At 36.3% G+C, this 69,174-nt stretch overlaps 1 protein-coding gene across 1 annotated transcript; it reads left to right on the forward strand.

Moving 5' to 3' along the window:
- The first annotated feature begins 23,174 nt into the window (after positions 1 to 23,174).
- dsc2l (desmocollin 2 like) lies at positions 23,175 to 54,057 on the forward strand. Its single transcript, XM_028803631.2, has 16 exons — positions 23,175 to 23,474; positions 26,469 to 26,559; positions 26,966 to 27,171; positions 27,681 to 27,785; positions 28,165 to 28,320; positions 32,683 to 32,824; positions 34,436 to 34,593; positions 34,813 to 34,947; positions 36,063 to 36,248; positions 38,089 to 38,333; positions 38,457 to 38,599; positions 41,865 to 42,086; positions 48,822 to 49,043; positions 49,422 to 49,534; positions 49,879 to 50,202; positions 50,945 to 54,057. Exons 1-16 carry the CDS (start codon positions 23,403 to 23,405, stop codon positions 51,140 to 51,142), a joined length of 2,718 nt encoding a protein of 905 aa, XP_028659464.2. The 5' UTR covers positions 23,175 to 23,402; the 3' UTR covers positions 51,143 to 54,057.
- The last annotated feature ends 15,117 nt before the right edge of the window (positions 54,058 to 69,174 follow it).

The raw sequence follows: 69,174 nt of genomic DNA on the forward strand, positions 1-69,174 counted from the left end.
AGATAGATAGATAGATAGATAGATAGATACTTTATTAATCCCAATGGGAAATTCACATTCTCCAGCAGCAGCATACTGATACAATAAATAATATTAAATTAAAGAAAGATAATAATGCAGGTGAAAAACAGACAATAATTTTGTATAATACTTTATGGCTGCATTCTAGCCTGTTGCTTGCTGCCTAAATCTCCCTTGTTCAAAAACAAACTGATAATAAATTATGTTTATATCATTTTGTTATTTAACAATGAAATTACTATTGTTCATAACCATAGAAAGTTGCTCTCTTTAACCCAGACAAAATTTCGGTGTTATCTTTGACACTGATCATTTACTTATCTTACACATTATGTAAGACCAGGTTTCACAGGTTTACAAATATTGCAAAATTAAGGCAGTTTCTTAATCTTAAAATGATATAGAAATGCTAGTTTATTAATTTATAACTGCAACGGTTTACTGTCAGCATTTTAGTCACAATTTATAAAAATACCGTTTTCTTCTTTTGTTCTGCATTTATCCTTGCTTATTTTTTGACTATTTCTTTAGTTAAAACACAAAGCAATAGTCTAGAGCCATTAAGACAAAAATACTGATCACCAAAGCTCAATAATAAGATATTTACAGTATAAGGTATTTTATATATGTAACTGGGCCCACGTTTTATCACAGCTCTATATTTGAGGTTTAATTTCCAATTTGATCCATTTTGGAGACATTTTATTTTGTTCCCATATTAATTTTCGTTGTTTACACAAAACATTTTTGATGCATTAGATGACTGTGATTACAGTATGTGACTGTGATATGACCTATCAGATGTGTTGATATAATTCTGATTCCAGGGCTACAGGGGTTGAATTATGAGGAAAGATTAAAAGAGCTGAGCCTATACAGTTCAAGCAAAAAAGATTAAGAGGTGACATGATTAAAGTGTTTAAAATTATGAAGGGAATTAGTACAGTGGATCGAGACTGTTATTTTAAAATTAGTTTATCAAGAACACGGGGACACAGTTGGAAACTTGTTAAGGGTAAATTTCGCACAAACATTAGGAAATTTTTCTTTACACAAAGAACGATAGATACTTGGAATAAGTTACCAAGTAGTGTTGTAGACAGTAAGACTTTAGTGACTTTCAAAACTCAACTTTTTTTGGAAGAAATGAGCGGAAAAGACTGGCCAGGTTTGTTGGGCTGAATGGCGTGTTCTCATCTAGATTGTTCTAATGTTTTACTAAATATGGTGGCGGTTACATTATAAGTGATCCCTCAGCAGATATACAGAGTCTTGAAAGATGTCTAGGATAGCTATTCAAAAGCAAAGTTGGTCCTAGTATTTGGTTTTCATTTTGTTTTTGACATTCCTTTTGGCTCTGATTTTGAAGTCTCATTCTGCATTCCTAATTCCTGATTGCCTGGTTATTCTCATTTTCACAGTTCTGACCCATTGCCTGTCCTGACTACAATTAAGCCTGTGTGTTATCTCCTGGTCTTTTTCCAGTTTTCTCACAAAAATCCTCAGACACTTATGTGTCCCAAATATACTAACCTAAAACCAAACACTAAGATGAACACCAGAATCAGTTCTGATTTTGAAATAAGTAAAGCATGAGAAGCTGTTTTAGAAAATCCAGAGACTTGGACACAGAAAGCAGCGTGCTGCTAACATATATGGCCATGGACATACAAAACCATGCAAAATGGCAGCGACCTGATATCAAAATCACAACTCAAAACAACATTATAGAATTGTCACAAAGATTACAATAAAAACCGTAATAACCAAAAATAACCAAATGAATTTCAGACTTTCACAGAATTCCATAAAAATCATTAGCATATACCAGGGTACACTGGAGAATGTCATCTTCGAACGAGAAGCTGCTTGTTCATTTAGTAAATATCAAAGATTTCCCCTATGTCTGTAGATATAAAGGCACTGGTTAATATCTTCCAAAATCTACACAGACTACAGTTTTGTTTTTGTATCCTCCAAAATTCAACACTTACTTATATTAATAATATTTGTAATCTGTATGAACCTAATGTATAAAAGGATTATAGATAAATACATATATGCAGTTTAATGTAAAAAAAAAAGAATAAAGAATGCGTGGGTGCACAACAAAAAAGTCATCTGGCAATAGCCTAAGGCTGAAAGTCACAGTTAACAGTTAGGTTGAATATGTGGGAGCACTGTCCAATGTGAAATTGTGGTCAGAGTGAGACACATCTTTCTGGGAGCCATCCACTTTTATAGCGTCTGACTGAAAGGGGCGTGATCTGCAGTGTACACTGTGGGCAGGGTTAGTCAACCTCCCTGGATGGCTCCTCAGAACTGCAGGCAAAACAGACAATAGCAAAAGCACTCACTTTCATCCCAGAGTGGTATTGCTTACCTTAACAAGCAATGATCCCCCGGTGCACATGCATGACAATATATGTATGTAAAAATGTTTTGTTTGCTATAATTATGATATATTCTGTACTTTTGTATATGAAACATAAATAAGCTACAAAAATGATACAGATGGAACTTGAACCACGAAGGTGCTGACTTGGAGTATGACATGCTTTCATCTGTCTTGCCAGCTGAACATGCTATTGTGATGTTGGGAGTGTCATTAAAATACATGGAGGGGATAGGTTGTCAAGTCAATCCTGTGACAGTTGGAGGAGGCACATTGTAAGAAAATGTGAGTAAAAAGATTGGAGTTTGGAGAAGCAACTGGTCTCGTGCGTTCTTTCATTGAGACACAACAGCTATCATTTGCGATCTTCTGTTATTTCTGTAGACCAACAGTAAGATGCCAATTTCCATTTATTAAGTACGAAACCTCATTGTGGTTTTCCCATATTTTATCACTAATAATTAACTTTTACTGAGGTAAGGGTTTTCTGGGTCTCAGGGCCATGAGAATAATTCATTAGTAAAAGCTATTTTCCTTACATTGTTTACAAATTGCTAAGAATGTTTTTTTTCCTGCAAGTGAATTAATATATATATGTATAATTGATATCCTGGAGACCCCCCAGCCGGTGTGGTTGATGCTACCTTTCTCTGAGAGGTAGCCAACATAATTGAAGAAGAGTGGAGGACTGTGCACAAGGGCAATATGTTCCCTCATTACACTGGTGGCAGCACACCTCTGGTATTGCTCCAGTTTAGATTTTCTCAGGGCTGCATACGAAATTAAAATGAAATGGTGTGAACAGCCGTGTCAGGAACGTTCAGGGTTGCTGTAGGGAGCACTTGTTGTGTGATTTCTCTGCCCTCATTTGTCTGACCCAGAAGTTCTTCCAAGATATGTTTATAATGTATCAGATGTTTTCCTGGGTGACCCCCATCTGTCACAATATACTGTATATACAGTATGTATCCAAGCACATACTGTACATATAAAAGGTACCTTCCTTTTTTAGATACAGATTGACACTCAGTTAATGACAGCATTGACAAAGCTACCTAAAGAAAGTAGACAGGTTTCAGTAAGTAGTTAGTCTCTGTAATTCAGAGAGAGAATGGACAAGGCTATAGACTTAAATGATTTGGTACACAATATGTTAGCTGGCATCTGACATGCTGACATGAGTGTATTCAAGACACCAGCCCTTTCAGATTTTACATACACCATACTATTGCGATTGCAAGAAGAATAAAAAAGCTATTTTAAACAGTAGTCCTGCTCACAATGAACTTCCTGCCAGACAATGGATGCAGTCTCACAGTGTACAGTATGTCTGCAGCCAGACTCTATTGGAGGCAATGGATGCCTGCTATTCAGTGTAACAGTGAGCTACTGTAATAAAGGAATATGAGAATAGTGTCAAAAGACATATAAGAATCCATAATGTATCATATAGCAGCAGAGAATCTAAACAAGTTTTACTCTTGCCAGTGGAAAAGAAGAATGTGAAATTGCCATTGGTAAAAGAGCACAAGCATTAGAGACTTGATGATAAAACATATTACAACGTCTAATGTATCCTGGATCATTCTGATACCAATTATTTGCTGATAAATGATAAGTGAGCAAGGATCCCCACAATAAAATTTTAGTGTATAATGGTCTGCATTGCAAGGTTACAGGAAAATGACAGGAAATTCTATTTCTCTAGTCAAGAGGCATTAGTCTCATTAAGAGTAAGTAGCATGAGATGGAGCAAACAATTTGGATGAAGAGATGCACAAGCTAATTAGTAATTACTATAGATTGCACTGACGTCAATGGGAGAGATGTGATATACTTTCAGTGGTTATTAAGGCAATTTTCTAATAGAATAGTGCAACTAACTAATAAAACTCCTGAACACTAAATATATAAGTGACAATAATGACCCTAAAAACCTTTATATTACAAATATTAGTTGTAATGAAACTGTTACAATATATATTGCCAGAAGACCAAGGTGATTCCATCCCACCAAGTATTGGCCTGACATCATTCTCTATAGCTAAAGTTTGATAGTCTAAATCTTATAGACAATAAGTATTCTATAAAATGTGATCTCTTTACACAGAATCATGTCATGTTGGTCAAAAAGAGAGAAAAACGAACAGTACCCTCTCTTTTTCCATGAGCTCCCTCTGGCATCATCACATACCTTTGGTAAGGTCCAATGTATAACTAAAGAGGAAGGTATCCTTGCAGGTTTCTAAATTGCCTCAGATTAAAGCAAGATGTAAGTGGCTAGTCCAAAAGACTGAAAAAAATATGTTTGCAAAAGACAAAAGGACTGGGAGATAGAGAGTTAAAAGGGCAAAAAGAAAATAAGTCTGGGCACAGAATTCAGAATTACCAGGAAAACGAACAAAACACTGGAGACAAAATTCAAAAGTAAAAAAAAGATCCTTACTGTAGCTAGATTTTCATTCTTCATCATTTTCATCTAAAATCTTGAATACTTTGTACTCTGCTCTGGCATCTTAAATAATCTGTGGCTGATGATGTCACAAAGAACTTATTTAATAACAACCATTAAGAAAAATCAAATATCAAAATCATGTTTCAATAGCACAAAATAGCAGAAAAAGGTGAATAAGGATTGAAATAAATTAAAACCAGATATTGGATCAACTTTAGAAACAGGTCTCATCAGAGACAGTCTGGCCTTAAACTCAAAAGACAGGCTGAAAGGCCTGCACAGGACCAAAAAGGGGCTTAGGTTTTTAAAGTTCAGCAATATTCACAATTCTCAAAAATGTCCTGCAAGTGAGAGAATGACTGTAAACCATTGGTTTAAACAACAAAAAGCAAAGCAAAGTTCTGTTATTAAAAATATATATCTAAATAATGAAAAGGGGAAAAACAGGCAAAGCAGGAAAAATGCAAAAAGTCAGTTTTATTTTTACTTATTAAGATTTAACCACTTGAACACATGGAGTTGGTAAACAATTAAATTATTGCTGGAGGAGTTGCTAGTAGATAAGAGGATTTCATGATCACACTTCTGCTGTCTCATTCCTCCTTACTCTTTTAAAAATGCAAGCAGCAATCAAAAAGAAAACATTTTCATTCTGTAATTACAGATATTATTTTCACTAACAATTAAGGTACAGTTCAAGTTACTTTCCCTATACACACTCTTCTCCTGCATTTTTAATTGAAAGTTAAGTTGATGTGACAGAAAAGAAATGAAATGCATGTTAAAATACAGTATGTCCCTACATTTTTGTTTGATTGGATAGTAGAATTCTTTGCCGCTGTAAACCTAATCCCTTTTGAGCTCATTGATCAAGAAGCTGTACATCACAATAAACAAAAATATCAATGCAGCTAATATTTAATTACAAAGGTTCCTGGATATAGTGTTTCTACTGTGTTGTAAAGCTGAAAAGTTGTTAACTTTCAGCATAAAACTCAAAACCTTTATTTCTTAGTAAAGACGAAGTCAACCTTAGATTAATCCACAAATGAAATCAACAGTCACGTAACATCTACATGACTGATAAACATCTGAAAGTGTAGTAAAATGTAGTGTATTCTATGTCTGTGTGAAAACAGCATGCATATACAATGCAAATCAGGCCAGTGATGGAGACTGGGTTACTATGCTCACCTCCTCAAATGTTATGTTAGACAGAACGCCAGCACTTCAAGATATTTACATATTATCTCCTTAGAAACATACAGTAAGTGTGTTACAAATAACAACATTCTGGTTAAATCAGTCACTGCAATGAGATTACAAGAATTTCAACTGTCATACATTACACTGCTTTATTATTATGAAATTTAGGAGTATCTTTGTACCTGTTACAACCAACTCTGCTTGGATTATATTCTACAATGTAATATAATTCTTGTATTGTAGATTTTTCCTTTCCAAGAACATCACCCAAATGATTTGTGGCCTGAAGAAGATTAGTAACTTCAAGTCATTCACTTTACATCTTCCATTTCTTTACACATATATTATCAAAACAGATGAATGCATCTAGGCATGAATGGGACCACGTAAGAGGTGAACTGATGGGTTACTTTTCATTCTGTCTCACTGTTAATTAGCTGCTGGTTAAGAAAGAACAAAGTTAAGATGAAGCAATTTAAAACAATGAATGCAGCTGTTTAACACTATACTTTAACAAAGTTTAGTAACTATCTGAAAAAGTGTTGTTTTTGATTGATTTGTTAAGTTTTAATGGGGTAATTTGACTGAGTGCCTTATTATGAGTAACAGAAGTGGTTAAATTTTTCATAATTTTATTTTTTTGCCCTATTCAATTATCACAATACACATTCAAATCTGTCACCCATGTTAAAGCTGGTCACATACAGTACATACAGCAACTTCACAGGAATAGAAGGAACTCTTGCACTGCCACTTTCAAAAGTGAGTTTGGGTTGTCAAAGGTTCAATTTGTTGTGTAAATGGGAATCTTATATTTCAAATGAGAGGAAATATAAGCTGAAATAGAAAGCCCCCATCTTGGGCGTGGGGTTTGTTAAGTCTGGGAGACAAACCAATGTATTGACTGCTTTGGGGTTTAAATAGAGATTATAAACATTTACCAATTGCAAAAGTGGTAAAGAGGCTATGTGCAAGTTTCAGGATAGTGATTTTACCTGTTTGGAACAGGGTGGACAAACCAAGTTTTATTGGTTATCTTTCATTTATGTTAGGTAGAATGTCCAGAGGGGACTGGGCGGTCTCGTGGCCTGGAACCCCTACAGATTTTAATTTTTTCTCCAGCTTTCTGGAGTTTTTTGTTTTTGTTTTTTCTGTCCACCCTGGCCATCGAACCTTACTTCTTTTCTATGTTAACTAATGTTGTCTTATTTTAATTTCTTATTTTGTCTTTTATTTTTCTTTTCTTCATTATGTAAAGCACTTTGAGCTACTTTTTGTATGAAAATGGGCTATATAAATAAATGTTGTTGTTGTTGTTAAGTAATGGAAGAGATGATGTACTTGGGGTGTAACTTTGATTTGTTTCATTTGTAGAAAGGAGATTCTATGTTGAGATGGTATAGTACTTATCTATTTACCCTAATGGCTGATGGTAGGTGCAGAAGAATAAAGCCTTACAGGAACAGTGAAGGGGGGTAAGGGGTCGGGTCTATTTGTTGACTCTTTCCCTAGCCTTTCAGTTTTACTCTGTAGCCATATTTAATATGGTTGAACATATGTTTTTGGAATTTAACATTTAATTGAATACATTTTTTCCATGTATTTTTTCTGTTTTTCACTAAGTTCTATTGTTTTACATACCTCAGGGTCCACAACTGTTTCCCCTTGATTCAGTATTTTGTATTTCTGTAGTTTTAGGTTATTCTTTTTTTAATTATATTTTCAACTGTACAACTAAAAGAGCTGATTGCTGTTGTTGTTGGTTTTTTTGTTACATAAATGGCTATGTTCGAAGACTCACCCATGATGTGTCTCTCTTTCACTCCATCATGTGAGATTTAGTGGAAGCCACATCTTTCCTTGACCTCCACAAACTGCTTCCCACCAAATTCTGGTCTAGGTGCTTCAATTTTCTATGGCACCTTCCATGTGGCTGCAATGATCTTTCCTTTGCCTTGTCCACTGCCTGCACATTCATGCATATGAAATATGTGTCTGTACAGGAAAACAATGGAATAGGCAGGAAAGCACCACATTATTTTAATTTTTCAGAATGCTCTACGTTTTGTACTTGTTTGACAAAACTTTAAAACTAATGCCAAAAAAGAGTTTCTTACCAAAATGTGAAAAATTATGAGTTTATTGAAAAAAGGAAATGAGTACTCAGAGCATGATAGTTTAAGAAAACGCCATTCAGAAAATTCAAAGTCCAAAGCTTATTTGTTTATTTGTCTCCCAAATGAAAGAAACTTTCCTACACTTTTACAACAAAATAACTAAAAGTTGTCTGTGTCAGCAAAACATTTCTTTGCAAAAACATAAATCCATCAAAGAATTTCTACTCTTTTTGTTAAGATTTTGTCTGTGACATCAGTAATGCCATGGTTCTGGCACAGGTTGCACTGCTACACCTGATACATATTGTATTCAATAATGTCATTATGGCAATATAGTGAGCACCAAAACACAAGTAAAGTTAAAGAAATGAACCAAAGATATGTTAATACAAATGTGAAAACTTTACTCACCTGCCAATCTGGGGCACCCCTAGGTGGAAATTGGGGCTCTGTTTTCACAGGGAGGCAGGCATTCTCCTCCGAGAGAGCATAATATGGCCCTTGTGCCTTCCCCATCAGGAGCAGCCCAATTCTGTGAGTCCCTCCCACACACTTCCTAACCCGCCTAGGCTGCCCAGCTAACCGTGCCGGGAGCGGAGCCCATACAGGGTCAATCTGAACCATGGGACACCCTCCCTGCCTGAAAACTTGGCCACAGTACGCTCCCACCTGGGTACGTTGCAAGTCCTGTTCCATTCTCTTCTGGGATCTTTCTATCCTGCCGACTACGCCACTGTCACAAACTTGACCACAAATAATAGAAAGGTTTGGGGCAGCCACCTGTATAATTGGCTTCCTGGCTGCAAAATTGCAAACAAAAGATAGCACTGGTGTGCACAAATCAGAGTCCAAAACAGAACTGAGGGAGTAGGGGAAAGGTGGAGGCTTTTTAAAGAGGAAGACAGGAAGTGAGGTCAAAGGGGTCGGGCTCATAAGGGTCTTCAGCAATAGGCTCAAGCCCGGACATGACATCAACAGGGCCAGGTGGAATCTCCCGTGAATAGTCTGCAGGAAAAGGAGAAAAAGAATCGGTGCACTCTGCCACATCCCAGTCTGATTTGGAATTGCCCTTACTCAAGCCCTTTAGCTGCCTCCTGTGCGCATGTGTGTGTCAATATCCAAATTATATATATCAGGTCCTGCCTAATATAAAGTTTTGTTGGGAACTAACTTTGATGATGGTTATCTTTACAGGAAAGCTATGCTATGATCAGTCCTGCATTGAATGTGTGTCCATCATAAAAGGTTCAGAAATCATGTATAGAAGATAGCAGTGTTCCTTCATTTTATGTGTATTCATTCTCAAATAATTTGTAAATTCCTGCTAACAAAACTGTTGCTCTGAGGAGGTTTGAGGATACAGATAAAAATTCATTTAAATGTAGGAATGTCTTTGGGTAATTATAATGGGCATTCTTGGAAAATGTTGCTAAAGATGAATACTTGCCCCAGTGTAAATGGAAGTTCAAAACATAGTATTGCAAAAGTTCCTTCAAATCCACTTTAACTTATTCAGTTTCCTAGTTTGTCTGTGGGTGATTGTCAGTGTACAATAAAGGGTTTGCCAAACTGAAGAACAATGACTAAAACAATGGATGCTGGAAAACTATGCATTCTGAAAGTATTTGACACAAAAATGCCCCCCAGCCTTTTAACAGAGAAATGTTTCTTCCAGTGAAGAACTGGATGGGCTTAAAAAATGGGATGCTACTACCAAAAGCACCATGAATCCTTGGAATGTCCAAAAACATTAATAAAGTCCATGTTCGGACTGAGTCCATGGCTGATGTGATTTGGTTAAATTCTGCAGCAGGTCCATTGAATTGTACCTTAGCTTTTTTTTTGCAGGTTATACATGCTATGACTCCAAAATGTAATTCACTGTAGGCCACCAGAAATGTGTTGAAATTAACTCATTAATGTGTGTAATATCCAGCCACAACCAGCCCCTACAAAGTAAGTCATTGTAACTACTAGGAATGAAGTAAAGCCACAGTGGAATTGCATCACAAGGTGTTATGTTGCTATGTCTTATACAAAGGAACTGTTGTAAGATGGGGTATTATAATTAGATTATACATAACTGAGAATGACCACCAAAACCCTGCTTCTTGGAAAACTACACTAAGAATCTGGAAGAGTTTTGTGGTTTTTGTGGTGGCAAAGTAAAGGTATTTTTCTGGCTTAAAACATTCCTTAAAACCGCTGCAACATGTATGTAGGAAGATATCATCAAAAGAACAGTAAACCCTTGATTCTGAATAAATATTAGTTCTTGCCACTCTGACTCAAGGATGCAAATAAAACTAGGGTAATAAGAGTTCAGGATTTCATAACATTAGAAAAGTTATGATAAGAAAGTTTACTTCACATGTAAAGCGTTCACCACTAAGGTGACAACTTTCATTGAACACATAATATGTATGTTGCTAATGGCCACCTATTATAAAGAAAGACCACATGGAAAGGTATCATCCAGTATAATACTATCTCTTCAACAAAAATGTCTCAATGGAATCTATTGTGACAATGTATCATGTGACAGGATATCACAGTAGCATTGCTCCAACCACAAGACTGGAGCTAGATTGGTGTGGCAGGAGGGGACATCATGCCATAAATATGATCTAAGTGCTTTACCTCTGGAAAGTATTTATTAAATAGACACTGGAAAATGCTGATACTTTTTTGGAGGATAGCTTCGATTTGCTTTTCCTTACCAGTGCTAAAGACTTTCCATCTACTGATAAAGAGCTCTGATTAGCATTTCTGATACCCTATCTCTGCAGAAAAAGGGCATATTTTGGACGAATGACCATGGCCAAGAAGATGGTACGGGTCTCAGCATGACACCCAGAAGATGAAAACTGAAGTGGAAGCAAGCAAAGAAGAGAGAGAGAAAGAAATAGACATAAAAGGAGAATAATTGCTACATCAAATAACCAAATCCTGCATGAAAAGGATAGATCAATGAAACAGATACACCACTTGGTAACATGGTCCATATGATACATGGAGTAATGCTGTCTTCAAAATCAAAATAAACATTATCTCTATTATAATAAAAAAAATCCTGTGACGAGACAAGACTTTTTGGAAGATTTTTTGAAGTCCCTCAAGTCGAGACTTTGGCCATGATTTGTTTTCAAGTCATACCCTCCTCTCAACCATAGAAAACCACGTACACGGTATTCTCACCTCTCATTTGTGTGAATGCTTTTGACAGCTACAGTTCTTGCTCTCTCAGCTCTTATAAATTTTAATGTTTTCCTCACTTTAAGTTTCCAATTAAAGAAGACATATTATGTCCAAATCTTACTGAAAAATTTTATCACGAAGGGTTATCAACAGAAGAAATGAGTACACAGGCAATCCTACCACCGACAAACGATGAAGTCAAACAAATTAACACCAAAAATGATGATTGGTTACATGGCAAATTGGTTAAATGCGTATCAATAGACTATGCTGAAACAGTTGGTGGTGATCGTGCTGAAGATGAAAACATCAACTTACAATATAATGAAGAATATCTACAACCGTTAACACCATCTGGTCTCCCTCCACACAAATTACTGTAGAAAGAAGGATGTATCCAAGAAAGGTAATGTAGTACATCTTCAGGGGATAACATTAGACAACAAAGGAGATCTTGATATGCCATTCATATTAAAATGTTAACAATTTCCTGTTAGAATAGCTTTTGCAAAGACAATTTACAAATCTCAGAGCCAAACATTCGAAAAAGTAATTTTATTTAACAGAGTCATATGATGACTCAGGCACTGTCACGAGTGGCAGCCTTTCCAGCAGCTCCGTGTATGACTTTATCTTTCTACCTTTTTCTCTATTTTTCTCTATTTTACTGATCACTCCTACCACTTTCTTTTATGTGGACTCATTCCCTGGACACTTTTTACTACTTTTTACTACTTTTTACTGCTTGGACATGGATTTTTACACGCCGAGACTCATCTATTCAGGTAGTCAACTTCAAGAGCTGAGAACAAAGGCCAGTGCCGGTGTGGTTCCCTATTTAGCCGATGAGGTAAGAAGGTCGTATTGTGGCAGCAGAGCTGGCGTTAAGCTAAAATCCAAGCGGCTAGCGAGAAGGTGGCGATACAAGCCTTCGGTGCCTTCTATATTCCTGGGAAATGTGAACTCACTACCAAATAAGATCGACGAACTGGCTGCGCTGGTGAAAAATGTCAGGACCTACAGAGAACGCAGTTTGCTGTGTTTTTGTGAAACGTGGCTAAGAACTAACATCCCAAATGCTAACATGGAGCTACCCGGGTTTAGTACAGTTAGAGCGGACAGAGACGCAAATACCTGCGGGAAACGGAAAGGAGGAGGACTCGCTCTTTATGTGAATACAAGGTGGTGCAACTCTGGACATGTAAATGTGAAAATCTCCACTTGCTGCAGGAACATCGAACTGTTGGCCGTAAGTCTGTGTCCCTACTACTTGCCCAGAGAGTTTGGACACGTCATTGTTGTTATTGTTTACTTTTTTAACAGGTTTGACCACCCTAATCCACTCTCACTCTCACCTCGGAGTACTGCACCCTCCACACATCCTTCTGCTGATACCAGCATAGGAAAAACATCCCCACCCATAATTACAACAGCGCAAGTGAGCAGAGAGCTGAGGAGACTTCGTTCCAGCAAAGCAGTGGGTCCAGATGGAGTATCGCCACAACTGCTGAAGGTCTGTGCATCGGAGCTCGGGGGTCCTCTACAGCGCATCTTCAACCTGAGCCTGGAACAGGGGAGAGTCCCGAGGCTTTGGAAAACATCTTGTATCACCCCAGTCCCAAAGGTATCACGTCCTAGTGAGCTGAATGACTTTCGGCCTGTTGCTCTGACATCACATGTGATGAAGACCATGGAGAGGCTGCTGCTTCACCACCTTAGGCCACAGGTTCAACACGCCCTTGACCTTCTGCAGTTTGCATATCAGGAGAAGGTGGGAGCGGAAGATGCCATCATCTATATGCTACACCGATCCCTCTCTCACTTGGACAGAGGCAGTGGTGCTGTAAGAATTATGTTTCTAGACTTCTCTAGCGCCTTCAACACAATCCAACCTCTGCTCCTTAGGGACAAGCTGACAGAGATGGGATTAGATTCATACCTAGTGGCATGGATCGTGGACTATCTTAAAGACAGACCTCAGTATGTGCGCCTTGGGAACTGCACGTCTGACATTGTGGTCAGCAACACAGGAGCGCCACAAGGGACTGTACTTTCTCCGGTCCTGTTCAGCCTATATACATCGGACTTCCAATACAACTCGGAGTCCTGCCATGTGCAAAAGTTCGCTGATGACACTGCTATCGTGGGCTGTATCAGGAATGGGCTGGAGGAGGAGTATAGGGACCTAATCAATGACTTTGTTAAATGGTCCGACTCAAACCACCTACACCTGAACACCAGCAAAACCAAGGAGCTGGTGGTGGATTTTAGGAGGCCCAGACCCCTCATAGACCCAGTGATCATCAAAGGTGACTGTGTGCAGATGGTGCAGACCTATAAATATCTGGGAGTGCAGCTGGATGATAAATTAGACTGGACTGCCAATACTGATGCGCTGTGCAAGAAAGGACAAAGCCGGTTATACTTCCTTAGAAGGCTGGCTTCCTTCAACATCTGCAATAAGATGCTGCAGATGTTCTATCAAACAGTTGTGGCGAGCGCCCTCTTCTACGCAGTGGTGTGCTGGGGAGGCAGCATTAAGAGGAAAGACGCCTCACGCCTGGACAAACTGGTGAGGAAGGCAGGCTCTATTGTTGGCATGGAGCTGGACAGTTTAACATCTGTGGCAGAGCGAAGGGCGCTCAGCAGGCTCCTACCAATCATGGAGAATCCACTGCATCCATTAAATAATGTCATCTCCAGACAGAAGAGCAGCTTCAGCGACAGACTGCTGTCACTGTCCTGCTCCACAGACAGATTGAGGAGATCATTTCTCCCCCAAACTATGCAACTCTTTAATTCCACCAGGGGGGGTAAACGTTAATATTTAACATTATACATAGTTATTGTCTGTTTTTTTCACCTGTATTATTATCATTCTTTAATATTATTTATTGTATCAGTATGCTGCTGCTGAAGAATGTGAATTTCCCATCGGGATTAATAAAGTATCTATCTATCTATCTATCTATCTATCTATCTATCTATCTATCTATCTATCTATCTATCTATCTATCTATCTATCTATCTATCTATCTATCTATCTATCTATCTATCTATCTATCTATCTATCTATCTATCTATCTACATCCCTCCTCGGGCAGACGTAGAGATAGCAGGTGACATCATCCATTCCACTGTTGCTAAACTACAAATGCAGCACCCCAAGGCACTTGTGCTAATCACTGGAGACTTTAACCATGTGACTCTGGACAAAACATTACCTGCCATCTCCCAGTATGTGGATTGTAACACCCAGGGAAATAGGACTATTGACCTACTGTATGCAAACGTTAAAGACGCATACAGTGCCACCCCGCTGGCTGCGCTTGGGAAAGAAGATCATAACCTGGTTTTGCTTCAGCCTCACTGAGGTAGAGCAGGCTCTGAGAGACTGCTTTGGGACTACGGACTGGGATATCCTGCAGGGGTCACATAGTGAGAACATTGAGGAGGTTGTTGACTGCACTACTGACTACATCAACTTCTGTATGGACATTGTAGTTCCAGTAAGAACAGTACGCTGCTATGCTAACAACAAGCCATGGATTACAAGTGACATCAAGGGCTTTTTGAACCAGAAGAAAAGGGCTTTTAAAGGCGGTGATCAGCATGAGCTCAAGCGGTGCAGAAGGAACTCCGAGTCCAGCTCAGAGCGGCGAAGGAGCAGTACAGGAGAAAGCTGGAGCAGAAGTTGCAGAATAACAGCATGAAGGAAGTGTGGGATGGGATGAAGATCATCACTGGCTGCAACACGAAGTGGGGTGCCACCATCGAGAGAGACGTGGAGAGAGCAAACCAGATGAACAACTTCTTTAACAGGTTTGACCACCCTAACCCACTTTCACCTCAGAGTACTGCACCCTCCACCCATCCTTCTGCTGATACCAGCATAGGAGAGAGTTTCCTCCCACCCACAGTTACAGCAGCCCAGGTAAGCAGAGAGCTGAGGAGACTTCGTTCCAGCAAAGCAGTGGGTCCAGATGGAGTATCGCCACAACTGCTGAAGGTCTGTGCATTGGATAAACTGGTGAGGAAGGCAGGCTCTATTTGTTGGCACGGAGCTGGACAGTTTGACATCCGTGGCAGAGAGATGGGCACTGGGCAGGCTCCTGTCAATCATGGAGAATCCACTGCATCCACTAAACCCCCATACTATGAGACTCATCAATTCCACTTCGGGGGGGGAAACGTTAACTTTATACAAAGTTATTGTCTGTTATACCTGCATTTTTATCACTCTTTAATTTAATATTGTTTTTTATCAATATGCTGCTGCTATCTATCTATCTATCTATCTATCTATCTATCTATCTATCTATCTATCTATCTATCTATCTATCTATCTATCTATCTATCTATCTATCTATCTATCTATCTATCTATCGAGAAAGAAACGAAATTCAATCACATGCAGTTATATGTGGCATTGTCACGTTGAAAGTCCAAACACAGAATCACATTTCAATGCAATATTGATGAAAATTTAATTGAAAAAATTGTTTTTACTTAAGTTTTTCATTAGTTTTTACATGTTAATTTCAAAGCCAAACAGAACGAAATTGTATTATACAACAAATAATTCTTAACGCAACATGAAACATAATTTACATTCCAATTATTATGTTTTAATATTTTTTAATATGGTTAATTACTCACTGTAATGTAAAATGGTTAGTAAATTGTACATCTGCATTCCCAAACGCGAACGGCAGAACCGCAAAGAGGCTAGTGCGTAGCGCAAGCACTGGGGTTGGCGAGCAAAGCAAGCAGGGGGCAAAGCCCCCTAGTTTACATAAAAATCAAGAAATTGAAATGATGAAAAACTTTTCTTATTGCCTTCACATTATTTCTTTTTTTATAACTTTCCATAACAAAAGAATTTTTTTTCTATTTTAGTTTTATAAAACTCACTTTAAATTCAAATGTACCAACCACCTAACAGGCTCTGATACTTATTTTCAATGTTTTTTATAAGACCATTGTACAGGTTATACAGTATGCTGCTTTGGCGTTTCTGCCTGTCACACCTCTGCAGGTGCCCTTGGGTGAGCTACAGGGTTGTCTGCTGAAGACCACCATTCATACCTGTTTTGCCCCTTTGCCTTGGAAGTGGCACATTGAGGACAACTCTCTGCCACCCCCTGCAGCTTCCTTTATAGGGGTGTTCAATCCCAAACACTGTCCTTCCTTCAAAGTCACAACCAGTAGCTGGTATTTTCTGCCTCCTCTCTCAGCTCCTTTATAGCTTTCCATAGGTTTGACCGTGTCCTGCCAGCACCATCAAGCAGCTGAGCTGCTGCCTTGCTATCAAAGCCCACCATGCAATCTCTATAGGGTAGACCCTGGACTCCCAGCCGGCATCTTGGCACACTTCTGTTGTTTTCTTTCATGGACTGCTGTCATGCCCTCTTCCCAGGGGATGGTAAATTCTATCATGAGGACCCTTCTTTCCATTTCAGACATACTAATAATATATGGCCAGAATAAAAATTATTGCAAAATAAGGAACTCTAATGCTCTGTTGTCTTATGAAAAATTAGGATTTTTAATTTTTCTGGTTGGTTGTTGCAGTCCCTGTATAATTGAAAAAGGCTAACTTTTGTGATATTCAGGAAGCACTTCTTTTCTAAAGAACACCAAGATAACAAGAAAGGGACACATATGGATGATTTTACTCATTTTCTCCAAGATTCATTTAATGTACAAAGGTTGTATTGCTAAAATATCACAGAATCCACAAAAGCCTAGGTAATGACATTGCAGAAGAGGAAGTGGAATAGGAAAGGTAAGCTTTTGTCAAGAATTCCATATCAAAATAGGTGTTCTCCATGGTGTCCTTCAGTAACCTTAAAAAAGAATCAGCTGTGTATTTAACAACTGTGAGATTAAAGAAATACAAAAGAGATGACGTAACTTGTCAAAGGCATGACCAATGTTTTAGTCATACAAAATAGTATCATAATTTTCATATACTGTACAGAGACTAAATAGTGTGTCACAGCAGAGGTAATAAAGAAAAAAACAAAACAAACTGAGTAGTCATCACCCTGACCATGAGTGATATTTTACTGTCAAGGGATGTTCCCTCCTCTAACCTCAAGCTGTTTAGCAGAATTCACAGACTATTACTTTGTTTATACAACTTTTGCCCTCAAAAAGTGAAAAAAAAAATATTTGCAGGAAGTAGTAAAGTAAAATGAGATTTTTTAAAATGTCAATAGGCCTATGAAAGCTGTAGAATGGCATTGCTATGATTGGAGAAAATCACAGATTATACCAGCAGAGTTATCCTTTTAATTTTTTTTTTATTTTTTGCTTAGTTATTTTGACAGTATCTTTATGGCTTGAAAGTTCAAATACAATTCTGGGATGTTGGCCTTAGAGGCAGGGTTTCAAAGAAAAGGCCATATACGAAATTGTCAAATAAAAAGAAAAGGTTAAAACAGACATGTTAGAAATCACCCAAAAAATCCACCATCTAATGTCTGAACTACTTTGTCTATTTTAACCTTTTCATTTCACTGTTGCAGATGACACCAGCATTTGGTGTGAGGTACTTGAAGAAGCAGCCAACTGAGGATCTGTAAGGCATTTGTTTCTAAAACTATAGACTCTGATGCACTTATCTTCTTATATAGCTGTGCATTTGAGCCTTCCACGTCTTTTTCTGTCCTGATTAGATCTAGTTTTCCTCCTTTTCTCAAGACAGTAGCTAACAGTTTTGTGTTAAATCTTCATTTTCCTGGCCATTTGTTTTGTGGAATAACCTTCACTTCCAAAACAATAACAGAACAATATTCTTTTGAGGTACCTATTGTATTGCTCTTTTTATCCCAGAATTGAACTTAAACAAATGCCAGTACATTGCAAACCAAGGAAAAAAGGGCAAAGACTTCTCTAATAAACAATTAGCATTTAGACATGAATAATTAGGGCTGAGCAAAGAGAGTTAACCATTAGGACACTGGAGTAATGGCTGCTGAAAATGGAGCTTTGCTGTCACACAGTACGAAAAGAAAAATGTATATATCAGTCATTTCAAACAGTAATAGCCATTTGAAACATTAGTAATGCTTTAGCTATATTTTTAATTACTTTAATGGAACCTTGACAAAAAAGAATACAGTACCATTAAAAACATGAAACTTTTTGATTGCTTCTAAACTTTTGAATGTTAGTATATTTGCTTTTTAATGACTGATGGTTTCCTTTATGGTAAAATAAAACTATACTATAAAAGACAACATGTTTTCTGTACAATTGAGGATTTGAATAGAAAAATAATTAAACATTTAAAATGTGTATTGCACTGAGGAGCATAACAGAATATAATAGGATAATGAAAGATAATAGACACTGATTGCTGCTGTAAGTCTAGGCATTACTGACTGGGCAACTAGTAATTTATTAACATCTATGTTGTTCTTCTATCTCAGGGGTCCTCAATCACGGTCCTGGAGGGCCGCAGTGGCTGCAGGTTTTTGCTCCTATCCAATTGTTTAATAAGAAGCACTTATTGCTCAAGTAACACTTCTGCTTCATTTCAGTTGTCTTGCTCATTACGATTTTGAACCCTTATTGCTTATTTTAGTCTTAAACAGCTCTATTCTTGGTTTTTAATTGCTCCTAATTAGCAATAACAACAAAAGAGAAAAGCATTTCTCCATTTAGCTTGTTACCATTTACACCTCTGTGTGTATTTATCGTGCACTATTGGGTTTAATTAAATACTTGGAAGGAAGGTGAAGAGAAAAAAGTGAAGGACTAAGAATTACACCTCCATTTTAACCTTCAAATCATTTGGATGATATCCTTAGAAAGGGGAAGAAAATCTAGGATATGAGAATGACCTGACATAGCAGAGTTAAAGCACTAACAAGCCATGAAATTAAATTATTGGCAAGAATTGATTTCTAATTAAGCAACCAGATTAGAACAAAAACCTGTAGCCACTGTGGCCCTCCAGGACTGTGATTGAAGACCCCTGTTCTATCTTAAACTAAAGATCTTGCAATTTCCATTACTTGGTCACACTGGACTGGAGCTTGGACTGACACAATTCAAGGACCAACAATGTATAAGAAGCCAGTTATTATATAATAATTTGTAGTCCACTCATTTTTCATACAGGTGAGGTGGATTTTTTTAAATATACAGTATCTGCACACTCTTAAATGAAAAAGCAAATGAAGTGTCAACACATAAAACCCTTGCAAACAAGATTATTTGAGAATTCATAAATCTTTATTTTATATAACCCTTTAATAGCTCCCACTGTGACAAGATGCTTAATAAATCAATCAAGAGTCATAACGTCATAACATAAGAGTCATAAGTCATAACATAAGAGTCATAAGTCATAACAGCAATGTTTACAAATCAAGACAGACTACTTATCTGTCAGAAAACACAGCTTAACTGAAGTAGCCTCCCATGCCATATAAAAATTCAAATATTCAGAGAAAAAATTACAAAGGTTAGACATCAGACCTGCCTTTGTGCAGCCTCTACTTCTTCGAGTTGTGCCAAGTCCCATTAATACATTGTTGGACACTATTGTTGCCGCCTAATGGAAACAGGATACAAGCAAGATGCGGGACTCCTTAAAATAAAGGGCATCCTAAGGGTACTCAGCATGTACTCTTCAAGTTAGGGTGCAAGCATGAGATTTGTATACATACAGTATTTAAATCTCTCTTGCTCTGTGAGGACTTTGATTTTTTTTATTTACTGATACAAATCTCAGCAATTAGCTACTTATTTGTTGCCTTTTTCAAAACAATTGACACAGGCAAAATTACATGCTTTTTGGTGGGCAAATAAATAGACAGATCTTAAATAGCAGGTAGTAATACATTAAATTATTTCAAGTTTGTTTTTGCTTTACTTTTTTTGCTTTTACTTTTGTTTGATGCTACTTGCTATTAAGAAAATATAGACTGATAGTTGAAAGATTAAGTATTGTATTGGGATCTGTCAATAATTATGCATTATATGAAGTCTGATTCTGTCATTCTTAACTTGCCAGTATTCCAATACTATTGTTATTTAAAAAAAATTGAACCACCAACAAACTCGAAAATATGACCTGTTCTCATTACTTTCTTTAGGCAAAGTGATAGACAAACTAAATGAAAGAAAAAGCAGGCTACATCTGCTGAACATTAAGCAAATGGCAGAGGCAGACAATGTGACAAAAACATGATAATAGGAGGAAGAAGTAGAATAGCATCATCTGCTGAGTGTGAAATGTGTGATACAGAATGCAAGAATGACAAATATGGAGAAATACATGCGACCACGGGTTCACTTGTAACCAGTTTGGCTAGTCTGATGGGCATCAGGTGCAGGATGCAGAATGGAAGAATGACAAAGTCAGAGAAATCCTGGGGCTAGAACCTTGATCTTAGTCTTGACTGAAAGCTTATGACCTTTATGTTCTAGTAATTCAAAAAATTTGAGGTAGCAGCAAACTCAACAATCTGACTTGCACTTGCTGATTACATTCAGTGAAATGCTAGGCAAAAGTAACATGGAAAAAAAAAAAAAGCCCAGTGATATCTGCTGAGCATCAAGCAAATCGCAGAGTCTGATAGGAAGATGAAGAACATCATAATAGGAAGGAGAAGAGGAGCAGTGCTATGTGCTGAATGTCAAGTTCATGATACAGAATACAAGAATGACAAAGATGGAGAAATGCATATGACTAGGACTCCAGTTTTAACCACTGAGACTAGACTGATAAGCATCAACTGTGGGATACAGAATGCAAGAATAACAAAGGCAAAGGAATGCATACAACCAAAGGTTCAGGTGTTTTACTTGTTATAAAAATAATACTTTTGTATTATACCGGTTGCATATTATCTGGTGTGAATATGAGAGAAAATGTAAGTTCAGTTTCCTTTTATGTGGCTGTATCACTCAAGGTTGCCTCTCAGACAGCCTGCTTACAGACCATTACTGTAGTCGCTTACTATTGTCTATTTTATTGTTTTTGAAGTTTCCATAAAACAACAGTTGAAATCACCAGTGTTGAGCCTTTTCCCAAACAATAAATAACAATAAGTAAAGCAAAGTGCTTTGCCTCAGCATTAAACATGAATGGGCTTTTGTCATAGCAATCTATTGACCCAAAGGTGTATCAGGTTACCAGACCTGAAAATCAGCTTTGGCAAAAAAAAGACATATTTTTTCCCCTCAAATTTATGAGAATCAATTTTTCTGAATAAACTTTTCTAGTACAGATAGGAGTAGATTGCAGAAAACATTCTTGGACAGAATGACACTTCCAAACTTATTCACAAAAAAGTTAAATATTGAAGATGTTATATTTTTTGTGATAAATGTATTGGTAAGATTTTTTTGAGAAAAAATCAATTTGACTAAAATAAATGACTATGTTAATAAAAATTAGTTACAAACAAATTGAAATCACTGACTCATTGGTACGAGAAAATCCCCACATACAATATACCGTATGACTCATTTTGATGTAGTTTTAAAGGATGTCGAGGTTTTGGGGGTTCCCCTTATTTTTGGCCCCCTAGACCCCAAAAAAGTTTATTTAGGCCATTTTTAGACCATATTTTGTGAGAATCTTACACCCTTTTGATAAAGACTAAAAAATCAGCAAAAATGATCAGAAGGACTTGAGATTCCCTAGGGTTTCGTTTTTTAACGGGATGTGTGGGGTAAAAGTAACTACTTTTCACAAAACAAAAAAAAGGAGATCGGTATTATAGGTATGTGGGCTGTCGTGTCATTTTCAAGGTTGTTGACCACAGATATGGTATATTTGGTTCTTTACTGGTGGTCCTAAGAACTTCTCCCATAGGGTTAAAAATGACACATTTCAAACAGAGACATTTGGAGTATCGCTTAAAACTATTTCAATTTCACCGCTTACAAATATATTATTTTTTACTTTTCATCCTTTACTAGGGATCAAGACATCCGCGGACTTCTATCAGAGGATGAAAATTACATATCTCTATTACAATCTTGTATAGTTAGTCTTTAAACATTTAAACCGAAGCAGCTTAATATTTCAAATTATGACGATCTATTCTTGTTTATTGCGTACTGTACTCCTAATGAAGTAAATCATCACATTTCGTATGAACACCCAGAATTAGAGCGGCTTACATTAATGCAGACTTTGTGTTCATTTGCAGATGTGCAATGCACATACAGTGTATTGCTGTCTCGTAATGAATAAATAAATGCCATCCAAGCTGAAGCAGCACGTACAGTTAAGGTGAGTTGGCATAGAGAACTTCAGTGATAGGATGTGTTTCCTTTCGCTCGAGTCACGTGTTGTGCGTTTCGATTCAGCTGCACTTTGACCAAAGAGCGGTCTCTGGTGGGTCTCAATCTATAATGTGGAATGTCCGTTCATTATTGTATCCATTCAAGTTTCGTGACCGTGGCATCTGCGTGTGCAGATACACAATTACATGGCAGGACACTTCCATGAACCCACACTCGCATCTTCGGTCCCCTCAACTGTTTTGTTAACGTCGTTCTATATGTAGTACTTAAGAAATGCACTGTCAGCCTCGTTACAAGTCGTTGTTTACCCGTTTGCTCATGCACACACAATGCCACTTGTTGATTAAAATGTATCTCTACTTATTCCTAATTCTTTGCAGTAGCTTTTTGAAGCTGTCTGTTTTCTGTACGGCGTAACGCTTCAGCAGCACGGTATGTGAAATATACTCCTGTACAGCAAGGGTGGGGCTAGGCAGGGCAGCCAGCCTTGCCTTAAGAGGCCATGAGCGGGGCGCTCATGGACTACAGAATCAGACGGCAGAGGAGTGCTGGAACCTGTTCGTGCGCGACAGGGCTGAGATATTAATTAACAAAGGCGTGGAGCTACCTGGCTCCAATTAACACCAACACTCGGTTTTAAACGAGAGTCGTTTTTTTATTCTTTTTCTTCCAGTCAAATACGTACTTTACACTTCGGCCTTTTTACCTGCAAGCGCTCAGCTGAAAAAGTGGAATGGACGGCAGGGTATATCGGAGATACAAAATGGCATACTGGAATTATTTCTGCTGGGGAGTTTCTCTGATGGTGAGCAACTACGGAAATTTTAATTTTCTTTCAGACATTTCTGTTTTGGTGTACGATTTTGGAAAATAGATTTTATTCTCAAAAATATTTTTAGGGATAATGAATGACAAAGTAATTAAAATACTATTCTTGCAAATATTCTTTGAAATTGTTAAAAAGGTTTAAAGGTGTTAATGGAAGAAAATTACTTCGGCTGGAAACATGACCGCTATTCTTCTGCTTTGTGAATATGTCACGCAGCTGAGTGCTCTTGTAGGTATCAATATGGAAAGAAAACCCATCTTCTAGTCTTTTTAACAGATGCCCACAAGTACTGCCTGTTAAGTCAAGATTTGCGATTATCGCTGGATATCTTAATAGCTGGCGGTCACGTCACTTTATTAAAGGTCTATTTAGATATGTTAAAAGTTGACATTGTACAACTAGTATATGACACGGGGACACCTTACCGACATACGGATTGCCAATTAAAACGGCTTCATGGTTTTTTCATGAATTTTGTTACACTATTATTACTGCCGCACAAGTCAACTTTAAATATGAGACAGACTGCCGTACTTCATTAGAATACCTTCATTGTTAATAATGAGAAAACTTGTTCGACTGGAACAAAACGATGAGTTTTCTCGGTTTGAATGACCGTTTTTGACAAAATTACTGATTTTTTTGGTTGTTTAGAGTGCAGTGCATAATAAAAAAAAGTGACTTAAGTTGTATTGTAAATGTTCATGTTTAAGGTAATACAGCCTACACGCAAAAATGTCATTTCCAAACAATAAGGTCTCACTTCTAGGTTTTTTTGTGTGCGATTTGACGTTCTCTAACAATACAGCCTTCCATGCTTCTCTCCAGACACTTAGTAACAGTGTATAAGAAAGGTGTGTGTAGTGCATACCGTTTGCTGAGTAATCGCATCGGATTTGCGGGTTTTGCCGGTGTGCCTGACTAATGTGTTTTTTGATGGAAGCATCGTACACGTTTAACTCTCCTGGTGCCGTTATGTTGTTATAGTGAAAATGTTTTAAGGACGCGACATTCATTGTGATTCTAGCAATGTGTTCCTTTGCTGCATTAAATCCACTTTCCATTCGGGGTTGACGTTAAGGATTTGCTAAAGTAATGACTACAGAAAATTACCCAAGAACGAATTTTTTCTTAAGGTTTGGACAAAACCCGAATTAGACACAGGGTTAACTGCAGGGCATTCATGCACATCCCCACGTGTGTGTATCCGCTAATACAGTTTTACAATACCAAAGGCTAAGCTAAAATTGTGCCTGTAGCATCCTCGTTCATAATTACTTCAGCTGGAAATTTTATTACATTAAAAGTTTAAATTTATGCAACTCCGCTGTTGGAGATGGAATGGCGCCAATTAAATGTGCAAACTGTAATACTTTTTCATTTCTTATACTTAGTAACTCAAATTTAACAAATAACTAAATAAATTTCTTATTCGCATATTCTATTTTTGTAACTAACGGATCGTTCTGTCTTAATAAGTAAATGAGCATTAACAATAACTGTGGCTATGATTTTAAAGGACACGATCAGAGGAACATTGTGATAATTGTGTTATTAGCTTTGGTGAGAGCAATGATAGTTATTTCCTATTAAAACACAATATAACATTTGATGGGAGAAAAAAAAGGTGTTTCTTGTGAAAAAATAATTATTTTAATTTTAATTGTTATTCGTTTGTGTGCTTTTAAAATGTTTTATGTTTTTGAAAAGGGCCTGTGTATGTATTATGATTTCTGTTAACCAAGTGCGTAGTGTTTTTGTATTTAGCATTTTGTTGCATGTAATTTTGTTTCATTTTGACTATACTGTTATATTAGAGTAGAACTTTCTAGGCTTAGTAGTTTAAGTATGTTCAATAAGAATGATTTGAATTATTATCATGTCACATTAAATACTTCTCCAAAAGAACTTTACTGTAAGAGTGAAATAAAATAAATATCACTTGTCCAACATTTTATAATTATATAGATTGCTAATTGTATCTTTGACACATAAGTACTTTTTGAAATTGAATATTTACTATTATATTTACTATACACATGTAAAGTAAATGGCACATGTAAAGAGCATTCTAACAATTATCACGTCTAGAAATAACCTCACTCTGACAAAATATAACCTTGAATTATATTTTCTCTGAAACTTCATTTTAATAAGACTCATGGTTTTGAATTGCATGTTTATTTTGTAGAAATTATGATTTGTGATGCACACCAGGAAAAATAGTTAAAAATTGAGATGAGACATAGTTTATCATGAGCTGTGTAGCAGCTAGCATCATTGATTCCACTTAGTTCCTGTTAATATTAATTGTTCACATTGGTTTTCTCAGTTCATCCTCTTTCTGTTTTGTTGTCTGAAGACATGCTGCTAACTAACTCTAAATTGGTTGGAGTGGACATGGGTATATTTGTGTTTGTTCTGAAATAAACAGCACTGGGTTACGCTGTTACGCTTCTGCATCCCATCATGTTGAAAAGGAAACAGCAGGTGTAGAAAATGGATTGATTAATGTGTTAATAATTTCCCATTATATCACCGTAGCTCAAGCTGTTAAGCTTTTTCACAATTATAAGCTAGGCACTGAAAGTGTAATTTTTTGTTGTACAGCTTTTTATTTTTTTATTGCGCACCTTTTATATTTCTGTCAACTGGTTGAGCACATAACACATAAAGTCACCAAATGCCATTTTTATTATATTAGGTCTATATATATGTAGATAGATAGATAGATAGATAGATAGATAGATAGATAGATAGATAGATAGATAGATATTACAAAGAAATATTCGAATTTGGGTTAAACTTCAACACACTGCCCCTTTGAAGATAATCAAGGTTACTCTAGTCAAAGTGGTTTTAAGTCAGCATGTTTTGTGCTGATTTTATTTTTAATTTTCTGATGTATACCAAAAATTAAGTTAATCAGTACTTTAGATAATTTTTAACATTTTTGTTGTTTGATTTAAGGTAATGACAATATCAGCAGAAGCCTGTGTATTTAACACTTTAAAAGTCACAGTTCCCGAAGAATTAAAACCTGGATATGTCATTCATAATGGTAAAACATTTCTTGCGCTTTTTTCTTACATTTTTGATGGGTACATTATAAGGAAAACAGTCAAATCCACATTATCATTTAAGTTGGTTTTAATAGATACAGTAGGTGGACATGAAGCTTATGAGGAAGGAACTATTTATTAAATATTTTTAAAAAACTGGTTTATGGGATTTTTTATTACAACAGGACTATAGTAATTGTTTATCAACTTCATTTTAATAATTTATTAAATGGTCATAAAATGTTTAACATTTAGTTTTCCTATTTTCTTATTTTGACAGTCTTATGTCATTTTGTTGAAAAATAAAGGTGTTTACTTAATGTCATTTATACCAAATTGTACACCCTTTATTACTACATAGACCTTTTTGCATACAAATAATTACTTTCATTTTGTTTTGTGTAGTGGATTTTAAAAGTTGCTTGAAAAATAGTGACTTTAGTCTACAATTAAGCGACCCTAACTTTGCAGTTCAACCAAGTGGCCTGCTATATGTAAATACCATGACTAATATACCCTCTGAAGGAAAGAATTTGACAATAACAGTTCAAAATGAAGAAACAAATATGAAGAGTGACATTTATGTAGTTTTGTTAGCAGAAGACCACAAGGTAAGGCGCTTCTAAATTTTATAACACTGAATGTAAAAAAAGATGTGACTGATTTAAAAATTATGTAAAATCATAATAAAAACTATTAATTACTTACACTTAGAGGGAAATTTTTAATAATCCATTTTTTAGTTTTGGTCATCTAAAACGTGAAATGAGAAATAGAAGATTGAATTTTAAGTAACATTTCAGGAAAGTACTTGTTCAACATCTTAATTTGGTGTCTGCTATCATTTTTAGCAAACCAAATTAGCCTCCACAGTCCTAATTAGTAAAAGCAGATGGAAAGTGAATATAAATTTGTTATGTTTTGTAAAGGGCCTTATGGATTAAAATTAGAGCTCATTAATAATTTTAATTTGAAATGCTACAAAAAGATTTACTGAAATAGTTGCTCAATGACACAGTAATACCTGAGCAGCGAAATCCTCTTTGCATGACAGACACTAAGAATGAATTACCTATATTAAAGACATGTTTATCTATTTTATGCTTTATTTACCCTAAAGGTGCAAAAACGGGCTTTGTTAAAGCGAGTAAAAAGAAAATGGAGACCATTGCCTTTCTCCGTTAAAGAGAATGCATTACCACCATTTCCACAGGAAGTCCAACAGGTAGTTTTTTTTTAAAAGATTTTTACACTAATATTCAGCATTTCAGCAAAAGTACAATGTATAGAAAATGTCATTTTTAGAATAATTTCACTAATTTAGTTGTTAGTGGGAACTATTTCATTTGCAATCTTATGTTATTTTAAATTATTGACAAAAGTTAGGAAAAATGAACAATTTTCATCTATAATTAGATATAATAATACACAATATTAATTAAATCGCTAAATAATACCACTCTAGATTCAGATTTGACTTATCTCGTCTTAAAGAAACTATTGGTACAAGTTTACCTTTGATTATTAAAAAAATATAGACAGACAGTTGTTAAAGTCAGTGTAGATATATTTTAAAAATGCATTGTTTTTTACCTTATCTCTAGATCCAATCAGACGCTTCGCAGAGTTATACCATTATTTACAAAATATATGGAATGGGAGTGGATAAACCTCCTGTTGACCTGTTCTCTGTGATACCTGAAACTGGAATGATACGTATTCATAGATCTGTTGATCGTGAAGAAATTCCACAATACAGAGTAAGTTTTTTTGCAAGAATGTTAAATAGACTGAATTAATATAACTGTAATTTTTTTATTTTAAATATTACAACATTTATGTAAAAGAGCTTTCTTAAGGTGTCAAAAGTTTTTGACAGTAATCAGAGTATTGTTATTTGTGCTGCATTTTGTTGCCCAGCTTAATTTTATAAATACTTGGGCAGGTTAAGAAAGAGTACTAGACAAATATACATAAACATAGTTGAACTATGGAGTGAAAAAAACTGTAAAACAATAAAGGTGGTGTAGCTGACCCAAATATTGAAAATCAATGCAGAATAAACACTTTTTGGGAAATTATAAATTTCCAGGTCAATCTCTATATCTGAAATATAATTGCTGAGTATTTTATAAATGCTGCCAAGATATTAAAAAAAGAATAACAATCAGCTGAATTGGCTGCCAGTTTCTCATAGGGCAAAAAAGAATCACATACCAATCAATTTTAGAGAATCCATTTAATTTGAATATCTTTGTGATGTAAGAGGAGACAAGAGTACCAAAAAAACCCATTCAGATTTGGGAAAAATAGACAATGACTGGGCCATGATTTGAATCACAGTTCCTGAAACTCTCATCCGAACAACTAAAAGTACTGGACTACAAACTTAAAGTTTTTATTTTATTAATGTAATGTATTCATGCAATATTTTTAAACATAATTCAGCATATAGAGGCTTAGATGCATATTGTGCCCTCATTAGAATTAATGCAACATATTTTTCAACACCCTTTTAATCTGATTTTATGTAAACTTTAACCCAGATGGTTCCTTCTGAAACTTTTGTTCATGCATGCATCTTAAATCCATTCCTTTAATAAAGATATTAGTTCATCTCTTACAGCAAGTATTTTAGGTGTTATGGATGCTGTGTGTGTTGGCTTATCCAACACATCATACTGGTATATTGTAAAATAGTTTCAAACAGTAATTTAATTAAAAGCTATATTTGGTTACTACATTCTCGACAGTAATGGCACATATTTTATATGCCACAAACTCCAACAGTCATTACCTATGCTTTGTTATATGTTTTTCAAAAGGATTTACCAATTTTCTTCCATATGTGTATTAGGTTAATGGATAGCCCTGAATTAATCTAGTGTTTGTGTTTCTGATATGATATACAATATTTCAATACATATCTGGGGTGGATTTCTGCGTTTTGGCCCATGCTTCTGATATAGGCTGCACTAAACAACAGCTAAAGGGAAAAGAGCTAGGGGAACTAAAATCTTACTTTTAAACATTGGCAGCGTTATAATTTAAATATTCCATGGCCATACTAAAATAAAGCATATTTATGAGATGTGCCTCTTAATGTCTTTGTGTAGCATTTCATATTTTATATCTTTGCAAATTGCATTTTTATGTCAGTATTAATGCGGAGTAATTAATTGAACTGATGTGACTTTACTATTGTGTGCATCTTATCAGTGAAACTAAACAAAAAGCAAACACTAGCAAAAGGCAAAATCAAACAAACCCGTATACCGTAAGTTTAAAGGAAGTGTTCTTTGTCTAATTTTTAATAAAACAGAACTCTTGTATTTTGTTAGGACTTAATTAAACAGTGTTGTTCAAAGAACAAATACTAGATTAGCATATGTACAAGTGACATTCAAAAAGTTTCCGCACTTTTTTACCTCTATTTATTAAGAATTTCAAAAACAAATTACATCACTTTTCTATATGGTGATGCAATTTTCCCAGCATCGTACCAACTTTTTAATGCCTAATTACTACTCCTCCCACCTTCACTGTTTCCAACGAAAATATAAAAGTGCGGAAACATTTTGAACGTCCCCTGTAATAGAGCTACACATTAGAGTTCCTTGGAAATGTAACAAGGGTGCTGCTCCACACAAAATATACAAAATAGGGGCTTCTTGTATGTGTAACAAAGGCAGGTTAATTATACAAGGAGAAATACACACTAAAAACATAGTAAATTCCTAGCAGCTCTACTGGACCTACTTACTGTATTCAAATGTCTGATGCCTTAGTTATCTTTCTTTTATCATTGTTTTCAAGTATTTGGTACCCATCAAATCATATTATCCTTCAGTCTCTTTTTTTTAGGGTAACATTGCAACACCAAATCATCATTTGTAATTCCTTTCACTCATTCAGGACATTTAACAAATTTACTACTAATTTCCCACGTTGAACGCTTTTGTAAATAAAGCTGTATAAAGAATTCCTGGGAAGGTGACCCTGGAATTTTGTTGGTTGATGTTTAGTATATTTTCCAGATTGTTGTATGTGTGAGCTGATCTAGAAAATTGCCAGATAAAGAATGCAAAGCATTACGACATCCTTATGTATATACTGTATGTTGATGCCCATGCTAGTCAACCTTGCTTTATGAGGACCATTCTCATAGCTGAACTCTTTGAAAAGTTAATGATAATCATCAGGTGGCTTTTAAAATAAAGGATCAGTCCTCCTTCAAAGTCAAGTACAAAATTGTTAAGAGCAGTCACCACCAAATAATGCCTTTTTCAGAGATACATTTGCACTAGTGAAAGGCACAGTAGCTGTGAGGCAAGGGCAGAGCTGCAGGAGTTAGGGCGCATGGCACACATTTCTCAGAAACTGAACTTAATGTAGCTTTCCATAATAATTTGTCTTGTACCCTTCATCTTTATACAGTATACTTGGCAGCTTTGTATTAGGCTATTCTGTATTACAGTTTTTAGTCCCCAGTGTTAATTATATCTCAAAAGCGTCTTTGTGAATTGCTCAAAATAATTAATTAACAAATAAACAGATAAAATACAGAACAAGGGTACTGATGCCCAATATAAATAAATGGATACAATTGTTTTAATATTTGCTATTTGGCATACTGTATTAATCCATGAGAGGAAATTGTCTTTTCGCATGACCTTTGGAGGACTGTGAGAAATACTCCATGATAATCAGAGAGTCCTGTCAGTGGTTCTTACATTGATATCAATTAGGATATACATATTTTAAGAAGTCCAATCACATCATACTCCTATATGCAATCATCAGAACTTGTACTTCTGACCAGCACCATGTAGAACACTCACTTCTCGTGACATATATGCACTTAGAGGCAGTGGGTATGCAGCACTAATATAGCCTTTTCATCTTGTGAATTGTGGTAACAGTGTGCTGTAAACCAGTTTGCCATCCCACCATAAAACAACACTACAGCTCTAGTTAGTTAAGAGAATAGAAGGCAAAGGAAGATTATTTCAAAGGTGATGATGCACTGTTCCATTGAAATGTGAACAGTGTCAGGATCATGGTGTCAGCAATTACTGTCAATTCCTGCACACTCATATCACTGAGACCAAGGCAAGCACTAACAGCTCCTTTTTATTTATTTCCTTTGAAAGTCTCAGCCAAATGGGCTGCTGCCACTCAAGTGTCTAGCCTCGCCCAGCCTCTGACATGCCTGCAGACAACTGCCTTACCGCAAAGTCAATAAAGAACTGTCTGTTAACTGTTAGTATACCTTCATGCACATCACGCACATATTTTATTTCCATCCATCTCCCCACAATTTTAATTTTCAGGCTTTCTGGAGGTACAAAGAGTTAATTACAGGGTCCTAGAGCCCTGGGACCCTTCATATTACATACCTTGTGAGATTTATAAACCTGTACAGATTTACTCTTAATCAGTATTCAAAAGGGTTTTTATTTGTATATTTGAAAAAAGGAGTTTAAACAACACCTGCCCAACTGAAGAATATATTCAAAATATGGGACTGTGAAAATGAAACTTGCAGATAACTGGAAGTTGACCATTTTTACCAAGGACAACTTTGAACAATAAGTAAAGTATGGTAATGACAGTGTCATAGTTTTCAATATGCAGTTATACAAATTTGAATGAAAAAACGAATTAAAGTGAAATTCTTTATTCAGTTTTTATATGGCTAACATTATTCTTTCCTGTATTCTTCTTATGTGTGAAAACAAGAAAACAGACACAGGAGGAGTTTCTCATTGTTGGACGAGGAAAATACAACCAACATCATGTTAAAAACTTCTAGCATTAGTATAGTGATGATTCAGCCCAATGAGAATAGAGTGGCTAATATTTTTATATTTTGGTATATTTATTTAAATCATCTTACAATTATGATGTTACAATTTTGTATAATCTTTCATAAACTAAATTAGCTAACTATCCTAATATGTTTTTTCTCATATTTAAATGGCTAATATTGAACTATTTGCAAGTTATTGTGCTTGAAATTTCAGTTTGCTGCAAATGTATATGCATCTGTGTTCCGCAATACTCACTGCCTGTAATATACTTTGGATAAATGTATTTCTGGTTTCTTTTCTGCTGTTTAGTTCTGGGGGCAAGCATTAACGCGAGATGGTCAAATTCGGGACAGCGTTCTTGACATTATTGTTAATGTTGAAGATGACAACGATAACACTCCAGTGATTCCAGCAGGACTAGTTATATACGTACCAGAACATTCTCCATCTGGTAATAAACATTTGTTGTACATATATACTCTTGGTTAAATTTTCATTTATATTCTTTTTGTTTGTAAGAGTAAATTCATTTACTACACCCCACTCCTAAACTTTGAAAACTTTTCTGATGTATTAACTTACTTAGTGAACAGTCAGATCCTAAGCAATAGTTAATTTTTTCAAGCTCTTACTTGAACTTTCTGCCATTAAAACTAGTGAGTATTAATACATATGTTTAGCCTGCACAGTAATGCCTTTAAAAAATGTTACAGTCAAAAGAAATGTTTAGGACATCTAAAATGCCTCTTAATAATTCAAGCAGTAAGTAGCTGAAAAGATCACTTCTAGTTCTATAATCATTTGACAGATTATTTCTATTGTAAATACTATGTACTAAATACTTTAATCATATTATAAACTAAGATTACAGTGAATAAACCTCCAAATGATGTTGTCATGTAGTTTTCTCTCTAATGGAGTACTAGGGTGTTGTACCGTGTTAGCCATTATGAATGTAGAGAAAAGCCAAGCAAAATGACACCTTTTATTGGCTAACTATTGTAGTCTTTCTAGTTAGCCAATAAAAGGTGTCATTTTGCTTGGCTTTTCTCTCTAATGGAGAAAAAACAGTAAATGTTTATGAAAAACTGTATGCCGGGTCTTTGCAAATAGCAAAACAACTACACTTACCTACTTAATTATCTTCCTGATTATCTGAGTATTTAAGAGAATATGCCATTAACATGTTTTTTTTCTGATAATATACTGCCTCATTAGCAATTGCCTGTTTTAATTGATCATTACAGTTCCCTCTAGACTCGGTGTTTAAATGAACTACTTCACAGACTACTAAAGTTTAATTTTACCCCAAATTTTATCTGCTACTTTGATTTTGATACCATTAATTAATACCTTTGAAAAATATATTTAATGAAGTTGTTGGCTAAAATAAGCTACCATACTATGGGGGTTCCTTTGAATGTTTCTATACAAATCATTACTGTATGTTTGGAAGTTTGGATATACAGTGTTGACTTTTATAATTATGGTACTTTTTTGTAATAGACTGAACTTCAGGCTGGTCAGTGGTACACTGTTTAGTACTGCTGTCTCACTGCTCCAGGAGAATGGATAATTTCTTAAAATTAAGAAATGGGTTCTGCAGTTTTCCTTTCATATCCCAAAGAGGTGCCTTATAGGTTAGATGAAGTCTAGGGTGCTCACCGGTGATTGACTGGCATCGCATTCATATTTGGTTCCTGCCTTGCACCCAGTGTAGCTAAGATAGTTTGCAGCAAAATACTAAAATTGGATTAAATAGATTCAGAAGGATGGATGGATTGATTCATTATCCTTCCCACAAAATTGAGATATGGAGAGTTATTTATTTATTTATTTGAATTACTCTCAGCCAAATCTGTTAAATGTTTTTTTTCTGTTTACAGTGTTTTATTACCTGGTTATATGGTTTACTTCTTACTCCTTGTATTTAATATAATTATTTACAGAGCATAATTTTGAACCTCTCAGGTATAATATCTTATCTTTCCAAACTATTGTTTGCTTGCTGTGATACTTTGGGAGAATGAATGAATACAATCTTTTCTTTTTCTAAATACAGGTACCGTAGTAGGGCAGGTAAAAGGGACTGACAGAGATGAAGAGAATACACTCCATACTAAGCTTAAATACCGAATTGTTTCAGAAAATAACAAACTGTTCTATATTCATCCTGAAACAGGAGTGGTCACCACAATGTCAAATGCTCTTGACAGAGAGGTCAGTTTTTCATTTATTTAACTTTAAGACTTTATTCTAAAATCAAAAGTGTCAAAATAATGTACAATCTAAAATAATTTTCTTAAATGATTAGCATTGTGAAACGGCAGTTAGTATTGTAGTTCAGCTTGCATAATAGTTTAATTTCCTGCTTTTTCTGCCTTTTTTGTAAATATGTTTTTAAATGAATAGCATATTAAAATTTAAAATGTCTTTTAGGTTAACGATGCCTATGAATTGCTGATTGAAGTAAGAGATATGAATGGTGAGATTTATGGAAGATCAAGTACAGGCAGTGTAACAGTCAAATTAACTGACATAAATGACAATCCACCAGTATTTAAATCTCAATCTGTAAGTTAAACAATTTATAGATTTATTACAAGCTACTTGTGATTATGTTAAATTCTGTTGAATAATACTATAAGCTAAAATGAAAATTGTGCTTTAAAATCAAAATGAATATCTAGTTTTTTTTGAAAAATCAACACAATGTTTTTGTCATGTTTCAAAGTGCATGTAACATAGCATAGCTCACCACTCATCTTTTTAAAATGTACTTATTGAAATACATAAAAATAATTGATTAATCAATATTTTGTAAATCCCAGAATACATGTTTCAAGGAGGATGGTTTTCATGAAGTATTGTTAATATTATGAGGAAAATTTAATAATGTTAATGTATTCCAATGAAATCTGTAATTTTTTTTGTAAAAAGCCTAATCCTTCCACTGATGGTTCTAATAAGTATTAGAAAATCTTTACTCACAGACTATAAGATGTACATTTATGGATGTCCTGCGGTGGGCTGGTGCCCTGCCCGGGGTTTGTTCCTGCCTTGCGCCCTGTGTTGGCTGGGATCGGCTCCAGCAGCCCACCGTGACCCTGTGTTAGGATATAGCGGGTTGGACAATGACTGACTGACTAACATTTATGGATATACTGCTAATAATAGAAATATTTTTTATTAATTATAAGGAGTATTGGGGACTGACAGATATCAAGGTTATGATGGTAGCACTTTAATATTTAGGCTGATCAGGGATGACTGCACTTACAAAAATAGTATGGCTTCAGCTTATGAAGCTAACAATCATTGTAGCAGGATTTTTATTACATAGAATATCATGTCTGGTGATCATGAAGCTTTTGCCCTTTTAAGGAGTATGTTTTTGCAAAGTGCTCAGAATGATGTACTCCTCATTGTACATATCCTCTTTCTATCAGGTCCACTTGACTATTTTAATATGAGTGGCATGTCTGTTTTTCATTTGTTTCTTTTATGATTTAAGTACCTTTATAAAACAGTATTGGTCCTTTTTGCATTTCATTAAATATAAATTAAGAAAAATCTAGCTTTTCTTTTGTTTTCTTTATATACAGAACTGTATGAATTTCCTTTTTTGTATAGGTATAAATAAGATTATACAGTATGTGATGACACTGTTTCATTTTCATGTTATATAGTATAAGACAAGTATTGAAGAAAATAAGAGCAATATTCTAATACTCAGAATTCCTGTTGAAGACAAGGATTTGAAAAACACTTCAAACTGGAAAGCTAAATTTGTAATAAAAAAAGGAAATGAAACTGGAAATTTCTATATTAAAACAGATCCTGTTACAAATGAAGGGCTGCTATATGTTATTAAGGTGAGTAGTGCATAGCATATGGTTAATAAGCCTACTTTTCTGCTTTTTTATCATGTTTTAGTTATTATGGTGTCATTGTTTTTAGAGGATAGAAGAAATCACTACTGTTAACAATTTCTTAATGTAAGGCACTTGTACACTTTTTAATCTGACTTCTGTGCACAGTACAAAAAATGGTTTCAATTCCATTTCATTGAGTGTAGGCACAGAGGATTGTAACAGGTTCTCAGATAAGATGCAGTTATACATTTTACTAAATACAGAATTAGTACACATAAGGGCACAGACTTCTTTAAACACACAGGAAATGTGATTTACATAAATAGAAATCAACAATAATTGTCCATTAATTAATTGCTGAACCATGGCCAGTTGATAGCAGAGGAGAGAAAACCAAAATTCCAGTCAGCAGCATCCTTAGACAAAATAAACCTCCTGGGTTTTGTGATCAGTTATAACAGAGAAAGTCAAAGACAGAATCAGACACAGCCATATTGCTGGACACCTTGGCCAACTACCTGCCCACTATCTCATGGGCATTCTATTGTAGAATCTGCTAGACCGAAGTAGTGAGCCTTCAGCCTGAATTTAAAAGCTGAATGTGAAGGAGCATCTCTGCTTCAGGGCCTGTAACTAAAAGATCGATCTCCCACTGTTATTTTATTAATCCATTGAATGTTCAATAGGCCAACATCTTGAAATTTTAATATGTTGTTTGTAAGTAATAATAACTTCAAATACTGTAGGTAAGCAGGACATTGGTTATTTAAGACTTAATATATTAAAATGAGGATTTTTGAAATCAACCCTAAGCTTCAATGGCAAAGCAAGTGTAAGGAACTGAAACTATGTGTTCAAACTTTCTAGCATTTTGAATTAACTGAAAGCTGCATAAAGAATGATTTGAACAGCCAGTGAATAACAAGTTGCACTGGTCAATCATACTAGAAGTAAATATAATAATGAATTTCTCAGTATACTACATATTTAGAAAATGTCTTCATTTTCCAACATTTTTGAGATGGAAAAAAATAGGGTTTTGTAATATATGCTTTAAAAGACATGTTGTTGTCAAAGTTATCTCCAAAACTACATGTTTATTCAGTAAACCTAATGTTGATTCCAACTGTTGGTATAATAATGTGTAAAACATTTGTGTAGTAAGGTTTAACCCAGAGAGTAGGGGTATATTATGTTTTTTGTCAAATCTGGATGCTAGTGGCAGATCATATAGTACTGTATGATGTCTGTCTTTCAACATGGAAAGGGTTCATTTAATTATTTTTGAATGAAAGCAAAATGTGGTAATATGACTCTTCCGGAAACTTGATTTTTTTAGGTATCTGCTTTTTTCTGTACAATTTCTAAAATTAAACAAGATGCATTTTTATTGCATTGGCTTTAGGGTTTCATTCAGGGTGGCATCTGGTTTTGTAGCTATGTTATAGAACCTTGCTGGTTCATAAATTAGCAGTTGAATAAGACGATAAGACTAGGTGTTACTCAGTGTTTCAAATAAAATTCCATCATAATTATTACAGTATTGAAATAGAAATTAAGAATTTTACTAATGTGTACTGTAAATGCTTTTTATTCTTCAGTACATTGTGCATGTTTATTAAATACATACTATGAACTTCAGTGATTACATATATATGAAATATTATATATATATATTTGTTTTAATTAGATAAATGATTAGTGAAGGTATAGTGGAAACTTCACAACTGACTTAACTTATTTAATGATACTTTCAAAAAACTAAACAAAGAAAATCAAAGTCTTCTTTCTGACAGAAAATGTCCTATGAAGTTTTTAATAGCCTGAATATGTATTACAGCCACTGGACTATGAGAAGACCAGCAAAATAGATTTGGAAATCACAGCTGAAAATGAAGCAAAATTAGTTGGGACAGGCACCTGGTTTAGTGTTCCAGTGACTGTCAATGTAATCGATGTAGATGAGGGACCAGAATTTGAAGTACCTGTTATGAAGTTCCGTATTAAGGAAAATGAGCCAAATGGAACATTGATTGGCACCTACAGAGCTTTTGATCCAGAATCAAAGAGTGCCAATGGAATGAAGTACGTATGAACCTATTTCGTCAAATTTAAAAATTTATTTCAAACAAATGCTATGATCCTAAAAGCTGTTACCTCAGTCCTTATATAATTACTAATTTTTTTTTCTTCTTTTTATTGAAATAGATATTACAAAATATCTGACCCTGCTTCGTGGATTAATGTTGAACAGAGCTCAGGCGCTATCAAGGTTGCTAATACCATGGACAGAGAGTCATCATTTGTAATGAATGATCAGTATAACATTACAGTGAAAGCTGTTGATCAGAGTAAGTGAAAAGCATTTTTTTTCATTGTTAACTTAGTTTTCGGATTTATGTTTTTCATGTTTACACCTTCAGTGCATTAATGGAAACTAAATATTTTTTGATCATTATGGCAGTGACCATAACGATGGTCCCATCTTCTGTTTGTTTTGTATGGCTGCGGCTAATTTGTTCAGGCTGAAGGCTCTGTTTAAGTTAGAGGAATGTAGAGGTGCTTCCAAGAAGACTTAAGTGTTAGTACCTTTTACCCGTTTCTTTCTCTACACTTTGGTTTGTATTTTTGTATTTTGTTTTATCTGCTCATGTTGTTTCATCTCCCAGTATTAGGCTCCTACTTGCCTCTTTGATCTTCATTATTGCCTGTTCTAATTTTGTGCCTTGTCCCTTTTGATGCTCTCTCTTAAACGGATTATTCAATTTCCCTGAGCTCATAACAACTGCATTTTAGTTATCCCCACATAGATGGAATCTTCTATTACTCTAACTGATCCTTGAACTACTGTGTAGGAAATTGTACTAATAAAACTGAAAAGAAATTCAGGCAGCGCAACAAAATAAAAAGAAGAATCTATTATAATAAACTATAATTTATAGCAATTAATAGATGGCCAGCAAATTAGTGCAACAGGTAGAATTACTATTGCACACTTGCATCAGATTCCTTTCCAAGTTGGGGTCACTTACCTTGAATTTTACATGAGTTTTCAATTTCTACTTAAAAGTTCAAAGACATTCTTTAAGGAAGTTTTTTTAGAAAGTCTACATTGCTCTTGTTTTAAACATTTGATAATAGGCTGGCATTCAATCTGGGTTAGGATTCTATCATATAGTGGTACGATGAGAGTAAATCAATAATTATTCACACTATTTTAAAATTTGTTAAAACTACAGTAAATAATATAACACAGTTTCCTTGCATTTCAATGTACTTAGTTAAGCATTCCACAAGTTTGTTTATAACCCTCAGAAAAAAAAAGTTTGTGGGTGGTCTCAGCCATACATGCACTTTAAGTGGATCAAACTGATGATAATTCAGGGGAGTGAGTATAGGGCTATATGGATGATGGTTCAAGACATCAAATTCCAGATTTTGAAGCATTTCTACAGTATGAGCAACAGTGAACATTGTAGATTTTTAGGGATCCTAAAGCAGCTGGTGAAATTCACTCAATATCTAACTGTGAAAGACAAGTTGCTGATAGACCTGCTCTCAACAAACAAAAAGGTGATATTGGGGCAGTGTCATTATCCAGCTATAAATGAGCTGTTCTCCCTACCTGTGCCGACATTGTACAACTGTTAAGAAGGAGCTGAAGCTGTCAAATCACACATTTTCCTTTGGCCTTTGTCTTACTGCAGAATGATAAAGGTCCTTGGAGGCCCATGGCAAATGCTGCCCGCTCATTGTCTCAAAGGTATGCTCAAGCTGAAAAAGAAGCTTCCGCATAACCTGAGGATGTGAGCAGGTCAGGGCCTTTCTTGTAGCTTGACACTTTCATATAGAGACAGACCATAAGCATTTAGTAGGTCTTTAAGCGACTCAAAGACTTTCTGAGTTCCTACCGAGAATCCAGACATTATGTCTCAAGCTTAAGAGGTATTCTTATCAAATAAGTCATGTTCCAAGCAATCCATTGCTAACAGCAGACATCCTATCTCATGCACCAATGAGAAATAGTGAGTACATAAGTAAATCAGACAATTACTTCATGGAAAATACCAATATTTGTTTGGATGTTGTAGTGGGCAATTACCTTAACAATTCAAAATATCTGAATGAGTTCTGTAAGCAGCTCGAAGCAGACAGAACATGTTCTCAGGTAATGACACTATTTCAGAATGGCTTGCTGGACCACAAAAGACTTATCAGTACTGTGTCACTGTACTGGCCAGAGATGGCATCCTTTACAATTCAACATGGTCTCCTACTGACATGCCTAACAGAGTGGTCCTCAGTTTTCTGGACATAGCTTTCCTCAGTTAGCAAATACATATGGGTTCCAATGCATTACTGGTAGCGTATAATATCCTTACTTGACACTCCTTGCATACAGAGTATCCTCACTGGCTAATGGCTACAGCCCTGGGCAGTTACTTATGGGGTGCAGACTTCACAACATTCCTTTTATCTGCTATAGTCACCAAAGAGAGAATGAGGAGAAATAATGGCAAACATCCAAAAGAGACACTGAGCTCCCAAGGCTGAGTTCACTTTTGCTGGGAGAGAAGCTGTGGGTCACTGATACTAGGGATTGTGATATCAGTATATCTTTCTCCAAGCTCTTACTTTGTTGAAGGGCACAGGGTGCTGTGAGGAGAATAAGTTCTACGGTGGAAGTTACAGTAGGTGATCACTTTTCCGGAGTTCAGTCACTATCCTTTGTCATTTGGACAAGGAGTGAAAGAGAGGTGATTAAACTATAATGACTGGACTTACACAGTTAAGTATGTTGAAAAAAGTTCTTTCACAAGAAAAACGATGCATTTTTGTTTAGGTAGAGTATTGCATTGAGTATTGCAAGTATTGTTTGAATACTGTGTATTTCCCCTGGAGACAAATATCTATCTATCTATCTATCTATCTATCTATCTATCTATCTATCTATCTATCTATCTATCTATCTATCTATCTATCTATCTATCTATCTATCTATCTATCTATCTATCTATCTATCTATCTATCTATCTATCTATCTATCTATTGAAATACGAGTTTGCGTATCTTTTATGAGGAAGAAGGTTTAAAGACTGTTTAATTTCTGATCCAAAGCTTTTGTATAATTGTTATTTATGTTGCATCTTGATCTTAAGAGAGGGAGATGTGGTGGTATCTAGTTTTTGAATGGGTTATACAGGTTAATATGGTGTTGATGTAAATTATCACTGAGAAAGCAGAGATTTGCTAAAGGAAAAAAGATTGGAGCCCACTAGGAAATAGGAGTTACATGTATGCTCAAGTTTGTATAAGCATTCTTTACTTTTTTCTGATTACCTTGCAGTGGTGAATCCTTTAAAATGCTACCAGCATCCATGTCTCCAATATCCTGACCACAATTATTAATTAATAACTAGAATTCTAAATTATGGTGCTTTTTGACTTTTAAATTGAATCATTTCAATCATAGAGTTCATAGCTTTGATATGAAATTATAGTGGGTGCTAATTCTACCACAGTTTTCTTTATTTAAATGGATTTTATAAAATTTTTAAGTGTTTGCACAAGTATATGTTTTCTTCTTCATTAAAAATTGTCTTTTTTCACTAATAGGCTTGAAATCTGGAACAGGAACGGTTGTTATTGAGATTGAAGATGTCAATGACAACGTCCCAAGGTTCACTTTAAAAGACTTCTCAATTTGCCAAGAAGAAGGACAGTTAGGCTATACGGATATTAATGCACAAGACCTGGATGCAGTACCTAACTCAGCTCCTTTTGTATTTGAAATTCCAGATAATAAAGATGGAAACTGGAAGATAATAAACGTAAAAGGTATGAATCAAAAGCATTACCTTCATCAAATTGTCTCTTTCAATGGGACTCTTCTAACCAAAATTGTAGTCTGCATCTTTATTCCATCAGTGTTGTATCTTTGTGATGGAAACTTTAAATACAGTAATCCCTCGCTACTTCGCGGTTCACTTTTCGCGGATTCACGACTTCGCGGGTTTTTAAATACAAGTGATCGCGGAAGTTATGTTCCAGACCCATCAGCAACAGGAGAAAATCTGCGATATAGAAAGACCATATAAATAAACATTTTTATAGTTTAAGCCTTAAAATACCCATCCCACATGCTTTAAACACATGCAAACTTATAAAACACACTTTGTTAACACATTTGATATGTGGATGTCGGGCTAAGGATATGAGTAACATCTCACTATTGTAAAACATTTTAACTTCACGCAAGACAAGACAGTGAGACAGGAAAATTGGTGATGTACAGGCTTTTAAATTATTGACACGCAGAGGACAAGCAGCACAAAGCCAGCACAAAGTCCACTTCTCCTTAGCGTTCATTCAGCTCCCCACCCCCTTGACAATGCGAAGTGGCAGGAGCGTACTGCGCTTCCGGGGAGGGGGGGTTTGAGCGAAGGTGCGTTCAGCTCTCACACACCCACACACACACACACACACACTCCTCGCGCAGAGCGACAAGCAGGCATTTTGGCAGAAGCAGCACAAAGTCCATTTCTGCTCAGCGTGAGTTCAGCTGCCCCCCTTCACAAAGCGAGTGCAGACACATTGACGTCTGATCGCTGCATGCAGTGTGCAGTGTTGGTCTGAGGTGTTTAAGAATGTAGAAAGTGTTTAAGAGCATAGGAAGTGTTTATAAGAGCGTGGGAAAGGTTAACAAGAGAGTGAGAAAGGTTTATAAGAGTGTGGGAAGGGTTTATAAAGCCTTAAAATATGTATAAATAATAAAATAAATATAGGTCGCTACTTCACAGATTTTCACCTATCGCGGGGGGCTCTGGAACGTAACCCCCACGATAGGTGAGGGATTACTGTATATGAAATGCCAAAATACAAGAATTCTTTCCCATATTTCCAGGTGTCTTCTGTGCAGGACATATACAACACTCATGACTTTTGAAAGGCAAACGCTATTTTTAAAGACTGCGGCAATTTCAATATTTTTTTTCTGGAAAACTGTACAGGACTATTCATGCTCACACCACTAGATTCAGTGAGAGTTTCTATATTTAGTTTGTAAGATTATCGAACTTCTAGTCATAATAGAAAGTTATCTGTGTCAGTAGTTCTGAACCTTTCTGATCTTGGGATCCCTTTTTATCTGTTTGTTTCAGTAATTACGTTTTATTAGTGGTCATGTTAATGCAAACTAGCCAGCATTTTTATTTTAAATTCACTTCCTTCTTCTTCTTTCCACTGCTCCCATTAGGGGTTGCCACAGCAGATCATCTTTTCCATATCGTTCTGTCCTCTGCATTTTGCTCTGTTACACCCATTACCTGCATGTCTTCTCTCACCACATCCATAAACCTTCTCTTAGGCCTTCCTCTTTCCCTCTTGCCTGGCAGATCTAACTTTAACATCCTTTTCCCAATATACCCAGCATCTCTCCTCTGCACATATCCAAACCAACACAATTTCACCTCTCTGACTTTGTCTCCCAACTGTCCAACCTGAGCCAACCCTTTAATGTACCCATTTCTAATCCTGTCCATCCTTGTCACACCCAATGCAAATCTTAGCATCTTTAATTCTGCCTCCTGCTTTCTGGTCAGTACCACCATCTCCAGCACATATAACATAGCTGGTCTCACTACCGTCCTATAGATCTTTCACTCTTGCTGATACCCGTCTGTCACAAATTACTCCTGACACTCTTCTCCACCCATTCCACCCTTCCTGCACTCTCCCTTTCATCTCTCTTCCACAGTCCCCGTTACTCTGTGCTGTTGATCCCAAGTATTTAAACTCATCCACCTTCGCCAACTCTACTCCCTGTATCCTCACCATTCCACTGATCTCCCTCTCATTCACACACATGTATTCTGCCTTGTTCCTACTGACCTTCATTTCTCTCCTCTCTAGAGCATATCTCTACTTCTTATGTGTCTCCTCAATCTGCTCCCTACTCTCGCTACAGATCACAATGTCATCAGCAAACATCATAGTCCAAGGGGACTCCAGTTTAATCTCATCTGTCAGCCTGTCCATCACCATTGCAAATAAGAAAGGGCTCAGAGCCGATTCCTGATGTAATCCCACCTCCACGTCGAATGCATCCGTCACTCCTACCACAGACCTCACCACTGTCACACTTCCCTTGTACATAATCTGTACAACTCTTACATACTTCTCTGCCACTCCCGACTTCCTCATACAATACCACAACTCTTCTCGAAGCACCCTGTCATATGCTTTCTACAGGTCCACAAAGGCACAATGCAACTCCTTCTGGTCTTCTCTATACTTCTCCATCAACCCCCTCAGAGCAAACATTGCATCTGTTGTGCTCTTTCTTGGCATGAAACCATACTGGCTCACTAATTATCACCTCCCTTCTTAACCTAGCTCCCATAACTTCATGCTGTGGCTCATCAATTTTTTCCCCCTGTAGTTACTACAGCTCTGCACATCCCCCTTATTTTTAAAAATCGATACCAGTATGCTTCTTCTCCACTGCTCTGGCATCCTCTTACTTTCCAAGATTCCATTTAACAATCTGGTTAAAAACTCCACTGCCATCTCTTCTAAGCACCTTCATGCTTCCACAGGTATGTCATCTGGACCAACGGCCTTTCCATTCTTCATCCTCTTCATAGCTGTCCTTACTTCCTCCTTGCTAATCCACTGCACTTCCTGATTCACTATCTCCACATCATCTAACCTTCTCTCTCTCTCTCTCTCTCATTCTATTCATTCATCAGCCTCTTAAAGCACTCTTTCCATCTTCTCAACACACCCTCCTCGCTTGTGAGTTTGTTTCCATCTTTATCCTTTATGAGCCTATCCTGCTGCACATCTTTCCCAGCTTGGTCCCTCTGTCTAGCCAATCGTTACAGGTCCTTTTTTCCCTCCTTTGTGTCCAACCTCTCATACAACTCATCATACACCTTTTCTTTAACCTTTGCCACCTCTCTCTTCACCTTGCAACTTATCTCCTTGTACTCTTGTCTACTTTCTGCACCTCTCTGACTATTCCACTTTTTCTTCACCATCCTCTTCCTCTGTATACTCTCCTGTACTTCCCCATTCCATCACCAGGTTTCCTTTTTCTCCTTCCTCTGTCCAGATGTCACGCCAAGCAGCCTTCTTGCTTTCACCCTTACTACTTCTGCTTAAGTTGCCCAGCTGTCTGGTAACTCTTCATTGGCACCCAGTGTGTCTTACCTCCTCCCTAAACTCAACCTTGCAGTCTTCCTTTTTCAACTTCCACCATTTGATCATTGGCTCTGCCCTCACTCTCCTCCTCTTCTTGATCTCCAGCATCATCCTACAGACCACCATCCTATGCTGTCTAACTACACTTTCCCCTGCCACCAATTTGCAGTCTTTAATCTCCTTCAGATTGACTCTTCTGCATAGGATGTAATCTACCTGTGTGCTTCTTTTTCCACTCTTGTACATCACCCTATGTTCCTTGCTCTTCTTAAAATATGTATTCACCATGTATGTATGTATTGACCTTCTTCATTCCTCTCCTTGACACCATACCTGCCCATCACCTCCAATTTCCAGCTTCATAATCATTACTCTGTCTGACACTCGTTTCACTTCTAAAACACTCTTGACACACTGTTTCTTCCGAATAACCCCTACCCTATTTCTCCTCCCATCCACACCATGATAGAACAATTTGAATCCACTTCTGATCCACCTGGTCTTACTCCCCTTCTATTTAGTCTCTTGCACACACAATATGTCAACCTTCCTTCTCTCCATCATATCAGCTAATTCTCTCTCCTTACCAGTCATACTGCCAACAATCAAAGTTCCTACCCTCAGTTCCACTCTCTTTACCTTCCTCCCCTCCTCTTTCCTCCGGACACATCTCCCCCCTATTCTTCTTCTTCTTCAGCCAACAATAGCCCAATTTCTGCCAGCAGCCTGTTGGCTAACAGTACTGGTGACGGCCATTGTTAACCCGGGCCTTGACCTATCCAGTATGGAAATTTGTATTGTTCTCCGCATGTTAATCTGGCAAAATTTTACAATGGATGCCCTTTCTGTCGTATCCCTCCCCATTCATCCGGGCTTGGGACTGGCACGAAGAAACACATTGGTTGTGCATCCCCTATAGCTGGGTTTTTATTCTAAAATTCACTCATTGTTAAATATTTGTAAATACTGTAAATATCTTTTAAATCTGTAAATACATTTTCAATATATAAATATAATATATGTAATAGATGAAATATGCACAGTACTCCTCCCTGAATTAATCGTACAAAGGTTCTTTTTAACAAGGAATTAAATTTAGTATCTTTACATTTATTTTCTGTTTAATGGGAAACCAGAGCTTGTCTTACTTTCACAAGTTAGTCGAAATTGAAAATAAGTGGAGTAAGTAGAGTTCTGTGGTCCACCTCAACTTCCAGCTTATTCCTGTTTTTTTCTGATGTTGAGTCAGACCAGGAAATTCAGTCTCACAAAGATAAGTGGTATTGAAGGGCAAAAGTACTATGATTGCATGAAAAGCAAGTGCAGGACATTCATTTCAACCAAATCATGGAAGACTCAGTTCTGAAAATTTCTTTTAAAAGACTATGATCACATAAAAAATAATTGTGCTCTTCAGATGGTAAGGTCATTGCTTTGACACTGACAGAAAATGACTTTGAATGGATGTTGTATTCCCTCTTCTTCTCCTTCCTTTCTCTTCAAGTGTGCAGTTATCCAAATGCTGACAAATCACTTTTTTATCAGTGGATGTTCATAGTTTGTCATATTTTATAGTTGATTACAAAGGTTGGGCAGGTCTTCCAGTGGACATATACTTAGTCCATAATATGAGCTTTACCTTGAAGACTTTGATTTTACTTTTCTCGGATGGGTTATGGCCTTTCCCTTGCAGTGGCACATTGAGTTTGTTGAGATGTTTAAAAATATTAGCCAAGTAAATGCACAGTCAAATTGGAATTATTTTCCTTGAGCAAAGATGCCAATTTACTCTTCAGCTGATACAGTTGTGACAGTACTCAACCTCTGGAAAGCCAGAAAAAATCTGAATGAAAAAAAGATGCACATGCTCACTGCCCATCTTATGACAAAATGCCCAAAAGTATCTTGGCAATTTTCTTCATATAATTTATAAACTATGCTAGAGTTGAATGCATCACCATTACAAAGAATTGCATGAACCTCCAGTACTGTATCTTTAGTGACTAATGTTCCCTATGTAAAAGGCATTGATTCCAGGTGGCTTATGATGCAGCTACATTTTATTTTTCATAACTCCTGAGTGTTTACCTGTTAAAACATGCAGCACCATCAGTTGACAAATACTTTATGTCATGAGAAATGTTGTATATGCACCAATTTATTGTGCCATTAGAGAGAGAAATATTGTTTGTTGGTTGTTGACACACCTAGAATTTCAGACACAGTTACACACATATATACTTTATATATGTTTTGATTTTGTATGAAAGCCAAAACTTGTCCAGTAATAGAAATTTCGGCAAAATTGTATAATGCATAATAAATAATTTTTTAGGAAAACGGTTAGGGCTTATTAATTAAATAACAGTGAAGCAGTATTACTGTGCTATAAATCCCAAACACAAATTATGCAATCTGAAATGAAACACAAAAGATAAAATTTGGTAAAACCATTGACCGTGCATAGTCTATACTTCAGAAGAAGGTTGGCTCAGGGAACTGGAGATAAGCATGTATCACTGAATCTGCTTATTTCATTCTGTCTAAAGAAAAGTTAGTCCTGTTAAAAACTCTTGTCACGTATTTCTTTTTTCATTTATGAGTCTCTTACACAAATTTCAGAACTTTCATTAAGAACAACTTTCTAGAACAAGTATTTCTTTGCTTAACAAAATATGGTAGTTTTTAACAATTTGATCAACAATCATCGTTATTCTTTGCTCAACGTTGATTAGTGTGTAATTTATGGTCAGCTGCAATATTCGAATCAATATTCCCAGTTAATTTTAATTAGTACCCTGTTTATTGACATTTTTACTCCAAAATTTGACACTGCTAAAAACCAAGCTTACATTGAACACCCCAAAAATGCATTTTACTCTCACTGAACAAAGACTTGCACTGAGCAGTTGCATGATTTTCAAAGTGCAATATGGTTATCTAGTCAGATAGAATAGTAGAGGTACGTAGCATTAGCCCATCAAATCTAACATTTGAAAGTAAACAATTCAATGCGTAAGACTTTACAAATAAATCAAAATACATCTATTTAATGTGGAAATAATACAGGAATATTTTCTTTAATGTAAAAGTATAATTTATAGCACACACTTAAGTTGCATATTTTTTATTTATTTAGAACTGTACATGTAAAATATTCTGCATCTATTGTTATGAGGCTTGTTATGCATTGTAATGCACAAGAATCATTATTAGTGTTTACCTCCTGTTGACTATAATAAGCTTTCACTAACATTGACAAATAAAAACTATATTCACAAAAAAAGTCTGACAATAGGGTGCCAGCTTACTAGACTACTTTTATGACACTAAATCTGCAGTATCTCACTGTTGTGATCTTTTTTCCAGAAACGTCTGCACAACTTGCACAAGCAAAACCTCTTCCTAATGGAATTTACAATGTCCCTGTATTAATTCGAGACCAGCAAGGCAATGGAATAACAGACACAGTTACTGTCCGTATCTGCAAATGCCTTGACTCAGCATGTGTTGAACAACAAAATTCAATTGGATTTGGAACATGGGGTATTCTTGCCATGTTACTAGGCCTTGCCCTTTTCCTTTTATTATGTGAGTGGAGTATTTTATTTTGAAAACATAATTCAGGCTGAAGAGCAGCATCACAGTCTCACTAGTTTGTGCAGTTTTGAAAGACTTGTGAGAGTTTGTGGGATAAAGGAATCTTGTTAGTGATTTAGTTAATTAGGCTTGATGGCTTAGCCTATAAAGTTGTATATTCCTAAAATTTTACTTTTATCACTTTAATTTACTGCCCCAGTTTAAAACTGAAGTGTTCATTTTTTAATCAAAAAAATGACTAACTGATAAATAATTCCTATAACCTTTAAGCAGCCGTGTTATTTATCACAGTAATGTACAATATTTCTTAAATAGATCTAAATAGCAAAAATGTCTTATGAAAGTAGTAAAAATACCTTATCTTTTCAGGTATTTTACTAAACTGCTTGTGTAATAAAAAAACAGAAAAAGCACCTATTGACGGTGGTGCTGAGGCAGTCCTACTTAAGTCAAATACAGAAGGACCAGGTGAAGAAGTAATGGTAAGTGAAAGTACTGAAAATTACAGTGATATCTTTGGTTATTTTCAAGTGTTTATTTAGAGACAGGTATTTGATGCACGTGCCCAGTGCTGTCAGGATAGGATCAGAAGTGACTGGATAAATTTGTGTTATTTCCTTCAGAATTTATATGAAGAAGATTGACTGAAAACCAATCTAATTTCATACAGCTCCCACCTGTGCAATATATAGTATATCAAGAATATTTTATTGAATTCACATTAATATACAGTACAAAATAGTTATTACAAGCAAAATGTTTCACAGTCGAGTATCTACTTTTCTTCATAAATCTACAGTTTGATTTTTTTTTTTCTTTTTTCCAGGCTCCAAATATGAAAATACACGGGCTTGTACCTGTTGAAGATGACAACTTACTGCAAAGTGCTAATCATTCTGCCTTAAAGACTTCTAATTTTGCAATGAGTGGTGGTGAAAATCATTTAAAAAGAGACTCATTTATTCGAGGAGATACATTGAACCGTGGAGAAAACGGTACTTATGGAAATACTATGCGTCATTTTATGAGGGTCGTCAATAACGGCACCCTCCAGTCAAATGATTTTTATGGAGAATCTGGAGCACAGCATTACACAAATTCATTGGAGGGTAATACATTATGGTTAACTAACAGAATATATCTTGATAAGGTAAGTATTCCAAGCCTTTGGTCTACTGTATAAAGTAATTTCCTTGCATGTGTTTGCATAACTATACAGATATATGAAACTGTGAAATGTTTTCCATAACTATACAAATGCATGACTCAGTCAAGCTCCAGTAATGGCTGTAATAACTGATTAGTGTTCAAATTCTTGTTTTACGGCAAAGGTTAATTCTAAAGATACTGCCTGCCCTTTTTATTTGAAATAAATAGCATTGAGTAATGAAATAATACCAAGTATGTAATAATGCATTTTGAAGCAGGAGTCATGTTCTTGCATTTTGTTTAAATCATAGCTTATTTTAGGGCCCATCTTTAATAAATATAATTTTCCCTCGACAGTAGAATAAATTTTTAAATCCATCATTGATCAAGATTGTTTTCAGAATCTCATTGTGATTATGTTAATACTCGTACAGTAGCAAAATATAAATGGAATGGAATATATTATTTTGCAAACGAAGACATTCAGAATCCTTTTGCCATAAAAGTATTGGAACTGATGAACTGCAGTATCCTCCGAAAATAGACTGTAGCATTTCTGGCTATGAGAAAGTTATTTTGACTCAGCATCCGTGCTGATTAGCACAAGTTTGTTTGCTTGCTAGTTGTGAACTAAAGTTAGATTTTGTACTCCTTAGAGGCTGCATTACAAAATACTAAATGGAATAAATAAAATTACAGAATAAAACATAGAAAAGTTTGATTGTTGCGTTTGTGTTTTGCAGAAAAGAGAGTATTTTGCTAGAGAATGTGACAACCGATTTGCGGAAGACATTATTCATTCTTATGAAGATGAAGGCAATGGTTCAGTGACTTCAGGTATTGGGTGCTGCAGCCAGCTGAATGATGACAGTGGATTGGAATTTTTAAATAAACTGGAACCAAAATTCAGAACACTAGCAGAAATCTGCTCTAAAAAATAACCGTTGCTGCTTTTCCAGATGAGGTTGTTTGAAGAATAATGACTACAAAATTCAGATACATAAAGAACTTTTGAAATATGTCAGTTATTTGTTTTACTACGAAGATTGAAACTCTTTCATCAGACGTCTACCATTTCAGGTGCAAACTGCCATCGGTTCTACTGAGGACGACGTCAAGCTACTCTATAGTGCACCAAGTATTATCATAGGTTTAACAGAATCTGAACATACTGCAACAGTATACAGTACATTTATAAGTAGTTTTAGTTACAACACCTTTTGCAATTTTCCACGTCAGTAGTCTTCAAATTTTATCATCTTTTTGGTGTTTCAGTGAAAGCTACAAGTATCCAAGCATGCAAATGATTTAAACCAAAGTAGTATTTGGAGACGTGTTCTTGTTTATGTAAATATCTGTTTAGCCATTCATTTATTCATTTGTTAAATTAAGATAATGCTTATGTTCCATGATCCTGTATTGGAATAAGTGGATACAGAGATGAACAAATGAATGAATTTCTGAAAAAATCTAGAGTTAAAATCTAGTAAAAAAGCAGTAATTTGATTACAGTGGAAATGTTTTATATGTAAAAACAGGAATAAATACTGTCAATATATACTGCTCCCATTGGCACTATTTAGTATTCTGTATGTACAGTGCTTATTTTCAGTAACTTATGCTTACAGTGCATAAGATTTCTATCCAATTATATGTTATCAGTTTTGAAAACTGGCTTTAGCACTGATTTTTATAGTTTTGAAGTGAATTTGCTCTAATCCTGCTACTTTTTGAGGTTAATTATATTGTTTTATTTTATTTTTCTTAGTTTTACAATGTAGGACCTTGTACAGTTTTATTACTTTGCTTCAGAGTTCACAATAGTGCTATACTAGTACTTACACCTCTCCATTAATAAAATGAGACATCATAAATAAACCTAGTTAAAGCACGGTACTATAAATAAACAAATAGAAAGGTTTTACATTCGATTTATTTTAGATTAGCCAGGTCTTTTTTGTCAAATATAGCAATCAGGCTCAAAAAACAAAGTTTAAGATACCCATTTTCAGATTTTTCTCATTTTTTATGCATATTGCCTCAAAGAACTCGGATGATTATTTCATGCCAACATGAGTACCATAGGTAAGTAGTTTTTTGGTTTCAGCCTTATTGCACTATAATTATTTTGTATCATAATTAAAATATGAAAGCTTGAGGTGGAGGAATGGTTTAAGAGTTTTTTTTCAACCTTTAGTTTATTATTAGGATCTGTAGCGTGCTGCATTCATTCAAATAATGAAAGTGGACTGGACTTTATAAAAACTACAGATGTGCCAACATTAAGATTTTTTTTGAAAATTAATGAACAAAAATTTAAATTCATAAAAATAAAAAATTTTAATTTTTTACTTAGAATTTCAATAAAGCCACCTGCAAATCCAGATATAAATGGTTATGTACAATCACAACTGTCGTGGTGTTGTACATACTTTTTTAATTTAATTTATTTAATACATTTTATTTATAAATTGTAGAGTGTTGAAACAAATAAGACTGGGTTATTCAAGGTCTGGTATCTGATAGTAGTAAAAAATTTCAAAAATACAGATTACAGAGTTACATGTTTTTCCATTGTCAAAATGACAAAAAAGTTTAAATGTGTGGATGTTTTTGCCTACTGAATTATTACAGCTGTAATAAACATAAAAGTCTGATATGCATATTGTATAACAGCAAATCTGAAACACATTTGCAATTTTTTTACATTCAGATTAAGTTTATTTTGATATTTTGTTTTAGAGAAGATGAATGTACGCTTTATATTGGAAGCTTATGTGATAAGCTAAAGCAAATGCTGTAAATGACTTGATGGTTTTTGTAAATTAACATGTAAGATACAACAGTTGCATTCTCTTTTTATGGAATTTATGACCTGTTGTAATTTTTTTGTGATGAGTCAAGTAGCACTTTTTATGTACCCTATATTTTATTGCAATTAAAATGCTTGCAGCTTATTTGAATAGTACCCAGTAAGAGTTTTTATTTCCAGCAAACTGGTTGCACTAACTGTATATCAACTCAAGGAATTAGTTGGTTGTCTGCTGGCTCTGCTTGGAGCATATTACTATGCTTAGTTTAAAGTTAACCTGCACAATTGAGATTAATAATGCTTAAAGGGATAATCGGTCTTGAAAAAATTAACATAATTGTTAAAATCATTTTTAGAGTTTTGTATATGTACAATGAGCATTATTAGCCAAATTCAGTAAACAACTTAGCTGGCACTAGCTATATATTCATAAGAAAAGAGCACACTCTCCATCTTGTGGTTAGATCCATGTTCAAGGTTCAAGAATACACATAATGCAGATAAATCCATTGCACACAAAATAGCTAGGAGTATTAGATTTTTTGACATAAACAGTCATGATGTTCTGTCATTATTGGTAATATCATAACTCTGTTTATGGCCTTATTTTGTATTCTCTCTGTCTGATCCATTGCCTTCACACTCCTAAACTAGCACAGCAAACATGTAAAAATAACTGGCTTGTTTGTTATAAAGATACTAAGAAATTGTTTTGAGTTTGTCATTCATAGTAAAATTCTGATAATATTCATAATTTGAAAGCAAATAAAATAAAGGCAATATACTATGAAAACTTTGTAAACCTTGAAAATGAGTTTGAGTGCCTTAATCATGTTGTACATCTGCAATGTAAATAGTTTGTTCCATATCTAGTAACATAATACAGCATTTTATAACCAAACTTTAATAGTCACTGAACAGCTGTTAGAGCACAAATTCTTTAGATGTTGTCTGTTTTATGTTATTAGGATGTGCAGCATATTGTTTCTTTTGTATCTTTTTTGTGCGTTTTTTCTAATACTGCAATAAAAGTTTTAAATTCATTCTTATTTCAGTGAAACAATATGTTTTGTGAATGTTTTCTCCCTTACAGCAAATGTCATTGTGTTTTAATGCTCAAGTGCTTTTTAGATGTATTCATGCGTAATGCAAGTAATTCCTTACAGGTGTTGCTAAGTCTTTCTTCCTTTCCACATGGGAGCTCCCAGTGAACCTATTTTGTTGAGTTCTAGTACACAAGGAAACTTGTGTACTTAAAGGAAATCTGTTAGTAAAGGTCCTTATTAATTAGGATATCCCAAATACAGAGTGTGTGCCACGTTTTTTTAAATTTCAGAAACTCCCATTTAGAAGTATTGCAAAATTTTCAAAATGTTCCAACTTAAAACAGAAATAGTTGGTGTGGACTTCAATTACTGAATAATTCACTTTTCCAAGTTTACCTTAGGGTGGCGCAGTGGGTAGCGCTGCTGTCTTGCAGTAAGGAGACTCGGGTTCGCGTGTCTGCGTGGGTTTCTCTTTATGTGTGCCACAGTAAACGTGTACAGTGAAAAAATATGCACTTGTTAACCACATTAGACTAAAACAACCTTATAGTTGCATTAGATCTGCAGATTATAATACTTCAGTATTTCTCTACTAAAAAGCACCACAGTAAGGTGGTCCATTGTAGTTAACAATTTTATATTTTCATTCTATGTTTTAAAACTTTATATTTAAGAAATACAAACTACAATAAGTCATAAACTATTCTGAACTAACAACAGTACATAATTGCAATTTTTACATCACTTCAATTGGTTTTACTCTGTGCAAGTTATTTCAGCCACTACAAACCTATTCGGTCCCAGTATATGATACGGAAAAATGCTAATAAGAAGATATGTATTTTATTACTAATATATATAATAGCCTTCTATTATTAGTGATTTTTTTTTAAATGACTCAGTCTTACAAAAACAAGTCCGATATCTGTCTCTATGATGAAGTAAATAAACAAAAACTTAAAATGTTCCAACTTTCAAAACTGCCCCGAGCAAACTGGAATGTTTTGCCAAGCATAAATTTTCTGACGTGCTTAGTTTGCAGTAAAACAATGGAAGGAAATCAAATTGAATTTGTCAATTAACAATTTTACATGCAGTAAAATATATAGTGAAATGTTCAGGTGCTCAACTCGACTGTGCATTAAAAGAATATAAAAATACAATAATACACAACTTTATAAATATCAATAAAAATCATTATGTTAAATGACAGCAATAATATGCTGTCAGCAGAGCTCTGTGGCCCAGCTACGTGCTATTTTCCAAAATAGGTGTTAATACATCTTGTCATGACACTCTCAGTCGCGTATATGTTCTTTAGTATATGGGAGGGCAGCCTAAAATCCTTGAGACACCAGAGGTAATAAAGTATCTATCTATCTATCTATCTATCTATCTATCTATCTATCTATCTATCTATCTATCTATCTATCTATCTATCTATCTATCTATCTATCTATCTATCTATCTATCTATCTATCTATCTATCTATCTATCTATCTAGTAAAGACAGTTTCTTGTCTTCTTCTCTGATGCATATTATCACCTGTCACATTTCCACTAAAGAATTCTGTCAGCAATGCACAAAGAATAGAACAGTCACTGCAATGTAACATTATTTTTTTCCCCATTATGTTTTAATTAACAACTTTTGATGGCCTACAACAACATCCAATTATGATTATGCATTATACTTTGGCGCAACAGCAAGAGACAACTGCAGAACACCTTACATTTACATGGTAAAGTACAGAGCCATGTGTGGAATCTAAACACATTAGGATAGAAAGATGTGCAAGGAGATTTCAAGCACTGTATGCACTGTTATAGTAGTTCAGTGTACTGCAGAATTAAATTTAAAAAAATGGATGAATATTTTAATATAATTTTATCTGTTACATTTTTTATGTTTTCATTTTTATTATATTAAAGATTTTAACATTTTTATTATTGTGTTATCTTCCGTAAAGATTATTTTAAATGTCTGTTCACAGTTAAACTTGAAAATAAATGGGCTGTCAGTTAAAAGCACTGATGTCAAACTCCAGGCCTGGGGCCTCATGTATACTGCCGTGCGTAAAATTCACACTATAACATGGCGTACAGACAAAAGCGGAAATATTCGTACGCACAAAAAAATCCAGATGCATATATCTGTGCGAACGCCAACTTCCACGTTTTTCCGCTACATAAATCCCAGTCAGCGTAAAAGTAACGCAAGTGCACGCGCCTGCTGTCCCGCCCCTACTCCTCCCAGAATTACGCCTCTTTGAATATGCAAATCAATATAAATAGCCCTTAAGCTCAGCCTTCTGTGAAAAGACAATGGCAAAAGCACGGGGGAAAATAGAAAAATTTCAGCGAATACCAAGTGGAGGCAAGGAGAAACTTACTATTTGTTGGTTTAAACAGTGATATGATCAACAAAAGGAAGTGACAGAGTGTCGGAGAAACTCAAAAGCTCAAGTTCACAAAGATGCACAGTGCCCAAAATAAAAAAGAAGTGGTCAGATATCAAAGTTGCTGTGAAAAGGTGAGTCGTAGCCCACCGTCTGAGTCTCATATGAAAGCTTATTAGGGTAGAAAAGAAAAAAAAAATAGGAACACAGTGAGAAAAAGCATGAAATGCCAACTTTAATCTCAAAATTTCCACTTAAATCATGTAGTTTATTTTGTCATTAAAGTAGAACATCATAAACTTCATCTTTAAATCATTTAACTAGTTTCTCAAATACCATCGTAACTAAAGTAGCACATTAAATGCTTTGTTTTGTATGTTTTCTTCTATGTGCTCTATGTGTGCGAATCACTACGTGCTTCTTAAACGGACTTTCTCTTCCTCCAACAGGACACAGAATCCATTACATTTGTGATATTACAGCTCTCTGAATAATTAAAATACCGAGATGTATACTTGATATCATTTTCATGATTATAGGAATTAAAGCATATTATTAAACATGGGAACACAGTGGTGCAGTGATAGTGACGAGCTGGCGTCTCGTCCACAGATTTTTCCTGCCTCCCGCAAGATGCTTGCTGCGCCTTCGTGACCTTAGATGAAATAATTTATTGCAGCAGTGCTGTCTCTTTCAAACGTACTAACCCCCAATTCCTGTCCTTCCTTTTCTTTCTCCAAGTAACCAATCGCCACACAATCAGCTCTGTAATAAATGTTAAGCCATCTGTAAGCTTAGAACGCAGATTCTTCAAAACTTTTAAGGAACACTGAAATATCTTTGTAGTACATGTTTAATTATTCTATCCATCCACTGTCATGCCAGCCCCAGCAAGAATACAGTGCAAAGGCAGGAACAATCTCTGAACTAGCTAGCGCTGCGCCACTGTGTCCTCACATGTTTAATTATTAACAATATAGATTATTTAAATGACGTTAACATTTTATCTGTATAGTGTAATAAACATATTTTGCTGCATTTCATCTTAAAAATGATATCGTCATCATATGTAAATACGCGCTTTATAAAGTGGCGCAGGTTGCACTGTACAAGTTTACAGTGAGGTAATTGTACTTGTAAGTACAAACAGTTCTATAAGGAGCACTTGATGGACTGATTGAGTGCGTTTATAGTTCTTGGGATGAAACTGTTTCTGAACCACAAGGTCCGAACAGGAAAGGGTCTGAAGCATTTGTTGGATGAGAGCAGTTCAAATAGCGAGTGACTGAAGCAGCGTGTGCTTGATTCTTTTTCCGATCAGCTGCTCCGAGTGGTGCAGTGACAAAATATGGAAAAAGATGATCCGCTGTGGCAACCCCTAATAGGAGCAGCTGAAAGTAGAAGAAGAAGGTGCAGTGAGAATAACAACGCTAAAGCGGCTATGGTATTTAGAATAGTTTGGCCATTCCGTGGACCATTATATTGTTACAGGTTAATTAAAATCAGATACCTTAAACTAATGAACAATATGTGGTTAATTTCAGTGCATTTGATAAAGCCGTGTGACGATGCAGGTTCTGCTCCATGCTCCCATCTGCTATTAGGGAGCCCTTGAACCCAACACCGTCGGTAATGCTACCGATGAGCTAGACAGTGAGGCAACAACACAGCAAGAGGTTGGTGCAAATGTGCAAAGTGCTTTTATTACAAATCCAAACAACAAAAAACCAAGTGTTCAAATACAGTGCAGTGCTTTTCCAAAGTTCCAAAAAATAAATAATCCATTAAAAGAAATGTGGAGGTTTAAAAACAACAACAGAAACAATCCTTTAAAACAAGGTTAAAACGTTCATCAGGAAGCTGTTCTTAAAATCAATAACAAGCCCAAACCCGGTGCTTCTTTTACATTAGCGTCTCACCTGCTTCTCCCGTTAGGGCCCTGCAACAGTCGAGACGCTCACTCTGCAGCTGACCTTCTTTATTCCTACTTCTGCTACTGCTGTCAGTCAGCATACCGATCCTTGGCTCCGGTAAGATCCTCCGGACAGCGACTTGGGACTCCCCACCGACCAAGGCTCACACACTGGGGACGCCACATCCCAAGTCCTGACTCCCACTGCCTCACGCGGAGAGTCATTCGCCTTCCAGTCACTCCCTTCCTTCATAAAACAAACTCTGCGGGAGCAACCACAACTACTATGCCCCGGGTGTCGGCCAAACACCCAGGCTGCCTGCTCAGCTGCTGTGAGCCTTCGCTCACTCACTCGTTCTCCTGCACCAGCGCTCACTCGCTCGCTTCCTGCTTCCTCCTGCAACCTCCGTTTACTTTTCTTTTCTTTCTTTTTGTTTTTTTTTTTTTTTGTTCTCTCCTGTTCTTTTTCCTTCTTTGTTCTCCTTAGCTGGCTCGCGCTTCTATTTATGCAGAGGACATAGCAGCTGCAGCACATTAGCAACCTCAGGAACAATCACGGATGTGGGCAGTCTCTCACTTGTGCACTTATGTGAGAAACGCCCACACCGCAGATCGCCCTGAGACGCTACAGCCACAACCACTATGCCCCCTCGCTAAGCTGCGAGCGGGGTGATTTATTTATTTAAAACAAACTGGCCTTTGCTGGGAGAGCTGTGGACCCACAACACCACAAGCCAGCTTTGTGGATGCAAAAAACAAAGGGAACCACCTGGGAACAGCAGTATTGCTTTGATGCTGGGTACTGCCAGTTTGCAAAACCAAGCGGAGAACTTGCGTACGCCAGGGTTGGAGCTACCATGAAAATGTGCGTGGCTTTATGCCAAGTTAAGGTTTTATACATCGCGATTTGAGAGTGGAAATGGGCTTACGCAACATTTTTGTGCGTACGCACCATTTATACGTGAGGCCCCTGGAGGGCCGCAGTGGCTGCAGGTTTTCATTCTAAACTTTTTCCTAATCAGTGACCAGGATTCACTGCTAATTAATGTCCTTTCCCTTCAGTTCAATAGCCCTGTTTTTAAGGATTCAGTCCTCTGAATTGATTCTTTCCATCATTAAATGGTAGCCAAACAGAAATGAGAAATGAAATGAGCTAACAGATGACCAGCTAAGTTGGGGCTTCAAACTCCAACCAGTTTCACTCCAACTTAATGAGAAAGCCAATTCTTGCTAATAATTAAATTCATTATTTAATTCCACAGCTTGTAGCTGCTCTCATTCAGCTACAGCAGACATTTCCAAAGCTGTTTATTTTGTTTTTTCTAAGAGCACTGTCAAAATGTTTTCGTGACCTAAGATATCAGCCTTACGAGACCTTCACCTTTTTTCATTTTCACATTTTGTGTGATGGGCACAGGTGAGCGGGTCATGTGGCAGATCATTTTGTGTCTCATTATTGCTTGGCTGCTAATTAAGGAAAAAGAAACAACTAAGGGGTCTGAGTCAAGTTAATTAAAACTATGGCAAAAGAAGTTAATTAGCAGCCAAAATTGGTCACTAATGAAGAAGATGGTTAGAAAGAAAACCTGCAGCCACTGCGGCCCTCCAGGATCAGAGTTTGACACCCCTGTTTTAAAGTAAAAGAAAACAGGAGACTATAAGGGAGAAAGAAAAAAGGAAAATATAGCTCGAAAAAAAAAACGGCATGCCCAAAACTGAATTCAAGCTAAGAAACAAAATATTATTTCAATGTCAAGTCTCTGCTTGTATCTTCTAATTCTGGGCACATTTTTTTAATCTATAAATTAAAAACTCTCAAACTACTTGTCATCTCTGCTGATCCAATGTTTTGATTTTAGAGTTTTTATTCTTCCAAAGATTAATTGCGTGATGCTTAATGCTTATATGTTTATGGAAATCCCCACCTCTCTCTTTCTGTCGGTTTAACTGTGAGTGTTAATGCTCCAGTTCTGTCATACACTAGTGTTAATTTCAATTCTTAACTTCTAAATCTACTTAACTAATGTAAACACTACTGTGCTGTTTCTTGAATCTTTCTGTAGAAGCTACTTAATATTTGATTCCCTGCAACATGAATAAGCATGTATTGCACTTGCTATCTTTTTCCTTTTGTGGCTTGTAAGATGTTATATAAATTAAGAATTAAAAAAATAATAATTATATAAAAGTATGTAAATAATCGAGATGAATTGCATCTAACATTAAAACATTTAATTATAAAATGAACACATAAATAGTGAAGTAAATACAGAGTGAATCGTAAAATTAATGTAGAACCAACACAAAGGACTTTAAAAAAAATTAGTGGCATAGTTTAAACTTAAACAATGACCTTAAACCTGAGCTTTTAACAAAATACAACTTGAGCAAGTACAACCTGAATTTGAGTGCCTTCCTAAAAAGCAAGTTGAAAAGAAGGCAATAAGAAAAAGAGGCCAATATATTAATTATCAAACTGGAATAGCATATGAGACACAGGCACATCAAAGTAAAAAACTATTGAAAAGACATTTGACTTTGAATGCATTGCTAAAGACTGATTTAATTGAAACAACACGCATCTCTTAAACGGGCATACATTAAAACTTGTGTTAAAACTCCGCAAATACTACCCTCAATTGTTCATCACCAGCAACGATTGAAAATTATACTCTACACAAGTGCTGTGACTGCGAACTGCAATCTCCAAGCTACTTTTTTTGCTGCCCCCTACTACTACATGCAGGAACCTCTTGAATCTGCAACTGTCAGTAGCGTAACCGGGACAAGCCAGCCAGATGTGGACTTGTGTCTTGTGGATAGAACACCAGAAGGTAGAGCCACCCCATGCATCACTAGTAATTTACCCCCTCCTGCCCTATAAAGACAAGCTGGAAAGCAAGTTGCCTCAGGGTTCATTCAAATGTGCTTTAGTGAAGTAGAGATTTGTCTTTGTAAGTATTCCTATTGTTTGATTGTCTTGGTTTGTTCAATATTTTTGCCTGTGTTCGGATTGCATTTACCTGTTTTTGTGGATATCTAAACTTTGCTGCTGCAGATTACCTTCTTCTTTGATATTTTCAGTATTTTGTTATTTTTTGGGACGGCATGGTGGCACAGTGGTAGCGCTGCTGCCTCGCAGTAAGGAGACCCGGGTTTGCTTTCCAGGTCCTCCCTGCGTGGAGTTTGCATGTTCTCCCCGTGTCTGCGTGAGTTTCCTCCCACAATCAGTCTAAAGACATGCAGGTTAGGTGCATTGGCGATGCTAAATTGTCCCTATAAATTGTGTGTGTATGTGTGCCCTGTGGTGGACTGGCACCCTGCCCGGGGTTTGTTTCCTGCCTTGCGCCCTGTGTTGGCCTGGATTGGCTCCAGGAGACCCCCGCGACCCTGTAGTTAGGATATAGCGGGTTGGACAATGAATAACTGACTGACTGTTATTTTTTGCATTTTGTTAATAAATCCTCCTTTTAAAAAGACTCTGGTGGGATCCTTCTCTGTGCAGACTTTCACGGTTCTCTCTCTTATAAGTTCACAATTTGAACTTTAAAAGCTGTTTCTACATTTGAGGCCTAGACGGGTCTGAAGCATCCAGGTTTCCTAGGGTCAGGCTACACTGGGGTGAGACTTGTTTGGGAGGAGGAAATTTACGATTTAAGTATTTTTGTGGGTCTTTTCAAAGGCTTCACTTTGTTTCCATTTGTGTGCTACTGCAATCACGACAGTTTCCTTAGCAATAAAAAAATGATGGTAAAATAATTAAAACAACCCAGCATGGGAAACTCAATCCTGTGTTTACAGCAGTGACACAGAGTGGAAATTAAGCATAAGCCTGAATTAGACATTAGTCCATTATAAAGCACATACTCACGCAGTACCGATTTGGAGGTCTGTTGTCAGAGTCACTGTGAGCACTTGTGCTGGCTATGTGATGCAGTAGATGTGGTCATGGTGGATCTTCTTCTTCTTTCGGCTGCCCCCGTTAGGGGTTGCCACAGTGGATCATCTTCTTCCATATCTTTCTGTCCTCGTCATCTTGCTCTGTCACACCCATCACCTGCATGTCTTCGCTCACCACATCCATAAACCTTCTCTTAGGCCTTCCTCTTTTTCTCTTCCCTGGCAGCTCTATCCTTAGCATCCTTCTCCCAATATACCCTGCATCTCTCCTCTGCACATGTCCAAACCAACGCAATCTCGCCTCTCTGACTTTGTCTCCCAACCGTCCAACTTGAGCTGACCCTCTAATGTACTCATTTCTAATCCAATCCATCCCCTAATATAAAAGAAAGCATGAAACTTGGTATCCCATTTTTTGTGAATGACCTTGATAGATTTTTTTTGGTAATAAAGCTCTTTTGAAAGACTTTGTTCCACTTATTCCTGTACTTGTGAACAAAAATTATTCTACATTTTTGAGAGCATTTTGATGTTTGTTTTAGATTGCAGTGTTCACAGCTTTTTTAACAGCATATTGTTTTAATGCTCATTTAGGAGATAGTTAATATAGATAAGCACTCTGACTGACTGTTCAGAGTCAAGCGGTTATATAAGCTCTTGCTGTCAGAATCAACTTAAACATGGTTGTGAATCATGTTCTTTCATTTTTGGGATTTTTTTAGCATTATTGTGATTTCACTACATTGCCATTTTCATTCAGGTTTCCAAAGGGTACTTCCATTTTGTGTTTCATGGGCACTGCCACTTTGTTAACAGCCAGAGGGCCAATAGCATCACTTCATCAGAATGGCATTATAAATGAAGGTGATACACATGTCCCCAGTTTCTCTATAACAAATTGTGAGAGATTCACCACCACTCCTTCCACTAGTCTCATCAAGCTCCTTCATCTGTTTCTAGTCTAGTATAGTAAGAAGATTTGTGAAAAGATGGAACCCCACACAGGTGAAAAAAAAAATTTCTCACCTAATGCTTTCATTTCTTTTTCACTTATCATTTAAAGTAGCAGTTTAAAATGGAGCCTGATATGAAGTAATGGAAATCAGAAAATGAGATAACGAGAGCATTTGAAATATTAATTCAGATAATTTTGCAATAAATGAAGTATGCACAAAATGTTGAGAAAAGTAAAGCCCAACCTCTAGAAGCAAATCTGAATTCCATCAAAAAAAAAAAAAATGAAAACATTGCAGTGATGAAATTGTTGACACTTGCAACACATTGTACAAATAAATTCCACTAAGGAAGAAAAGAGATGTCATGATGGCAGCTGTACAGGAAACATGCAATACCTGCACTAGTGCCAGAAGTAGAAAAGTCTGGGCAGGATCAGATCAGGACATTCTGTTTTACCAGGCATTTGTAATCCCATTAGATAGAGGCTGCATACGTTAAACTGCCTGTGTCTCTATAGATCTGAATGGTTTGTGTGCCATGACACAAACAAAAAGTTCACATACTATAGATAACAAGCTCAAACAACCCAATACCATAACAAGAGCTGATGCATGAAGTGTAGCATACATTCATACACTCAGTGACCTTGTTTCAACCATAGGTATTACAACAAAACAGTACAAAAGTAAAAACAAACTACCTGCATATATATAACATCTCTACATGTCTCAGCACTGCCACCCTGATGGCACTGTATAATTTCAAACTCTAACAAATTCAGTATGTAGTAAGTCATGGCAAAACAAAATCAACCGAATCTGTCAAAAGTCGCAGAGAAGGAAACATTTCTCTTTGTGCCTCTTGATCAACTACTCTTTGTCAGGAGGACATAATAACACAAAATCTATTTAAGGCACCTATCATATTTACTAAACAACAAAATTAACAAAATGGCCTGCTGTATTGCTCTCATAGATACAGTATGCATAGTCAGCTCTATTAACACTACAGTTAAAAGTAAATCAATGCTGATTTTTTTTTTTTTTGTTCTTTATTTCGTCTTATACGATTTCTCGTATTAGAAATTTGTTAGTTTTCGCATACCCCTTGGGGTCAGAGCGCAGGGTCAGCCATTGTACAGCACCCCTGGAGCAATTACAGGTTAAGGGTCTTGCTCAAGGGCCCAGCAGAGTAGGATCTCTTTTGGCAGTGACGGGGATTCGAACCAGCAACCTTCAGGATACCAGCACAGATCCTTATCCTCAGAGATTTTTGGTTCATATCTGATTTTTTTCTTTGACAGCTCAAATTCATTTTGAAAATGATTCCGGTCTGATATTAATGTGCATGTGTACAGTTTTTTGAATGTGCTTCAAATCAATAAAATTAGATTCTATTTAACACATCACCTCGAACACCTTTGACATATTGGCTACTGCACTCTTTAAAAAGGCCTTTATGTTGGGAAATGTATTATCCATTTATAGCAAGGAAGGAAAAAGTAAAACAAAAAAATCGCTGTGACTTGGAGTGGAGTTATCCCTCCATCCCATACGGCCCTCACAATAAATATATTTTTTTAAATACATCTTCAACACTTATTTAATTCTGTGATATGTTTAACTCTTTATTGAAAAGATATTTCAGTGTCTTAAGAACATGGCATGTAGTAAAGCCACCATCTTCTCACTTTACTTTGTTCTTCCCACTTCTACCACCACAAAAAGCTAATGAGAATCCTGCAAGTTCTTCTCACTAGTGAAAATGGTTTGAGAAACTGGGCCATGGTCTGACATCTAAACTTGGCATTAAAAACAAGGGGGGACAACCTTGCAGTTGTACTATGCAAGAACGCTATAAGAAAGAATTTGAACTTTAAATTATAGTTAGCAATTTAGCTTCACCTACTGCTTGAATAAGCCATCAGTCCAAATCAACTTAATGCTGGTGAGCTCTAAAAAGAGACATTGTAATTAAATAAGACTTGTCAGACATTTTTCATCCCACGTCAAATTAAAAAAATAAAAAAATTCTCCCTGTTGCTGCTAAAATGTTTGTGAATCTGTGGCATGTTGTTTACATATTTATGCACATATCTTTCTTTATGTTGACTGCTGGCTATGACGTTAGTTAATTTTACATGTACACCTTTGGTTTATGGGAGGAAACCTGATTATCTGGAGGAAAAACAAGTGAACACCGATAGAATATGTAAACTTTAGACTGAAGTTTAAACCCACATTACTTGTGGGAAATGTCAGCTCCCTGTAATGATTTGTGGTGGTACTATTCATAGGGCAGAATTTTATATTCAATGCACGTTAAGAACCAAAATTAAAATAACTGATAAATAGTGAAAAACACCAGAGTACAAAACACTGGCAAAACAAATCACAAGTAGATACTATGGGAATAGCATGACACTCTATAATAAAAAAAACATTATAAAATATAAAAATGCAGCATATCACATTTAACTCTGTATATTTATTTTTAAAGCACTCATCCAGAATGTTTTACATCAGCAAGTTAAGAAAATACAATTTCAGTGAAATTTCACACTTGTGGAATTTCTGACAAAAGCCATCAGAAATTGTAGGCAAAATTATAAAATATTAAACTTGCTGAGCTGGCATCTCGATGTAGTGGATTACAGTAAAATGTACAGTGTCATAATCATAGTACAGCAGAAGTGGGTAGCGCAAAAAAGAGGGACTTTCAAAACCTTTTGAAGTATATAAAACTGAAGAAGACCATAGCATGGAAGTAACATTTGCTTTTTCTTTTGTAGAGTTATAAATATTATGCACTATTAGAATAAAATCCTTATTTAACTGTTAATAACTATAAAAAGTGTTAGTGATAACATAAAAGAAATTCTCAAAACACTTTACTTCACTAGCTAGCCATTTCGTCTTTATTGCACACTCTGCTCTTTTTTGCATTTTATATAATGTAAACATACATTAAAGCACATTTTATTTTTGCATTATGTTTAGTATTTCTTATTAAAATACCAAGTCCATGTACTGAATTGAATTCTTGAATAAGTTTAAATACAAAAATGATTTTAACTGTATAGATACTGCAGGACAGAATGACATTATCTCTCCGATCTACCTGGAACACAGATACTTGGGCCAGGCTTTCTTAATGTCAACTAAAAAGTCTGTTTTTATGACAGGGCCCTCTTCGGAATGCATCTTTTGTGCCATATCTGATAAGATGACTGATCGCACATCAAGTAACACTAACACACAGCTCTTGAGGCACCCAAGTTTGAACAAAGTGCCATAATTCAGTCAGTGGCAACCTTGGTGGACAAACCTTTGCTTCAATAGTCAACCAAAATGGATGGGCTTATGTGCACCTAAGAAACCAATGGCAAGACATCTGCTCCTTCCATTAAAAACCCGAGCACACCCCAAATATGTGCTTTCTCTATCAACTCACTGCTCTCAAACTGGCCATAACATCTGCTCAATAGCAGACACCCAATGCTCCTTGGGAGTGCCCTTAACAAAGGTTAGAGCAATTCCTTCTACTCAAAAGGTTAACTGGTGTTGGACTAGAAGAGAGGAAGCCCATCCATAAAAGGAGCTGAATGAGGGGTACCATTAGTCTAAAGCTTGCAAGATAGCAACTACGCAAGCAGTTGAAGACCATACATAGAACCACACATTCATGTCGCTGAAAATGGTACCTGATTGATCATCAGCTGACCTAGAACTTGAGAATTTGCTTGCCACAAGAGGACCAACACAGTTTGTTTCAGCCTCATAGAGAAACTGCATTACTGCCAGCAACCACAAGGTGAGACAAAGGCGAAAAATTAAATGAGCTTCTTAAACAAAGAAAAAAATCACACTTAAGATACTCCTACACGTCTGGAGAAAGCCAAACAAAACCATAAGTACACCTACTTTGATTCTGAGAACTATCTATACATATAATTCACTAAGCTGCCAACAAGTAAGACACCCATGGCGCATGCAGGACGGAGCCACGCCCACCAACTCTAAGACCATTGGATACGATGACAACTTGCAGAGCCACGCCCACCAACTCGGACACGACAACTCGGAAAACACGGTGTCATTTATGTTCGTCTGTGCTAGAGTCCACATGCACCTCTGAGCCACGTTGACTGTTCATAGAGGCATGCTTCTCGCGGATGTGAATGGCTGTATGGAGCATCTAAAACAGTTTGCTAGGGGTATCCCATGGGATCCTTAAAACAATCCTTTAAAATTGAGGTTAAAACACAATGAAGGAAGCAGTCTTTAAAAACCAATAAGCCCTGTGCCTCTTTTTCATTAGCGTCTCACCTGCTTCACTGATGCAGGCCCTGCAACAGTCGAGACGCTCTCTCAGCAGCTGACCTTCTTTGTGCCTGACTCCACTACTGTCAGTCGACTAATTAAAAATGGCCTTTTGAAGGGGAGCTATGGACCCACTATACCACAGGAACACATTGCCTTCGAGCCTGCTCTCGCTCACTCTAACGTACCGGCTTTCTCTCTCTCCTCACTCGCTCGCACACTGCACAGGAGAGAAACGCCCGCAGCACGACTCCACCCGGAAACCGTTTCAGCCACACTTCCACGCCCCTCGCTACGCTGTGAGTGCGGTGATTATTTATTTAAAAATGGCCTTTTGAAGGGGAGCTGTAGACCCGCTAAACTACAGGAACACATGTGACATTGCCTTCACATTGTTTTCCTTTTATTTCTGATCCCGTCGAGCAGATCAGACATATTTAAAAATGGCCTTTTGAAGGGGAGCTATGGACCCGCTATACCACAGGAACACCTGTGACATTGCCTTCGAGCCTGCTCTCGCTCACTCTAATGTACCAGCTTTCTCTCTCTCCTTACTCGCTCGCACACTGCACAGGGAAGAAATGCCCGCAGCACGACTCCACCCAGAAACCGTTTCAGCCACACTTCCACGCCCCTCGCTACACTGTGAGTGCGATGATTATTTATTTAAAAATGGCCTTTTGAAGGGGAGCTGTGGACCCGCTATACCACAGGATCACCTGTGACATTGCCTTCACATTGTTTTCCTTTTATTTCTGATCCCGTCGAGCAGATCAGACACCCAGGCAAACAACACTGAATAATCAATAGCTGCAACTACTTTGACCGCCCCAACTCCTCACCTGAGTCGGTTTCGTCTGTGTTCAGCAGTGTTTCCCAAACTCTGTCCTGGTGAACCCCTGTGGATGCAGGGTTTTGTTCCAACTAGATTCCTAATCATTAATGCCGGTGAAACTCATCCTGGATAAGTTGGTTTTTCAAACGCAACCGTGTAGCAGATTAGTCTAGCAGGATATAATAATCCGAGATGAATGCACGCCCCCGCGCTGAGTGAAAAGCCAATGTATATTGAGTCTAGAAAACATGATCAGCAAGTCTGATAGGCTGCAACAAAATGATGAAAGAACGGGCGCATTTTTTTCACACAAGCTTGGTGGGTGGGTGTTAGTTAGTTAGTTAATTAGTTACTCGAAGGATTTCAAGATTTAATATGCACAAGCGGTAACACTACAAAAGCAGCCCAAACCAGAAAAGATGGCTGGCAAAAAGTGGCCGACAAATTAAATGCGTGTGTATTGTACTTACTGAAAGCAGCGTTACGGATTTTGCAAATGTTCATTTTTTTCCCTCTGCTTAAAAAACATTAAAAAACCGCCGTGATTATGCAGCGTATACTGCGCCGCGGGTTGGTATGCAGCGTGTAAAACAGTTTGTTTGTCGCGGATAATTTGCCTTTTACTTTTACACAAAGACAGTTTCCTGTTAGATTTGCCTTTGCGATGACAATTAATAAGGCACAGGGCCAAACTTTCAAAAAGATATGCATGTATCTGCCAAAACCAGTTTTCAGTTACGGACAGTTGTATGTTGCTCTCTCCACAGTTCCATCTTTTCATTCACTTACT

Source organism: Erpetoichthys calabaricus, chromosome 6 (genome assembly GCF_900747795.2).
Source record: "Erpetoichthys calabaricus chromosome 6, fErpCal1.3, whole genome shotgun sequence".
NCBI lineage: Eukaryota > Metazoa > Chordata > Cladistia > Polypteriformes > Polypteridae > Erpetoichthys > Erpetoichthys calabaricus.

Bases quoted from the DNA above. Each gene is read 5' to 3' on its own strand.
- dsc2l (XM_028803631.2), top strand. From the start codon at position 23,403: ATGGACGGCAGGGTATATCGGAGATACAAAATGGCATACTGGAATTAT. The intron at 26,560-26,965 runs GTAAAACATTTC...TGTTTTGTGTAG, and splicing joins TGGATATGTCATTCATAATG to TGGATTTTAAAAGTTGCTTG. The intron at 49,535-49,878 runs GTAAGTGAAAGT...TCTTTTTTCCAG, and splicing joins GACCAGGTGAAGAAGTAATG to GCTCCAAATATGAAAATACA.